At 34.3% G+C, this 72,089-nt stretch overlaps 1 protein-coding gene and 2 long non-coding RNA genes across 3 annotated transcripts in view; 1 reads left to right on the forward strand and 2 right to left on the reverse strand.

The window, feature by feature from the left end:
- Positions 1-26,202: 26,202 nt before the first annotated feature.
- On the reverse strand, positions 26,203-29,084 carry LOC149414439 (uncharacterized). Its single transcript, XR_016304095.1, has 3 exons — positions 28,880-29,084; positions 27,485-27,634; positions 26,203-27,386 (listed from the first exon to the last, which is right to left on the reverse strand). It is a non-coding gene; the product is annotated as an uncharacterized LOC149414439 (long non-coding RNA).
- Positions 29,085-49,977: 20,893 nt separating this feature from the next.
- On the forward strand, positions 49,978-55,816 carry LOC149414440 (uncharacterized). The gene is made up of 4 exons (XR_016304046.1): positions 49,978-50,160; positions 52,659-52,820; positions 53,136-53,324; positions 54,648-55,816. It is a non-coding gene; the product is annotated as an uncharacterized LOC149414440 (long non-coding RNA).
- A 14,375-nt stretch (positions 55,817-70,191) lies between these two features.
- Positions 70,192-72,089, reverse strand: part of LOC149414441 (uncharacterized) — a 6,453-nt gene continuing 4,555 nt past the window's right edge. The window contains exon 4 of the mRNA XM_089643844.1: positions 70,192-70,247. Within this exon, the coding sequence (XP_089499970.1) occupies positions 70,242-70,247 (6 nt within the window). The 3' untranslated portion in view covers positions 70,192-70,241. The remainder of the gene's footprint in view (positions 70,248-72,089) is intronic.

Genomic DNA, 72,089 nt, shown 5'->3' on the forward strand with positions numbered 1-72,089 from the left:
GTTTTTATCAAAATTAATAAACTATGGTAAGAGTAATTACAAGATAGATTAGCAATTTTTGCAATAGTTATGCTGTTACAAGAAAGTACGAATATGTTAATTTGAATGGTTAATAAATGGAAAATAGTTGTATGGATCATACAAAAACATGTTAGGAAAAAAATATTTACAGAATGATCTATTTTTTTCTTGAATAATGTTAAAAAATAATGTGTTAGGATGATAAGAAGTAAAATATGGTGAAAATGTTTAACAACAATATTAGCAGTGATTACAAAAATTATGTTCATACAAGAGAAATCTACTAAAGAAGGTAAGAATACATTATTTAGAGTATTTAAATTGTTAAGAGTGATACGAGACAAAGAGAAACTTGCAAGGAAAATAATATTTACGGAATGAACAAATTTTTCCTTAAAGGGTACTGAAAAAACTCGAGTTTCAAACAAAGGAGATAAAATATAGTAAGAATAGTAAGTAGCAAGATTAGCAATTATTACAATAATCGTTCGGTTACAAGATAAAAATACTAAAGACAGTAAAGATGCATTATTTTTTGTATATACTTTGTTACTAGAGATCCGGCACATATAAAAACTTGCGAAAAAAAAGATATCAGCCGAATGATTATTATTATTATGTAGCACAGTAAAGAATGAAATACCTTTTATCAACCGTCACAGTGATTGACGTTTTTGTCGATCGAGATCAAGGACATTTTTTATTGTGATGATTTTGGAGGTGTCCGTTTTTCTCAGCAGAATACGCCCCGAAGCCGTCCAGGAGTGTTTATAATCGTTTTCTTTTGAAAATTTTTTTGTTTGCGAAAGTAGATATTTTCCTTTTTGTGTCAGGTGTTCGGACACATAAATACGTTTGGCTTCTTGTGACAGTCCTAGGTCCGCTGTGTTTAGTTTATTTGTGGTGGTCGCAGTGGATTTTTTATATGCTTTAATTTTGTTAAGAAAATCATCACGTGATTTAATATTATTGAAAGACACTATTAATGATCTGGGATTCTTCTCGGACAGTTTCGGTCCTAGCCTATGTATCTTCGTAATTTCAGATTGTAAGGGTAGTGCGGTATCTCCATAGTTAATAATTTTGGATATTTTTTTTAGTGTTTCAATATGATTTTCAGTGTTTGATTCTGGAATACCTCTTATATCGATATTGCATATTTGGTTTAGGTACTCCAGTCGGTCAATTTTGTCTTCTTGTTGGGATATGGTATTTTGTAGGATAGAATTACGCTTATTTAATTCCATCATATCAGTATTGACTGTTTTTTGTGATTGTTCAATGTCAATTATGCGCTTTTTTAAATCATCCTGTTGTTCTGATATAAATTGTATTGATTTAATAATTTCTTGATTTTGTAAGATGATCGATTCATATTTTTGGGCATATGAGTCTAGTTTTTTTTCAACAAATTCCATTATATCAGTTTTAAAATTTGATAGTTCATTAATAAATAATCCTGAAGTAAGAAGCCCATTGCCATCTGTGGTTGTAATTGATAAACTATCTGTCCCTTTTGGCTGGACGGGTGCAGTTTTTGGTGATTCACTCATCTGTTTACCTTGTTTGACGATAGATGGCTCTTCATCATTTAATAATAAAAAATCATTTTTTGTCATCTGCTTCAGTTTATTTTTTGGATGTTGAATGCATTTTTTACACTTCCATTGTGTATTTCTTGCACTTCGACGGGAGGATTCCACAATTTCCGCACAGCCGAGATGATAATTGCTTTCACAGAGACAACAGCATACAAAGTCTGATGGGGTGTCAATATTTCGTTGACATATGATGCACTGAGTATTCATTTTGGATGTTGTTATAAGCGAGATCTACGTAAAAAATGATTTTTAGATGATAGCTTTCAATATAAGTTGGTAATCACTTTAGTTGACACTTGTTTACTTTATAACGGCAGAGTTTTTTTTTTTCCGAAAATATTGACACTTGGTGACAGTTTTGTACTTGGGGTAAAAACAGTTAAAAACGCAACTCCGTGAGATAAGAATACACAGGTGTGATGCGCGATCCTCAATTTATTATAAATTAAAACTTTAAACTTGGTACACTATCTTTTTGTTTGTTGATTTTGTATTTGTTTAATGTGGACATAGAGAGACGTCAACACTAGATTTCAGTGCGGAAATTTTAAAAACTACCATATGTATTCCTCATTGCCCAAACTCATGTAGATAAATAGTTGTACCGAATCAGTGGACATCTTGTTACGGCAAAAGTGGGTATGAACTAAATAGTTCATATTTAATAGTTTCACATCATATAACGAACAACTTTGATTTCAAAAAGGGCGCCAGACAACACTTGACGAGTCCTGTCGCTGTTCGCTGTAAGATTCAATTGATAGAGCAGATTAAAGATACCTCGTGGGCCGTGACATTATTAACCTGTATACAGTCTTTTAGGACATCACAGGGCGTCAAGGAAAATAATAGATGTTATAGAAACATGTAAGGTTATTATATTTCAAATTATAGTCTGACATTATAAATCGGTTTAATAGATATATAAGAAGACTCACCCAAAGGATTGACCCTGGTCGATAAAACTCATAACTAATCCTATCTATCTAATAACACTGCGTTCGGTGTTGAGCGTCGGAGAGATCCGAGGGTTGGCAGCAGCCCTCTACGTTGTGGTGGATCCAGTCCCAGGAGATGTGGAACGGAGGGGACCCTCGGCGTTGTCATGGATCCAATCCCAGGAGTAGTGGGACGGATGAAACCCTCGACGTGGTGATGCATCCAATCTCAGGAGCTGCGGGGTGGAGGTAACCCTCGACGTTGTGATGGTCCGTAATCCCGTTAATTGTCGCATGAACGGTGCGTCCCGCGGCGGCGATGTATGTGAGTAAATAGTGGTCAAAACGCATTCTCGCCAAATAGATGGTTTGTTTTATTACGCAAAAGCACAACAATCACTTGAGGATACCAGGACGGGTGCCGATAATCTTCCGATGCTTTTCTTTACGCCATTCAATCGAGATCGGCTTCTCGCCGTAAATATAACATTAGTGCTATTGATTTGACACTTCTAAATATGCACTACTCATAATGAGTACTCAACACTCACACTACTGTGCTTGAAATCGTCCGATTAAAATGACATTTTAATTAACAAGTTGACTGTATCCAGCGGATTCACTTAGCCTGGTCGTGAAACCGTTCTAGAGTGGCCGGAAACAGGAAGCTTCGTTCTTCTTGCCTCTCGGTGTTTCTATTATTGAAAATAAACAAAGATTGTCAAAGACAATGCTGACCATTATACTGCTATTAATGCAAAATCCCGTTATCATTGGATGTTGTGACGTAGCGTCATAACAATCTTCAATTTTTCCCTTAACAAATTGTTTCTGAGGCAGTTTAGTTATGTATAATATAGATGTAGCGTTTAAATATACAATTTTTACTTTTCTTTTTTAAATGCCCCAAAAATGGCGTTAATAAAATAAACAAATGTACTTAAAAATGTAGTTTTTTAACCCATTGGCCTCAAACGACGCCGTCCTGGCGTGTGTACAGCTATGTGTCTTAAAATCAAACGACGCCGGTCTGATGTGTGTAGGATTAAAAAGGGATACATGAGTGACAACTGTGTTTAAAATTTCGAATGCCAATCGCTCTGTAGATAATTAAGCATTCGTTTGGTAGTATTGGCAGGATTCCGTTTGTAAAGTTTTTTCCTGATATTTTCAAAATGGCGGGTGGTTCGGAAATAGACAAGTTTGTCCGTAAAACGCGTGGTGGGCGGCTAGCATCAACCCAAATTGAGAATTTATTATATGAATCTGAACGACGATAACTTAGTGACCATATAGATTCCTGAGATCCGTAGTCTGAGGACAAAAAATCCACTTAGGAGGCAGTGGAAGTTTTGAACGTTTCGACGAGTGAAGTTGGCCCGTCGGCTTCCATACCTCCAGCAAAACGTCCCAAAACTACCAATCCTAATGAACGGACGTGGAAATCGTCTCCAAACATCAGCCGGATTCCATTTACCGGCAATCCAGGAGTCAGAAGAAGTACGTTGCAGGATTTGGAAGAGGACAAGACGGAGTTGGCATTTTGGGCAGCCATAGTTGTCGAAACAAATCGGTGCGTAAATAATTTCCGTAAACTTAATAATTTAGCATCATGTAACCTTTAACTATGGACGTCGGGTCTCAGAGGCCCAACCCCTTCTTCAATTTCTCGGAATAAACACCTTCCCCGCGCGTGCCATCCCCGCGCGTCTCAGTAGCTTCAGTTTTAGTTGTGTTATGACCAAGGAGGGAGAAGGTCGCGTCATCCGGCACTTATTACGTGAGTAATAATCATTTAAAATTTGATCAGGGCCTGGGAGACCCGTTGACTATAATTTCCGAACAAATATACTGGGGCCTATGTGACCCGTCTACTATAATTTTCTTACATTTTAGTATTATAATCTTTTTTTAATTTATTCTAGATTTAAAAACAAAATGGCGGACAGTAGTGAGCCAACTACATCAGCTGTGAAACGTGGTGCCCAACCAACAAATGAACATTGCAGGCGTAAAGTAATGTTTGTAAATGACATGAAAGAAGCCAGTTTGTCTTCAGTGTTCCAAGCCTCTATGTTCTGAGTGCCAGTAATTTTACATAAGTTTGATCCTTGTGAGAATTTTTATTTTATTTCTTTCAGAAGTTTTTTTTATGAATTTTTGTTACTGTTTCTTTTATTAGCTAGGAAAAATTATTGGTTTTGATTTTTGTAATACCTACTATAATTAAGGAGCCTTAATATGATCTCAAGTCAATTAAGACTGAAAACTGACTAGGTTTGTTGAATTTGGAGATAATTATTAAAATATGAATAAAAGTTGATTATTTTTATTACTCGATCTTTTATTTATAAATACTTTATACATATAAACTCCTTGCTAAAGTCAGATTGGTCCAGGTTTGAAAATTAGAAGAATTTTATGAAGGGGTCTGTGTGACCCGACGTCCATGGGAGTGTGATTTTTTTTTCACGTCCATAGTTAAAGGTTAAATTTAATCCTTTTGCTAAAACTAGAAATGGATGACTACATTATTCAACATCTGGAAAAAAAAATTATGTAAAAAAATAATTTGTGACAAACTCAAATGACTGTAACACAATACTTCAAATGACTCCAGATTCCTTTACCATATTGCATCTAAACATACGATCTATAAAGAAAAATTTTGATCATTTTCTAGTAAACCTAAATGTATTAAATAAATATCCTGACATAATCATACTGACTGAAGCCCATTTAAAAACCAACTCAATCATCCCAACTCTCCCCAATTACAACTACTTTCAGAGCTCACATTATATTAACAAAAATAGTGGTATTGTTATATACACAAAGACGATTTTTAAAGACGTAGGTACTCTTTACTGAAACGAATATGACTAATGCAAACTGTATTATTATAAGATTGAGCATTAATACTAAATTACCTTTACAAATAATATCAATATACAGGACACACTCAGCTGTTACATCCACTTTTATTGCAGAATTAAATAATATTATTTTAAATAATACATGTACAAATTATTTTCTAATTGGTAATATTAATTTTAACATTGCTGAAAATAATCACACTATTGAAAAGGATTAAGTCCATAGTTAAGGGTTTTAAATAGTTGTACACTTTTTTCATAGTTTTAAGTACATTTTATATTATATGGTAATAAGTATGATTAATGTACAACTTTTCTTAATCAAATTATAAGAAAATGAAAAAAATTATTATAAATTTATTTTTATATCCTCGTTTGATCATATTGTTTTTTTTAAACACTTAATTTTTTTTACGTACCTTAATTCAATGCACAAGAACATTTACAAAAATTGTTACATTTGCAGATTTAAAACTTTTAGTTTAAAATTAATTTGGATGTGAAGGACACTTTTTTAGCTAAACAATTCGGAGGCCAATGGGTTAAATTAAAATCTGGCTAAAATGTAATGTCATTGAATTAATGTCATACACTTACGGGTATGAGCCCACATATTTATGACGTTAGATTAGTCTATTAGGTGACTCGTAGATGGCGTTCACTGTCGAGAATTGTAGAGACCGAAGAAATAATAAAATACGGGAAAACCTCGCGGTGGAGGTTCACATTATTCCGACCGCCTGCTAAATGATATCATTGTAAATATACCTTATGAAATTTCCGAGTGTTTTGTTGGTACCGGAGTTTTATTTTATTGGGTTTTGTGATAAAAACCGGAGACAACAATTACCATCCAATTCAATCTTCTAAGTGCGGGAGCAATAGCTACGGACAGGGGCAAAAAATTTTCCACCGGGGGGGGGGTAGGATTCGATAAATAGAAACTCGAATATCAAGACTATTCCTATCGTAAAAAAAAATGTTTGCATATTCCGGTTGTAATTTATTTTCATTAGTATGGCAATATTTTTGGTAAGCAGGTACTAGCGAAATTTTAACCACTAATTTTCATTCCTGGCAATGATTACCTTGTTGTCTGCTAGCAACATTAGTATTATTCCTGTTAGCCACGAGTTTCAAATATGTATGCATATGCAATTAACATTTTTATAAATTATTAATAAGATTCGAATATCTACATACGTACAATTAAAATAAATTATTATACAAGTTTTTTTAAGTACAAAGAAAAATATTTTTTCGTTTTTTATTTTTTTATTTTTTATTTTTATTTTTTTTATATTTTTTTATTGAAACATATAATCAAGGTTAGAATTTTTTAACAATATATTCACCAATATTTCAATCACTCTCCTAATAAAGCAGCTGCTTGTGTTTAGGAGAGGACAGCAAAAATATTTTAACATTTGTTTAAATTAAGCAAAAAATAATGGAATAATACAAAAAAAAACAATAAAAGTAATAAAAATATAGGTTAGTTAATAAGTGATTCAAAGAATTTAAAAGGCAAAAACATATTTCTAAACAATAAGTAAAGTTATGAGGTGGTACAAGAGTAATTTAATTTTTTTTTTTTTAATATTTTTCGTAGTTTTCTTCCGATCGTATATCAAGGGGTAATTTATAAAATAATTTTACACCCTTGAATATATAGTGATGTTGTGCTGTTGTGGTTCGTGCTAGTGGCACGGTTAGTCCTCCAACAGATATTTTTCTTTTGCTAATATTCAATTGTGGTAAATTATTTTTACTAAAGAAATCTTTATGTATTTGTAGAAGTGCAATTTTGTCATAAATTTTTGTAAGTGGGGGAACCGGGAAATCTTGAAAAACATTTATAGTTGGGTAGTAATATGGCTTTTTTAAGATGATTTTTATTAGTATTTTTTGAATAGTTTCCAGTGGGAGTAGGGATGATTTATATGCACCCCCCCAAGTCACGATTCAATATTGTAGGACAGAGTGCGCCAATGCATAATAAATATATTTTAGTATTTTTAATGATACAATATTTCTTAGTCTAAAAAATATATAGATTAGTTTTCTCATTCTGTCTACTGTGGAATTTATTTGACTTTTCCATTTAATGTTATTATCAATAATTATTCCAAGATATTTTATTTCTTTTTTACTACTAATGCGTATACAGTTTGAATTACAGGGTGCGAATCTAAGGAGGCAATTTCTTTCGTGAATTGTTATGTTTAGATTTACATTTGAGTTATTCCCTGTTAGGCTATAAGGTATAAAATGGGTTTTTTCGACATTCAGTGTCAATAAGTTTTCATCAAACCATAGTTTAACGATATTTATTGCATTATTAGCTGATTCTACGACCTCATTCCAAGAATTTCCTTCAATAGTTACCACTGTATCATCTGCGTAAGATATGATGTTTCCAATGATTGGGAGTTGAAAAAGTTCATTTACATATAATATAAATAGTAAAGGTCCCAAAACAGTTCCTTGTGGAATTCCAAAATCTATATTTTCTATTTAACTTAATTCGTTGTTTACTTTAACCTGTTGAGTTCTTTGATAGAGATAACTTTTTAACCATGTTTTAGCTTTGCCAGTAATTCCTATATTATTTAGTTTATTAATTAATTTTGAATGTGAGACACTATCAAAAGCTTTACGGAGGTCAATGAATATACTTAAGCATTTTTTGCCTCTATCTAATGTTTTGTAAATAAGCTTAGTTAATTCTGCAATTGCGTCTTGTGTGCTAAGTTTATCTCTGAAACCGTATTGACTAGGGTTAATACTTTTTTGGTTATCTGTATAATCAGTAATTTGTTTTTTTATTACTTTTTCGTGTATTTTTGCAATGTTGGTTAATAAGGATATTGGGCGGTAATTGTTTACTTCTTTTGAATCTCCGGATTTATATACTGGGATTATAATGGCTTTTTTGTAGTTAGACGGAAATATTCCGTATTTAGTACTTACATTAATTATATGCGTAATCGGTTTGGTTAGAAAATTGCAGTATTTTTTCAAGATTTCTGTAGTTATACCGTCGTATCCTGGAGCACTACCATTTTTAAGTGATTGTATTATGTTTTCAATATTTTTTTCTGAAGTCGGTTTAAAAATTGAAAGATTGCTATTTGTTATTTTATCTTCATGTATGTCATCAGGTTGATAATTTTGGTCAATTTTATATGCAAGTTTTTGACCGACGGTAGCGAAAAATTTGTTGAAAATATTTGCGCACATTTTTGGTTCACGGATAGCATTTATTTTAGTTCCATTATTGTTTATGACATTTATTGTAGACTTATTTTTATAATTTTTATTCATTATTTCATTTATAGTGTTCCATGTTTTTTTAGGGTTTTCCTTTGTGAGGATTATTTTCTCCCTGTAATATTTTTCTTTTGTGTCTTTGATAATTTTAATGAGTTTGTTCCGGAATATTTTGTATTCGTTTTTTACTTGGCTATTGGTAGGGTTTTTTTTTGTATCTATGAAAAGTTTTTGTTTTTTCCGGATAGATATGAGTAATCCTTGCGTAATCCATGGCTTGATTTTCCTTAATTTAGAACTAGGTTGATTATTTATAAAGGTTGTACAGTCTGCGATATGGGCATTTAAAGTTTCTTCAGAGAAGTTTTCGCACATGTCTGGGTTTTGGCAATTTAGTATTGAGGACCAAGATTCGTTCCTTAATTTATTATTTAATTTTACATTGTTCAATTTGGAAATTATGTTAATATTTTTTCTAGAGTCATTTAATCCTAAGTTTTTATTGAAATCATAAATAGGAGTCCGATTCGACCCGCGGTCAACAGTGGTTGTGTGTACCTTACTATTGCCTAGTGCCGTTCGCCCGTTCCTGCGCTGCGTACAGATAAGAGATTATTGTTACATTTTATTTAATATTGTTTACCTATTTGTTTGCATTCCTGCTTACGGCTAATCCGTTTTTGTTTGTACAGTCAATGAAATAGACTGCGTAATATTTTTTCAGTTTAATTTTTAAAAGTTAAGTTTTTTTTATATAATGGAGGAAGATGAAGATAGACCTCCCGACCCAGGGTCGATATTGGATTTTTTTGATTCGGAATCTAATACGAGCCAGGTTTCTATTACGCTCCCATCTCGTAAAAGACGACCATCGCATAGCCTTCACATTCCATCGAAAGTTAAATCTATACCGCCGATTCAACAAACCTTGACCCCTAACGACCTTAAAACACCAATAGTAACATCCAACCAAGTACTTTAACTATCGATAATGCAAAAAGTACTGAATTACTTTATCCTGCTTCAGCTTCCGGTCCATTTACCGTTAATGTTCAGAGAACTGAACAGGGAAAACTTATTCATCCTTTAGATTTTGGTAAATTCGTATTTGACTCAAAAAATAATAACCTTGGTATTGTTAACGGTTCAATTAAACCGGAAGGGCGATATAAATTATCTATCGAGTTTAACACTGCCGCTTCCGCAAATGGATTTGTAAAAAAAATGACTAGCTCTCAAATCATAAATATAAATCGTTCATCCCTAAATTTAACCTTTCGAGAATGGGTCTTGTGCGAGGAATTCCCGCGGAGATCCCAGAGGCTGAAATTGTTGATGCTTTGAATAATTCTCACGGAACACCGAAAGTATTAAAAGTACGTCGACTGAACTACAAGGATTCTACTGACGGAAACACGATCTGGAAACCTTCCCAGTCTGTTGTTGTTACATTTGAGGGACAATCCCTACCGTCTCGTGTGTTAATTTATTATACCTCGCTTCCCGTCGAAGTTTATAAATTTCCAACAATTCAATATTTCAACTGCTGCCGGTTCGGACATTCGAAATCCGTATGCCGCTCCCCGCCACGTTGTTACTATTGCGGAGAAGGTCACCCATTTGATCAATGTCCGAAATCTTCCAACGATCCCATTTGCATTAACTGTTCGGGTGCACATACAGCGGTCAGTCTAGCCTGTCCGGAATTAACAAGACAGAAGAACATAAAACATAAAATGGCTACCGACAACATTTCGTACATCCAGGCCTCAAAGTTAATCTCTCCTGCGAAAAAATCATTCGCAGAGATGACATCGTCCTCAGCTCCTTTCCAAACAACCACCTTTTTAAATTCAACGTCATCTTCTCACAGAGAAACCATTCTCAAGCCAGTCAAATCCAACCCAAAATATACACCTTACCTTGATAAAAAACAATTGAATAATATTTTGGCCAGCCCGAATGGGAATGCCAAATCCCAGACGCCCAATGGGTGTGCCATTAATGGTAATTCTTCCCCTCCTGCTCTCCCCGAAATAATGAATAATAATTCTTTTTGTTACATTGTCTATTGTTGTCTATTGTAGTGTTGTATTGTCTATGCCTATGTCTATGCAATGTCTATGGTATTGTCCTATCCAGGGGCGTATAACTCCCGCATGACCTTGTAACCCTGATGGGAGGAGTTATTCAATACCCAAATTCTTATAGACAAAGCTGTTGTGGCTGAAAGCTCAGATCTCATTGGCTTAGAGCAAAAATTGTAGTTTGATCTCTCGCTCTCTACCATAGCGACTTGTGTAACAGAAAGAGAAGCTAAGCATGCTTTATGCTCCGATAAAAATTAACGGTAATTTCTAAGACGCCATTTCGTAAGTTGAAAAGTCAGTTGATGTTTTTACGTAAATATTTTGAATTTTCTTTCACCCATCTAAAAATAATGTTACGTGCTAGAATTCTTCAAGGTGATAAATTAATGCCGTGTTGTGTTAAAGTGTGTTATCCGGTTTATCTCCACCAATTGAAAGAAGGACCCGAACCCGTTGTAAAATACAGGTACTAACCTTTCGTTCTTTGATACAATGTTCCCGATTTCTGAATGTACTTCATTGGCTAATAATTTAATTAATTTCCCTTTTCAGACCTATCCGTATTCCGACGCGATACAATACCTCGTATTAGGATGCTAAAACTGCTAAAAAAAGCCACGATTACATCATACAAGGTCATTTAAACCTCTCCAGAATTGCATCATGTAAGTATTCAGATTTAACCAGCATTTTCCATGATGTTTGCTGACGACAAAGCTGTGGAAATTATATAAAACCCTTGCAGGAGAATTTGAATAACTTCTAGTGCTGTGGCAATAATAATGAACACTTAAATTTGTTGAATATGTATTTTGTGTATATATTCTTGTATTTTTGTGCAAGGTCAAATTAAATTCTATTAAGTTGTTGCAGTAAGACTGGGTTCGATTCCTAGTTGAGACCGTTACTTTTTATTTTTCTGTGTCTTGTTCTGTTTCATGTTTTGTTTAGATGTATTAGTTTTATCTTCTACTTCAATGATAAATCAATGCTCAATACATCGGTTGTACTGACTCTGTTTTGTATTACTGTCCATTGTCTTTTTGAAAATAAAAAGTATTTTTATGTGTGCATAGCTGTGGGTTTTTTTTTATTTTCCTTTTCCTGCATTCCAATATTTTTATTTTTAAAATATAATTTTTGTAGGCTATTGAATGAACGATGTTCGCTGGGTGTAGTTATATTGTTTATGGTTACACTTTTTTTAAATGGCCTTGAGATTTATTTATGGTTCACGATATATTTACCTGTCTGGACCAAACGACCGTTTTATTTGTGGTCGTCTGTGGTTAAGGGGGTGACAAAATGGCGCCATACAAAAAGCCCGAAGATATCGATCTAGAGAGTGGTTTATTTATGGTCCTATCTATGTATGAGTTTCCGGTCTGAAGAACTAGCTCTCTCTTACCGACAGCCGGCAACGCAACATCTAAAATGTCAATCTGGTATCACATTGAATAAAGCCTTATCTATTCAATCTAAATGACTTTTATTAAAGAATACCTATAAGAAAATTAATAATAACGACCCCGAATGTCCGCTTCAGAAGGAATAAGCATTTGCTCTTGAGTACCTTCAGTATGGAGTTGTTGTTTTTATTCAATGGAATGATGTTTTCTTCCATCAATGTGTATTTTTAACGAATGAGGATGAGGTGGAAACTTGAGGAATCGAGCACTTATTGTAAGCATTGGCGGGTTCTGTGATCGTAGGGTATGATCACATCAAACAAATCACAAATAAACTCCTCAAAACAATACATATTTTTGTTAACATAAGAAATATATATTTATATAAACAATTGAAAACAATATACTTGTTACTTTGCCAATCATTTATAAAATATGGAATAAATGCTTGGAGAAGAGCAACAAACTGGGCTATCGATTTATTAGAAATCGCACAGAAACTGATCTGAAAGATAATATTAAAAAAACATAGACTGATTTACACAGAGCAAATATTCAACAGTTGTGACGTACTAGATATACGCCAATTATACGTTAAGACACTACTAAACTACATTTTTGACCAAAAAAATAAATTTGAACATTCACAAAATATTACTAACGTGTTGTGATGGAAGACTAAGCCAGCCGAGGAATTGAACACACTACGCCTGGGTGGGACCCAAGCGCGATGTCAACTCAGCCACCGACCGGTCTATTACAATTTATTTAACATAATCAATGCAACTCACTGGCTGTCTGAGTACTTTCCGCATATCGCAAACATTCCTCCTTTACATCTGGGAGGTCGAAATTCATCTACGTGTACGGCATTTCACCTCCGCCTTCTTTCTGGGGCCCTGGTTCCGTTTTGATGGAAACAGTTTCTGGATTTACTAGATCCATGGCACCGCTGTCGCAGGGTTTGGTAATTGGTAAACGCCCAAACAAAAATATATACCTGAAACAAACATAGTTGTAACGTAATCCTATGAGCACACGAAAGCATTTAATATCGATTAGATCAACAGATATGAAGTGTCAACTTCAAGGTCAAGATAGTCAGAATATAAATCCCTTATTTTACATATCAGTTTCATAAAAGATATCATTGTTTTGACAGAATATTCGAAGCAAATACAATTTAATAATATTAAATACAATACAATAAGTTGAAGTAAAACAGAGATCCCGGGTCCTTGCACAAAAGCATTAATTCATAAAGATTGACAACTCGACCTTCTAGAGAATTGGTTCATAAATATACCTACACCTAGATCGTCATCTTCGTGCTTTTAGTACTGAACATATTTCGTCCGACGGATTTTTTTGGAACTAAGAGAAAAAGAAAGAGAAGGGAATATGTTATCACGACGTTACAAACCATCGACCAAAGATAAAGGAAAGTAAAAAAAAAAAACGGTACTACCATAGACAATATAAATACGGCCCCAATGTATTAGCCTAAAATATTATAAATGAAAAACTCGTAATTGCATGAATTATTTTATTACTCAAACAAAGATAACACAAACAAGCTTGTGTAAACACAAAACACATTTTAAATGACAATAAAATGTTAACACACCAAAACAGAATATTATTTCCTTTAGAGAAAAATAAAACAGTTGTATATAGAAGCGTATGAAGGTATACGCTTCTACGTCCATTTTGGCAGCAATGGGCCCGCTGCTGGGTCCAGGGAAGATATTAGCATCTGAAATAAATAAACATCACATCATCACATTACTCAAACAAAACATAGAATATTATATCTGTAATTCAGTTGCTGGGTTTGAAGAAATAATAATTCTATTGAATGAATATCTTTATCATAATAACGACTCAAATCAACGTCTATTCGTTAATTCTATCTCTCTATAGTATTTTTGGTTTTTGTTATTGTTACAGCTGTTAAAAATTTAAATGGAGTTCTACGAATTAAACAAAAACAATTAAAAAAATAAAAATATATATAATGAAAACGTTTACATTACGCTGGTCAGAAGCATTCTTGGATATTATTATTCCTCACAATGATCACCTTTATACCAAATACATTCACAAAATTTAAAGAATACAGCATACATTCTTAAGGCACGTAAATAAGTTAATTATTCTAATTGATATTTTTAGTTACATTGATTTAGTGTAGTATATGTTAGATTTAAACTACCCGAATTGTCACATTACATTGTCAATTTACAATTAATAACGGATTTTGAGAAAATTGCTTCCTCTAAAAATCAAATTTACTTCTTTTCTGTTAGAATCTTTGTGTCAGTTTGTTATTATTATTATAAGATTATTAAAACCCCAAATGTTCTATAGTTCTTTATTAAAAAAAATTGTATCCATGTATGTAAAAGCCCCACGGGCATTAAAATAAATTTGTTAATTTACTCCCTTTCTTAAAAAATTTAAATTTGTTTATTTACATGTATTATTGTTTTAATCATATTTAATTAATCATCATTGATTACAAACACTGTATATTCTTTATATTGTTGCTCACCACTATTTCAAACTCGTCTTCTGTAGAAGAGAAACATTTAAAAAATGAAAAGCGGTGTAAACTAATTTAACGAAATATTTTAAGAAACATTAATGGTTAAACTATGTAAATTGATTAATCAATTAATAAAAATTGTTGACTCAAAAAACTAGAATTCCCTCACCAAACACAAGAGCATTGTTTCTTTATGGTGAGGAAAGGCTACTTTAATTTCTATTGTTTTATATTTTGTTTATATCCTGTATACTTATCTATGTAAAAATTTTTTTTTTTCAAATATTAAATAAATAAAATAAATAAATAAAAAAATCATCTTATAATAGTTTGTTGTATGCACCAATAATCTTTTTTTTTGTGTACAAATTAAAAAAAAAAAATGGCGAATGCTTCAGTATTAGTCACAGTTTTTAGTTATTCATTTTTGATTAATAAATTCACATCCTTTTAAAAAATAAATTAATTTATCAAAATCTTCAAGAACAAATCGTCACACTTACTCAAGAAGTAAAAAAACTGAAAACAACGCAGAATTATCAAGATCACCGTAATCAGAGCCCCCGCCGCGAATGGCATCATCTTTCGTCATCGATGCGTAATTATAATAACAGACCGAGGTCAAGGTCACGCGGCAGGAACAATAACAATTAAAACAACAGTGGACATTGTTTTTTTCATGGAAAATAATGAGATAAGGCTTACAAATGCAACCAGTCGTGCTCTTTTACGCGCACTAAGTCGGGAAACGACAAAGGAAGTTCGCCGTAGGGACGTGCGAATCGTCTCTTCATATACGAACGGGAGACTCGACTAAAATTGACGATGAATAAAACTGAATGATGATCCGAATTTATTAATTTGACAAAACCAAGCCCTAAGCTCCAAGTACAATAGCTTCTGGGTATAGCATTAACATCGAACAGTATGTGCATGACACTAAGGAGTTATATCTTAACCTATATGATTGGTATACCACGCCACCAACTGTTCATTAACTATTATACCATTCATTTGATGTGATTAGTTCGTGGATTGTACCTATTGGGCAGCTGGCAGAAGAGGCGCAAGAGGTGCGAAATAAAGACTGTAGAAGATTTAGGCAATTGCATACCAGAAAAATCGACCGAACATCAACAAACCGAGATGTTAACCATGCTATTAATTACATCAGATCCAATAATAAATAGTTTTAGAGAGGATCCAAGAGAGAAATCGAGTTCACTTCCCTCTGAAGTGTTAAATTTACTTGTTCCACCCAACTCCGAGTCAAGAACACAATGTTTGCCATCTGATGACTCCTCTGAACATAACTCAGATAGCATCTAGTTTCAATAAGCATTATGTTTAAGCACTTTCTCACAAATCTATTTTACAAATGCCTATTTTATATTATATTATTTTGCAAATGCCTCTTTTACTTGTACATCTCCTAGGCGGTAGTTAAATAAATACTATTTGCTATGTGCTACCACTGAGGACATATTAAAAATGCTGTTTTTAACATATTTGTATAACCATTTTTGTACAATTATTTTTACCTTTTTTGCCTACACAAAAATCCAGGAACCTCGTAGCATAGTGAATATTTTTTTTCTTTCTGAGCGCTATGTCACGGGGGACCTGATAAAAATACTAACATAACCATTTTTACAAATTTGATCGCTTCAAGATCATTTTTACACTTTTATTTACAAACTTTTCCTATTTTCTGTCGTATCTTGGCAAACTAAAAATCTAGTTGTCAAGGTACACATTTTTATAACTGCTACGTAATTAAACTATGTAATTGTTATTAAGGCGAGCTTGCAAAATCTTTGCAAACTCCCAAAATTAAGCGTCTGCCTTCGGCTATACCACCGGCAAAATGAATATGCGACATTTTGCGGGGGCATATAAACGCATTACTGGCGCGGATAGAATCCCCACCACTTTTTGGCTGACAGCACAATGTCGGCTGCGAGTCAAGCTTATTGCATATAAGCAGCAACACAAAAAATATTAAATCAGTTCATCTTTACCACCAAAACAAGCGTTTTATTATCAACAAGTGACTCCTGCCCATCAACTGCCTCACCTCGCCGAGTCTTCTGCTCCATAACCTTCTGGTATTACCTCATCAAGACCAGCCGGCTCTGCTCAGGAAAACCGCCGACACGAGAAGCGAGCAGAGACGAATGCACACCCAGTGCCCAACAATCACCGAGCACCGGGTGCGGGAGGCAGATTGTTCATAAATTTGTACTATTATCATCATCATCGGCCGTAAAGGAGCATTTTCATCGGTTGAAGACACGTTTTGGAACCGGCGCCCAAACTTACAGTCTTGTGCGGACTCCCGTCCAGTACAGTTATGATTAATTACTTTTGTGATATATAAAATATTGTCAAAATTTATTCACAACAGTTTTATCCCGGCAACATAATGGATCTATTTCAAAAGGTTACATAGTTTAATTTCAACCCGTTAATTATTAGGAGACCAAATTTGGTCCCAAACATCTATGAATTTGGTTTCCTAATATTCAAAGGGTCAACACCGAACACATCTTTCGTGCTTTCGTAGCTTTGTATATTTTATACCAAAGTTCTACGGAACATATTTTGATGAGCACTATGGTCTTATGGACGAATGAAATAAAGATATTTTCGGATAACAATTAACGAGGAGAGAGGATTAAAAACCAATACTTAACGAGAAGTTATTACAAAAAGAACAGCCAAAAGAGAGTCCCTATTAAACGTGGCCTTAAAGCATAATCCATATTTCGATATGGGAACATTTATTTTAATTGATAAAAAATACGCTTTCATTTTAAAAGAGTCTTTGTTAGCAATTTAAAACTTTTTGGATTGTTATTGATTTCTTTTGATGTTGATCTTTCGGGGCTAAATTTGAGATAAATTGTGATTTTTTTTACATCTGATATAAATAAAATTTTGAAAATTATATTACTTTTTTGGTTATAAAAAAATATATAACTGTGGTGTTTATCCGTGCTGATCATCCAGATTCCTTTGTAATAAAATTATGTGGGTACTCCGTTACTATTTGGTTTTATTCAGGTAGCTACAAGTATTGATACAATGGACAATATAAGAGTTTGCTAATGAAGAGAGGACGAATTACAACAGACATGCCTTTTTATAGGTCTCGGTCATGCTGTCCCACTCAGATATGCCTGTCTCTTTCATACCTACAGACATACGTTCACTTATACTGATGAATTAGCTGTAATTTTAAAAATTTGTACATAAAATACTAAAGGACTATAGGTGCATGCAACAAAATATTATAAGATGAATATTTGTCTCAAACAATTTTTATTCTTTAATAAATAATTAATCAATTTACAGAGAATAATCATTTGAATTTGAATTTCAACAATTTTTTTTTGTAATTTTACATCTAGAGATAATTCGTTAAACCATTTCACTACATTATATTTATAAAATGTTTGGGCTGTGGTGGTTTTGCAGCACGGGGAGGTTATAGAACATTTGGTATGTTGCTGTTTGAAAAAAGTATTTGTTTTTCGTTGTTGAAAGAATCTTTATGAAATTGTAAAAGTAATGTTTTTTTAAAATGATTAGCAGAGAAGGGACTTTAAATTCTATAAATAATCTGGTGGTGGGGTAGTCACATGTCTTATTTAAAATTATTTTTATTAATATTCTCTGGATGATTTCTACAGGCAAGAGAGAGGTTTTCAATACACCACCTAAGCCAAAAATTCCATATTGCAATACAGATTGAATCAGTGAAAAAAAAAAAAAAAAAAAAATTTTTTTAGCATAAGACACATTTATTATAAGACAGAGTTTCAAATAAAAATAATCAAAGTTAACATGCTTTTCTTTACAAGAGTCAAAAACACGTGTGTGAAGGGAAAAAATTTAAATTATAAAAACACATCAAGTGAAGTGATTTTTGTTCTTTTAAATAATAATATATAAAGTAATATAGTGAGATGTCATCGTCACTCTAATTCGCTAAATTATTTAAGGTAGTGAAGTTTATTTTATTTTTGTGGTTATTATAGTCCGGTTCTAACCTTATTTTACAAGCAATAATTATTAGCCTGAAACACTCATCCACATTGAAAAATCTCCTGATAAAAGATACATGACGCCAACGGGACTAACGTTATCAACGGTTCTAACCTTATTTCTGTCGTTAGTTGATTAAACCACACCACTCCAGTATACGTGTAATAGTGTTGTGCAAAACTAGTGTTCATTAATGGAGTGCATAAGTGACCTATAGAATTTTGCCTATTGCTCTCAACACGAACCATGGCATGGTGTGACTTCTTATACAGATCTTTGCGGGTTTGAAGCAGCGTATTTTTTGTATACCTATGTATTTTTTAGTGGTGGGACATGGAAGTCTTTGAAAAGTTGTGAGGTTGGGTAGTCTGATGGTTTTTTTTAAATTTTTTTTTATTAACAGCCTTTCAGTGATTTCCAGCGGTAAAAGTGATGATTTGTAAGCTCCCCCCCATGCAACAATACCATACTGTTATTATTGAATTGAATTGGTATTATTTAATGGGCTAGAGCGTAGTAAAAATTTTAAAGAATTTTTAAGTTAAGTATATTTCTTAGACTAATAAATATGTAAATGAGTTTTCTTAATCTATTTATGATATTATTTATGTGAGTTTTCCACTTAAGGTTACTATCTATTTTTACACCTAAATATTTAATTTCATTTTTATTTGTTATGCATAAATAGTCATTATTTTGGCAAGTAAATTTTTTGAATGTGCATTTTTTTTAATGTATTTTAATATTTAAGGTAACAAAAGAGTTTTTGCTTAAACTAAAAATTATATAATATGTTTGTTCAATATTTAATGTTAATAAGTTTTTATCAAACCATTCTTTTAACGTATTGATATCTTTGTTAGCAATTATTTCAAGTTCATTCAATGAATTCGCTTGAAATATAATTGCAGTATCATCTGCATATGAAATGAGTTTTCCTGTTAATGGTAATTTAAAGATAACATATAATATGAATAGAAGAGGGTCAAAAATGGTGCCTTGTGGTATTCCAAAGTCACTTGTGTTCGGTTCACTGAGAGTGTTATTTATTTTTACATATTCTATCATATGATTTCTAGAGTTTAGGAAACTTTCTATTCACATTTTAGCATTATCTATAATTCCTATTTTGTTAAGCTTGTTCAGTAATTTTTATGACTTATGCTGTCGAAGGCTTTCTTTAGGTCTATGAATATTGCAAGAGATTGTTTGCCTTTGTCTAGTGCTTGATGTATTTTTGTTGTTAAATCTATAATTGCGTCCTGTGTGCTTATTTTTGTGCGAAATCCAAATTGTTGGTCACTCAATATATTATTAGTTTCAATAAATTTTAGTAGTTTTGCTACCTTTTCAAAAATTTTAGAGATATTTGACAATATTGAAATAGGTCGGTAGTTATTAACTTCTTTAGCATCACCTAATTTAAAAATCGGTGAAATAATAGTTTTTTTTTTGTATATAGATGGAAAGATTCCCTTTTTAAGACGATTATTTATGATATGTGTAATAGGTTTTTTCAAAAAATTAAGATTTTTTTCAGAATTTCAACGGTGATCCCATCAAAACCTGGTGCTGACTCAGTTTTTAGGTTTTGTATTATAACAACAGTTTCTTGTTCAGTTATCGTTTCGAATGTTCTGACCGTTTTATTTAACGAAGCTACTGGAATTTCTAATGTGGTGGTATTATCTATGTTGTTAGTTATTTCGTTTGCGAGTTTTTTTCCGACTTTTGAAAAAAATATATTTAAAGCATTCGCACATAGTTTTGGGTTATCAGAAACTTGGATCATATTATTGTTAATGTATAGCTTGAAAATGTCGCTTGTCTTTCTTTTTTTATCAATTATTTCATTTATTGTTTTCCAAATTTTTTTACCATTGTTACCTGAATTTAACACCTTTTGTTTATAGAATTCTTCTTTGGTCATTTTAATTAGTGCCGTTAGTTTATTTCTGTATTTTTTAAAGTGTAAAATAATTGAATTTTTTAGTGGGAATTTTTTTGTTAGTTTAAATAATTTTTCTTTTTCTCTAATGGAAACCACTAGACCATTGGTAATCCATGGTTTTATTTTTTCAATTTTTTTTATATATATTTTTTGTGGATTTCATAGCTTGAATCCTTTATACCTATTATGCTTTTGTAAGGTGTCATGAAATTTTAAAGCACTTCTATTTACATCTTCTGTGCAGAGTATAGATTCCCATGTTTAGTGAGACAGTTTTTTATGAAGGGTTTGTTGGTTTATCGATATTTTAGGAATGTTAGATTTATTACTATTATTAATGTTTTTTTTTCTATGTTATAGTTAAGAATACATGTATGATGGTCCGTTATGTTGTTTCTCGATATTATTGTTTGAAGATTATCAGTGTAGTTGGAGTTACACCATATATGATCAATACACGATGGTATTTGATTATTAAATTCTCTAGTATATTTATTTATATAGGGTTTAAAATTTAAAGCGGTCATTATGTTGATATAATTGTCCTTTTCAATAGTGTGATTATTTTCAGCAATGTTAAAATTAATATTACCAATTAGAAAATAATTTGTACATGTATTATTTAAAATAATATTATTTAATTCTGCAATAAAAGTGGATGTAACAGCTGAGTGTGTCCTGTATATTGATATTATTTGTAAAGGTAATTTAGTATTAATGCTCAATCTTATAATAATAGATACAGTTTGCATTAGTCATATTCGTTTCAGTAAAGAGTACCTACGTCTTTAAAAATCGTCTTTGTGTATATAACAATACCACTATTTTTGTTAATATAATGTGAGCTCTGAAAGTAGTTGTAATTGGGGAGAGTTGGGATGATTGAGTTGGTTTTTAAATGGGCTTCAGTCAGTATGATTATGTCAGGATATTTATTTAATACATTTAGGTTTACTAGAAAATGATCAAAATTTTTCTTTATAGATCGTATGTTTAGATGCAATATGGTAAAGGAATCTGGAGTCATTTGAAGTATTGTGTTACAGTCATTTGAGTTTGTCACAAATTATTTTTTTACATAATTTTTTTTTCCAGATGTTGAATAATGTAGTCATCCATTTCTAGTTTTAGCAAAAGGATTAAATTTAACCTTTAACTATGGACGTGAAAAAAAAATCACACTCCCATGGACGTCGGGTCACACAGACCCCTTCATAAAATTCTTCTAATTTTCAAACCTGGACCAATCTGACTTTAGCAAGGAGTTTATATGTATAAAGTATTTATAAATAAAAGATCGAGTAATAAAAATAATCAACTTTTATTCATATTTTAATAATTATCTCCAAATTCAACAAACCTAGTCAGTTTTCAGTCTTAATTGACTTGAGATCATATTAAGGCTCCTTAATTATAGTAGGTATTACAAAAATCAAAACCAATAATTTTTCCTAGCTAGTAAAAGAAACAGTAACAAAAAGTCATAAAAAAAACTTCTGAAAGAAATAAAATAAAAATTCTCACAAGGATCAAACTTGTGTAAAATTACTGGCACTCAGAACATAGAGGCTTGGAACACTGAAGACAACCTGGCTTCTTGCAGTTAATACAGGCATGGGTTGTCTTTCTAGAGAGCTTGATGGGCAAAATCTACATCTTTTACGATTTTAAGGACCAACTTCTTCAGCCTGTATTGCCGCTGGGGGCACATCTGCACCTAATATTCGAGTAATTGTCAACCTCAATTCTCTAGGCAACTTTGTGCATAAAACTCGTCTTTGAGCATGTGGCAGGACTAGAGACCGCGCTAAAGTTTTCAAAAAATCACCTCTTTCTATTTTCTTTTCCTGTTCCTGATTGAACAAGACGTAAACATTTACTCCACTTAAATCTAGAACAAATTAAAAAAGTTTGTAATACTAAAATGTAAGAAAATTATAGTAGACGGGTCACATAGGGCCGAGTATATTTGTATGGAAATTATAGTCAACGGGCTCCCAGGCCCTGATCAGACTTTAAATGATTATTACTCACGTAATAAGTGCCGGATGACGCGACCTTCTGCCTCCTTGGTCATAACACAACTAAAACTGAAGCTACTGAGACGCGCGGGGATGGCACGCGCGGGGATGGCACGCGCGGGGAAGGTGTTTATTCCGAAAAATTGAAGAAGGGGTTGGGCCTCTGAGACCCGACGTCCATAATTAAAGGTTAATAATATATGAGCGTTTGATGCAATTTTGTTCAGTGAAGCGAAGGAATATATTTTTAAAATATTCTGATATTTGTAATCGTACTGTATATAGTTTTAAACGGTTGTGAAACGTTTTATTTAATCACATTTAAGGTTTTGAAGAATTTCAACGATATTATAATTTCTAGTAAAGTATAAGAGTTTTTCGTAAATGGAAATAAATTGATATGTAAATTACTGGGAATTAATATACAGAAAATTATACAAAGTACTGAAGATATATTATAGTTTTTATAATATAATCTAACTAGTAAATTAAAAATTAAATTAAAAAAGTAAATTTTGGCAAAACTAAAATCAATAGATTTTAAAAGGAACAAAAAATAATGTTTTTCACTGTTGACAGCAATTGCAATAATATTGTTTTTATGAGTGATCATGTAGTTGAGTTGAATACTATTAAAATAATTTGTGCCATAAATTTCTGCTGTAGGTACAAATAGAGAAGGATTTTGACAGTTGTTCAAAGCAATAACAACAATATACAGTTCAGTGGCCTTTATAAAAACAGTAGAAAATTTCTGACACTTAGAGTTAATATCAAGAATATAAGATTTATATTTTTTAGTACGGAAATTACAGGCACTGTTTAGTTGAATTCCAAAACAAGGATTTTGTGATAGTAATATTGTTAGTAGATAAAGTACTTAATGAATTTTTTTACCAAAAAGTTAAAGTTGGCAATACTGAAAACAATAAACTTTAAACAGTTAATATAATTGAAATTAATAAAATACTTCGTTTTTACCACTTTTATTGTTTATTGCCAACATGTTTCATGGGCAACACTTCTTTATAAAGAAGTGAGCGTTGCTCATTAAACATGTTGGTAATAAAAAATAAAAGTGGTAAAAACGAAGTATTTTATTAATTTCAATTAAAATGGTGCCACAAAATAAGTTTGCTGTGTTAGAAGAAGTTAATAAAATGTTAACTAAAATAATTCGTCAACTTACTTTTCACAGCTTTTCATTTTTTAAATGTTTTTCTTCTATAGAAGCAAGTGCTTGTGTTTAAAAGAGTGGTGAGCCCCAAGATGAAGAATATGTAGTGTTTGTAATCGATAATGATTTGAGGAAATATGATTATTAAAAAAAAAATGTAAAAAAACAAATTAAATTTATATTTATTAAGAAAAAGATAATTAATAATGAAGTAAGTAAAATGACATGGTTCACAATGCTACAACTGGGCCACTCGACCTACTTCTATTTTAAGTGTTTTTTATAATGTTTATATAATCGAGTTGAAATATGTGCACTTATTTATTTATTTATATATATAATTTGTACATTTATTTATAACAATTACAGGTAATAAAGCCTAAGACGTTATAATTGTACCATTTATGCAGTGTATATGCAATGCCAAAAATCTCGTAAATGCGCTATAGGACACAAAAAATAAATCTAATTTCTTATCTACCGCATTCAAAAAGCACGTAGCTCTCCCCACAGGTGAGTTCATTAATAAATTAGTGCGGCTTGCTCTACTATATAGAAGATTGTGATGACGTCCTCGAGAGTGAGACTCTGGTACAAAAAAATTTAATTGGGCCAGTGTCTCATTATTAGATAAGTGACCGTTTATTAGTTGGAAAAAATATTTAAGCAAAGCAATACCTCTACGTGTCTCTAGGGAGTGGTAATTGGTCATGCCTAATATATAAATCGATGGGTAAAGCCAAGGGTAACGTCCATAGAGCCGCGAGAATAAAAACCTTAAAATTTTTTTATGGACTCTTTCAATACGTAAAGTGTATGTTAATTCATGTGGAGCCCAGATGATCGAGTTTGATTCAAGTACACTTAAGACTAGTGTGTTATATAATAACGTCAGTGTTTTTGATATATGATATAAGATTTTCACGGCCAAAAGTATTTTTGTTATTTGTTATGTGTTATTTAAAAATAACACAACTGCCCTGATGATGGACACTGCAATGTTGTCCGAAACGTAGGCTAAAGAAAGAGTTAGCGCAACACGGCATAACACCCCAAAAACAAATAACAAAAATGTGCACTTATAAGTTATAACATATTTAGTTATATCGCTGTTATGTTAATAACAATTCACCCATTTTGCTTTACTTTCAGAAGATGTCTTAAAAAACGAATATAAATACAATATTTAGTGAGAATAATGGGTATGTTTCAGTTTTATGTACCTTCGGTTACAGCGCATCCGCTCTCGTTAAGCGAAACTTTGATGATGAATAAATATATTTGTTTGAGAGATCAGTTTCATCGTGCAATTAATTAATTAAAATAATATATAGTATATTTTCGGCACGTTCCAGAGTGGAAGATACTACCAGTATCGCCCTGGTGTAAGACCACCATTCAGAATTGAAACGTTGCTCCAAATGGCTTTAGCCGTGTTAAGTGACTAGACCTGAATAGCCAGGTACTTCCCCACCTTCCTCTTTCCCTTCCCCACTTACCTTCAGCCTCACAACATCCCCCAATTGGGGATGCCATAGTCTCACTGGCTCCAGACGGGAGCAGTTGGGACTCTTGTGAGGTATTCACTATAAAAAAAATAAAAAAAACATCCCCGGCTCGAGTTCACTGCGAGAGTCAGCTAATTGATTGCGATGTAGTAGAGTTTTATCATTTCTGGCTATTAAACCAGGATAGCTGGCCTGGATATTGAGTATCTTTTTTGCGAAATGTCAGTCATTTAGTTTAATTTGACTAAGACACGGCCAATAGGCCGGCATTATCGTTACTCACCACATAAATAGTTTCGTTCTTGTTGGCCGTATTCTCACCTTTTCTTCAAAATTGAGATGCACTTTTAACGTTCTCAGATGCACGAGCTGTGTGAGTTGCGGAGCTGCTTCCAAAAAATATTGAATAAAATTAAGCTTCTTAACCTTAGCTTTACTAACGATTGTAAATTATTTCGTGTGTAGTTCGTTTTACTCCATGGTGTTTAAGATTGTGTCTCGTCAGAGAGACCATTCGACAAAATGAATAGTTGCACTTACAACATGAAAAAGGTTTTTCTCCACTGTGAGTTAGCATGTGGCTCTTCAGATGGCCATTTTGAGAACATGAATAATTGCACTCGGAACATGAAAAAGGTTTTTCTCAACTGTGAGCCAGCAAGTGGCTCTTCAGATTGCCCTTTAGAGAAAATGAATAGTTGCACTCAGAACATGAAAAAGCTTTTTCTCCACTGTGAGTCAGCAGGTGCTTCATAAGATCGCCCCTTCGAGAACATGAATAATTGCACTCAGAACATGAAAAAGGTTTTTCTCCACTGTGAATCAGCATGTGCCTCTTTAGATCGCCCTTTCGAGAAAAAAAATAGTTGCACTCGGAACATGAAAAAGCTTTTTCTCCACTGTGAGTCAGCATGTGCCTCATAAGATCGCTCCTTCGATAACATGAATAATTGCACTCAGAACATGAAAAAGGTTTTTCTCCACTGTGAATCAGCATGTGCTTCATAAGATCGCCCCTTCGAGAACATGAATAATTGCACTCAGAACATGAAAAAGGTTTTTCTCCACTGTGAGTCAGCATGTGGCTCTTCAGTTGGCCACTTAGAGAACATGAATAATTGCACACATAACATGAAAAAGGTTTTTCTCCGCTGTGAGTCAGCATGTGGCTCTTCAGTTGGCCACTTTGAGAACATGAATAATTGCACTCATAACATGAAAAAGGTTTTTCTCCACTGTGAGTCAGCAAGTGCATCTTTAGATAGCCCTTCCGAGAAAATGAATAGTGGCACTCGGAACACGAAAAAGGTTTTTCTCCACTGTGAGTCAGCATGTGGCTCTTCAGTTGGCCACTTTGATAACATGAATAATTGCACTCAGAACATGAAAAGGGTTTTTCTCCACTGTGAGTCAGCATGTGGCTCTTCAGTTGGCCACTTTGAGAACATGAATAATTGCACTTGAAACATGAAAAAGGTTTTTCTCCACTGTGAGTCAGCATGTGCCTCTTTAGATCGCACTTTCGAGAAATAAAATAGTTGCACTCGGAACATGAAAAAGGTTTTTCTCCACTGTGAGTCAGCATGTGCCTCATAAGATCGCCCCTTCGAGAACATGAATAACTGCACTAAGAACATGAAAAAGGTTTTTCTCCACTGTGAGTCAACATGTAGCTCTTCAGTTGGCCACTTTGAGAACATGAATAATTGCACTCATAACATGAAAAAGGTTTTTCTCCGCTGTGATTCAGCATGTGTCTCATCAGATTGCCCTTTCGAGAATATAAATTGTTGCACACCGAACATGACAAATGTTTTTTTCCAATATGGATGCGTAAGTGCCTTTTGAAATTCGACTTATGAGAATTGGAATAGTTACAATGAGAACAAAATAATTGTTTCTCCACAGGATGCGTCTTCTGATCTGTAGAAAAAAAGAAAGTAATTCGATTATAAAGGCATAATACGACTTGATAACAACGATGGCAGAATTGTTAAATTTCAGAAAAAAAGTGATTTTACCGGATTGGACAATTCTTTGAAAGCGTTCTGAGCATTCCTTTTTAACATCCGGCAGGTCTATGTCAATTTCCATACAAGAGAATCCCCCATCATTATCTTCTCGGCGTCCGAGTTCCTCCTTGACGGTAATAGTCTCCACATTAATGCAAGCTATAACATGAACGTACATTGATCATCGATATTAAACTCATTTAAAAAAAAGCTTAAAATAGAAACAATAAAATAAATCACTGCAGAAGTGAGAAATAAGTGGAGAGAGTTCAAGGTTATTTTAAGAATATCAATAAGAACGACCCCGAATGTCCGCTTCAGAAGGAATAAGCATTTGCTCTTGAGTACCTTCAGTATGAAGTTGTTGTTTTTAAATCAATGAAATGATAATATGTATTTTTAACGAATGAGGATGAGGTGGAAACTTGAGGAATCGAGCACTTATTGTAAGCCTTGGCGGCTTATGTGATCGTAGCGTATGGTCACATCAAACAAATCACAAATAAACTCCTCAAAACAATACATATTTTCCTAGACATAAGAAATTTATATAAAATAAAATAATTGAAAATAATATTCTTGGCAATTTGCCAATCATTTATAAAATATGGAATAAATGCTTGGGGAAGAGCAACAAACTCGGCTATCGATTCATTAGAAATCGCACAGAAACCGATCTGAAAGGTAATATTAAAAAAACATAGACTGACTGGTACAGACCAAATATTCAACAGTTGTGACGTACTAGATATACGCCAATTATACGTTAAAACACTACTTAACTACATTTTTGACCAAAAAAACAAATTTCAACATGCAAAAAATATCACTAACAGACCAGTTAGACAAGCGTACAAAGAAAACATAAAAACTCTGACGGTAAATACAAGTTTTGGACAAATACACTATCAATACCATGCTATAAAAGCTTTCAACAGTCTACCACTTGAAAATAAAATTGAGGAAAACAAAAATAAATTCAGACACAAAATTACAAAATGGATTAAAGAACCAAAAAGACAATATTACCAAAATTTTAAAACATAAAATAATAAAAACTATACGTAACACACAAAACTTTGGCTGTTTCCTGCAAAGATAAAAAAAAATCTGGTAAAAACTAAAATAACTGCCACTAAAGAGGAAAACGTTAACAAACATATAATGTTCTGTCGCCATGGCAATCCAAAATGGACTTGTATTTTAATTTTTTTATTTAAGAAACAAACATTCCCGGGTTACGAATAACCTGAAAACATTTGAAAATCTCCAACTACCACCACAGTAAGCGGATAAAATTGCTTGTGTTGTGAGGGAAGACGCCTGGGTGGGACCCAAGCGCGATGTCAACTCAGCCACCGACCGGTCTAATACAATTTATTTAACATAAGCAATGCAACTCACTGGCTGTCTGAGAACTCTCCGCATATCGCAAACATTCCTTCTTTACATCTGGGAGGTCGAAATCCATATACGTGTACGGCATTTCACCTCCGCCTTCTTCCTGGGGCCCTGGTTCCGTTTTGATGAAAACAGTTTCTGGATTTACTAGATCCATGGCACCGCTGTCGCAGGGTTTGGTAATTGGTTAACGCCGAAACAAATATATATACCTGAAACAAACAAAGTTGTAACGTATTCCTACGAGCACACGAAAGCATTTAAATTATCGATTAGATCAACAGATATGAAGTGTCAACTTCAAGGTCAAGATAGTCACAAAATGTATCCCTTATTTCAAATATCATTGTTTTGACAGAATATTCCAAGCAAACAAAATTTAATAATATTAAATACAATACAATAAGCTGAAGTAAAACAGAGATCACGGGTCGTTGCACAAATGCATTAATTCATAAAGATTGACAACTCGACCTTCTATAGAATTGGTTTGGTCAAGATTTTAACCTTAGATCTGACAAATTTTCTGACATCGGTGACGGCCCACCACACCATCGACAAAGAGTAGAAGAAATTTATAAAAAGGCTCAACTATAGACAATATAATTCTGCTTCGGAACCTACCGAAAATTCAATTTATTAGCCTAAAACATAAGTGAAATGTCACCCAAGACAACAAAGTCCCATCTGACAAAGCGCTGTCCTAACCATAACTGATTAGCAAACGCAAAACACAATCGGAAATGAAATTGTAGGATTACGCGTGACTATATATCGCCCTTGAGGTGATTTTGCACAAAAACGGCGCTATACAAGTCATCCAATATCAATTATTTTATTATTATTAGGCTAGCTTTAGACTTGTAAGTTTTTTCGTAAATTTACGACTTCTAGCCAATGGGCATATTGCATTTTGAAAATCCAATACGCCCATTGGCTAGAAGTCGTAAATTTACGAAAAAACTTACAAGTCTAAAGCTACCCTTATATCTACATTGTCAACATCGCACGTAGTGCACATTGCACATCACTCTTAACCTTTCCCTTACTGTGCTAAATAAAATCCACGCGTTCCGGTGCTGCATAGTCAATACACATCTCAAAATTAGCGATTTAGTTTCGGAAAAATATTAATATTTATAGTTAATCGCTTATGTTTATTCATCCACTGGATCGGCCACGCGAAATAAATAATTTTGCCTCGATTGCTCAAGATATCCAGACGATCATTTATTTAATTTTTCGCAAACATTACTTAGAATTTTTACATGGAGTCATACAAAATTGTTATGGTGCTATATAGCCAATGAGTTATCCTGTATTTTGCCGTTTGTTTCATTTTTGTAGAATTTTTAGAAAAATATAAAAAAAATCGTAAAGTTTAATATCGCGTGAATCCTGCGTGTTTGTTACTTTGAAACTGCCGTGACAGCTACTTTTTGAGGTCATCATTAAAATATTTTATATTTATGTATGTTGTCTGTGGCTTACTTGATAATGAAAGATACATGTGTATGGAAAAAAGATTTCATTTTAATCGTAAACAGCATTTCAGAAATCGTAGGTGAAAAAAATATTTTAAAGAATTTGATCACGGACTGTCCAAATGTAATGAATTAAATTACTATATTTAGTACATTTAACACACTGAAATTGTATTAAATTAGGAAGATAATTTTATTCAGCCTTACTCATAATGAAATCCCTAATACGACGATAATACTCCGTATTAGCTATACAGGGGTGGGGGCCTATACTGGTCAGATTAAAAATATTTACTCATAATCATAAATTTTCCCAATATAGCTCGACCGCTGGATTATGGAATATGATTTTTTTACAGTAGCAACACTTGAAAAATTTGGCATTTTGCGGCGTGTTGCCAACTTCACGTTTATTCAAATGTCAAAAAAGTAATCCAAGAATTGGTTTGTTTATCTTCGAATAACCTAAAAATGGATAATGTTGAGATTAATTTTGTTGAAGAGGTAGAATTAAAAAGGCGCAAGCGTAACAAAAATTGGGGTGACGTTGAAAAGGTTTGTTAACTTTTATCTTGGCTCTAATGTTTTGTTTACTTGTTTGAAATTAGTGTAAGTATAATGATTGTTTTCCTTGTAGGCCTTGTTGAAGGACTGTGTGACTGAACACGTGAGGGCTGTAGAGAACAAAAACTCGGACGGTAACACCCTAATTGCCAAGAGGGAAGCTTGGAAGCTTGTTTTATTAAAGTAAGTATACCTCCATAATATATCCGCATTGTTAACTTTTCTACAGATTAAACTTTAAGTTTGTCGCTTCGTAGCTTTGACATCCATTTCAAATAAAAAAATATCATAGTATAAAATTAATCAGGTAAAGGTATTCATACCACATAATTAATAGCACACTATTTTTCAGATTTAACACACTAAGTGACCAAAAAAGAGACATGGGTCAGATACAAGCTCAATGGAAGATGCTCAAATTGGCTTGTAAGAGCCAATTGAGCCGGTATAGGAGGGAAGTGATGGCAACAGGTGGAGGTCCCCATCCACCAAGTCCTTCGCAGGATATTCTCTCGATGGTGGATTTGTTACCACATGAATTCGTAACGGACAAAAATGTTGACGATAGCGATTCAACATTTAAAGCAAAGGTAAATATCTTTTTATCGAAGGAAGCAAATACTTTGTGGTGTGACATTATATATTAAATGGAAAACACACACTTTGTAAAACACAACTTTTTATATGAATTAATATTTAACAGCCAACCAGCATTTTTTTTTCAAAAGATAAGTTGATAGTAATATTATTGAAATATTGATGGTTCTGTCTATATTTAAACTCATGTAAATCTTGCTTTAATTGTGGGAGTTATATTGGTAATTGTGTTTTATTATTACAGATGAATTTTCCTACATCAACCCCTCACTCCACACTGCCACACTCTGTTCCCAATAGGAAGTTGTCTTTTGAGGTAATATACCTAAACCTACTTAAATGATCAGCGCAACAATGAGTGCTAACTATTTGCAATATTTAAAGCAGTAACTTTTCAGTTGGACATAATCTTTTGTTTATATCAACAGGAAACAAGTGAAGCTGATTCGCCACCACCGCCACTATCACCACAAGCATACACCATCCAGCATGTCCCGCTGCATGCTTGCCCTCCACCTCCACCTCGGAGGCGCCCACGCCATAAAGTAAGTATTTCTTCACACCACATTTTTGTTTGCTCAACTGACTTTATTGTCGTACCAAAACTGAAAGTTTACTAAGAAAAACAATAACTCATATATGAATATTATTTTTTTATGTATAAAATGCACGATAATTAAGAGATTTTCAGAGAATAGATTAAAACACCGTACTAGGTGACTGCCTGTTTCATGGTGACTAAAGTTGAATATAGTTATTTTGTATGTAGTGTTGACATATGGATTAATAAAAATAATAATTGTAAAGCGCCGTTTTTGTGAGAAATCACCTCTGCTGTACACTTTGTTATATATAGGCACTATCTAAGTTTATTATTTACAAAGATACATAAACATACTTACCTGGATTGGAAATTGGAAAAATTATAATAGAAAGTTGGAATTTTTTTATTATGTAATAATTACAGTTTACAATGTATAATAATATTTGCTAACAATAATGATATATAAAAATTAGTTTTCACAATTTTTTTTTTGAATTTTTTTTATGTTTCTCCTTTATGGAAGCAGACGCTTGTGTTTAAAAGAGATGCTGAGTATCGAGATGAACATTATTTATATAAGTATCCTTATTAATAATTTAAGGAGTTAAGAATATTAAAAATATAAGTGTATATCAACAATGTACAATTTAACGATTTATGACGTTACATTATTTAATTGACGAATTTCGTTATTTTGATTTTTTACATTGAAATGATCTCTGATAGAATAATTAATAATAATTATGTTAAACCAGTTATGAAAACTTTGTCATTTAATGTTTTTATTTTCAGGAAGACGACTTAGCCCAAATGAAGGCGAACGTCTTTGAAGAAACAAAAAAAATAATGCACCTTGAGCACCAAAAAAAATGGAGTACTTGTTCAGGCTCATGAAAGACGAATCCAGGGCTAAAATTCGTCTACAGGAAGTAGAGTCACAGACCAGGGTTAGCTTGATGAAGAAGGAAAGTGACCTTAAAAATTGTCTACAGGATGAAGAGTCGCAGACCAGGATTAGGTTCATGGAGGAGGAACACAAAATTAAAATGTCGATGCTGAAAGATGGATGGATAGCCAAATAATTATTTTATTTTAAGAGTATGTATGATATATGGTGTGATTGTGGGCGAGGCAAGTGGTTTGACAGACTGTCCTCTCTGCGTAACCTTTCTAGGAAGGGTGCAATGTTTGGTTAATTAGAATTTGTATACATCCCAATTGATTTCTCGTAACCCTCACTTTTAGTACTACCATTACGTAGTGGAATCCAAAAGCTTGTCAATGCATTGTCATTGTAGTTCAACAATAGCTGGAAAGCGCACATTACTTATGACTTGTTCATGTTTTCAGTTGGTTGTTGGTCATTCACTGACCCATAAGGGTTGGGAAATGGAAGGTTAGGTACATTTATAAATTAAACAATCTCTTCTTGCTATACAAATGTCTCATATATTGCAATAAATGAATCCACGCTACTAGAAAAAGCTTTATTCTCTTTGTGGATGGATTTGGCAGTTAATTTACTGATTTTAAATCTATTTTTGCTGTCATGTCTCTCTAAACTGTCGGCCAATGAAAATACATGCAGTTTTGTTAGGTTTTGATGAGCAAATATTAAATATTCAGTACTCGACGTAAAATGTGTTACGAGGTTGAACTTTCAGGAAATTAAAAAAAAAAAAACAAAGAAAAAACTGTTTTGTTAATGAAGGTTTTTTGAATCTAAACTCTTAACTGTAACCTTTGATAAAACTACAGAAAAAAACATCATCCACATAAAGATTCAGCATTAAAAAACTAGGCAGAAAGTTACAAGTTTTACATAAATAATAGAATAGTTTACAGTTTATAGGAACATAGTATGGAATGTGTTAGTATGGAATGTTATAGGAACATAGTATGGAAGCAACACCAATAAACCGGAGTGACCAATCACAGGCATCCGGAACGTTGGTGTTGGCAGCTCTCTATGCCGTGAAGGAGCGCATCTAGTGGAGTATCCTTGTTCATCAGAGCGTTTGGAGTGGGAGTCGTAACCCTCGGCAACAGAGACTCGAAGATGTGGGCAACATGAAAGCAAACCAAAGAAAGATTAAAAAGTACACATATTTGTATTACTTTGTGTTATTCCACAAACTGTTCATTAAATATACTATGGTTTTAGCCATGCTTGACATTTGTATAGCAAGAAGAGATTGTTTAATTTATAAATGTACCTAACCTTCCATTTCCCAACCCTTATGGGTCAGTGAATGACCAACAACCAACTGAAAACATGACAAATGACTCTCCGAATAAGCTAATGGGAGAAGAGTTTGGAACGTTAAGAGAGTTAGAGCGAAGCATGTCAGTCCACCATTAATCGAGTTATCTGCATTTATCCCTTCTTTCAATATCTCTACAACCTTGTCAATTCTCATAAACATGCTTCCCAAATACACTCTCATTTACCTATTAAATATAAAGTACCCATTAATCATACACATTCATTTTAAAGTTAAGTTGAATTGAATTCCTTGTAATATAAATAGACCAGCTCAACGCCCATGTAAACATAATGAGGAAATCTATAAATGGTTTCTCAGTTAGGTGAATTACACATGACTATAAATTAAGCACGTTGTAAACTGATTTCCCTAAAATAAAAATAAATAAACAATATTGATCATACCTTAGTCTTATTATTATATCTTCATTATTGTGTAATATGCATTTGTGTCGCAGGTACATTATACTACTGAGTATGTACATTTTTTCAGTGTAATATAATTATATATGTAGATACAATCATATCGAGTACATACTAATACATTTAAAAATGTTGATCAATGAACACCTGTCTAGTGGCATTTCCAATATGATTGATTGGGGCTACTTGTTCATTTGGGGCTACTTCCATGAAACCACCACCACCTGCTTCTGCTCCTGCATCCTCATCATGTTCTTCATCATCATCTATTCCAAATTACAAATCATACAATTAGTACATACAAAACTCTAATGTAAGGAATATCTAAAAACTGACATATTATATTATGTTTCATTTTAACACATCTTTTATTTTGAGTTGTTTTCTTACCTAACTGAGGATCATTCATATCGATGGCAAGACAATGGAGAACAGCAAGAGCTACGATAGTTGTCTTGATGGTATCGAGAGATCCTGACATACCCCGCAGCAGGCAACGAAATCTCTGTTTCCATACCCCAAAACATCTCTCCACCGTGTTGCGAGTAGATATTTGAGCCCTGTTATACGCCACTTCTCTGGGGTTTCTTGGGTTCCTAACTGGGGTGAACAGATATGGTGTACAGGCATAACCTCCGTCTCCCAACAGTCGTCCGTTGAAGTGACCTTCTTCAAACCTCTGCTTGATGGAACTTTCCCGGAAAATACGAGCATCGTGAGTACTGCCTCTCCAATGAGCAACAATATCCATAATTTTTAGTTCTGCATTGCACACCACCTGGAATGAATTTATTCATGCAATCAATGTTGGTTAATGTTTATATTTCAGACACGTATTGAGGTTTATCACTTTACAAACCTGGACATTTAAGGAATATATCCCCTTCCTATTGATGTAATATTGGCCGGCATCACCCCCAACTTTCCTTATTTTAATGTGCGTGCAGTCAATGGCACCCATTACTCCAGGAAAACGTTTTATTCCTTGGAACTTTGCAACTGTTGATTGTTGCTCTTCAATAGATTGTGGCATTTTAATGTACTGTGGAGAAAGGCGGGCAAATGCAGTTGCGACCCTTTTGGCAATACGGGACATTGTCTGTTGACTAAATCCATGTAAATCTGCACAATCATCTTGTATCTGCGAAAAAAATGTTATAATAATTTAAAAACGGTTTAGTTATCGATTTTGCTGATTTGTTTCACAGGAATGCAACTATAAACACTATCCTTACCTCGTTTCTGCCCCAGTATCGTATGGCACAAAGAACTTGGAGATCGGTAGATATTTTTCCACCCCGTTTGTTATTGACATGCAAATATGGCCGTACCAAGTCGATCAAACGTCTCATATTTGCTTTGGTGAATCTATATTTGGACCTAAAATCTCCTTCCGTTAGCGCCGTAAATGGGTCATACCGCTTTTTGTATGTTTTCCGTGCCCGTGGTGGATGAATACGGTCAAGATTTGCCAAAGCTCCAGTCAAAACGTCAAAATTGTCAAAGTCAGCCATTTCCGAATTTAATACGCTCATAATACTGCCTAATCCTACTCTTCGGGTGGGTTAAATTTTGACGTCTGCTAATACGGTCAGATTAGGCAATGCGCATGCGCGCGAGTTGGCGCTATTATGAGTAAAAATTTCACTTAACCTGTCCGTATTATCGTAGTGTTTCGATTATGAGTAAGGCTGATTGTCTACAATTACCAATCGCTGCCTTAGTTCTTGTATGGTCAATAGACCATTTAGCAAATTTTACAGGAGACGTTTTTTTTTGTTTTTACAGGCAAATTCTAAAAAATTCTCGATTTTGGTCATTTCGTTTAGTACATATGTGTAACAGGAAATTTTTAAAGATCATTTTTCGAAGATTGAAGCTATAAAATGCCCATATTATGACTTTAAAGGTGGACGTTGAACATGGCATGAAAATGATGAATGATTATTTTGGATGCTGAACATAATCGTCTGGAGATTGAACAATTCGGCTCCCATAAGTTTAAGGTATTTTTTGTTCAATTAGCCAATTAGTGGTAAATTGTATATATAGGGGGATTTTCAGATTTCAAATACTTTACTTTTATCTTAGTTAGTAGTTGAGTTAAAGAATTACTTTAAAATATACAAACACAGTCCTTGAGTTGATTTTTCACAAAAACTGCTGTATATAAATCATCCAATATTTTGGAAGTTTGAAAAAATGCACAAGTACAAAGGTACCTACCGCTAATATACTACTATCGGCTGTCGGTGCATGCATGATGTGAAAAATTCTTACACCGTACATATTACGGCCTCCGTGGTCTAGTCGTACTTTTGACTAGAAATCCGGAGGTCGCGGATTCAAACCCCGGCGTGCGCAAGTAAATTTTATTTGATTCATTTATGTTATTTCACAAATTATTCATTTAAAATAATATATAGTTTATTTGCGGCATGTTCCAGAGAGGAAGATATGGGGTAAAGACCACCATAAAAATTTAAATAGCTCTAGCCGTGTTTGGTGATCAGATCTGAATAGATACTCACATACCATCTCTCTTCTCCTTCATCCTCCTTCCTCTCTTTCTCCTCTCCATCTCCTTCCCCTCCACACTACCTTCAGCCTCACAATATACTAATATATCCCAATTGGGGATTCCATAGTCTCACTGGCTCCAGATGGTTGGGAGCAGTTGAGACTGTGTGCGGTATTTCATTTAAAAAAATCGTGGTGCGTAAAATTATTGAAGTTCAATTTTCAGCTGAAATTTTTTATTTTTTTATTGTTTCGTTACCTACATTTGATAAATGTAATTTTTAAAGTTTACTCACTTCAGAAAGATTTTTTCTTTTGGATGGTCTTATTTGCCGTGAGCTTATTATTTATGTTGATTGTCGTGGGTAAAATATTATTTTTTTAAATACTTTCAGCTCTTAAAATCCTAAAATTATAATATCCCGTGATTTGGGTTATGGGTGTGCGCTATTTAACATTACATTTATTGTTGTTAGTCGTTTGCCTATTTGTTTTTATTGTAGTTCCTACATAAGAATATGTTTATTGTTTGTTATGTGACTAAAAAAAAAAAAATCAGAAACTTTCAATTGAATGAATTCAAAATTGAAATATTTGGACTTCGTTTTCATCAGCGATCTCAGCAGTGATAACGGATAAAATATGTGTCGTAGATGTCTTTCAATCAGACTATGAGGACAGTCGACTTTTTGCACATTTCCATTTCCTGGCTCTTTTGTTGTATTTCTTGAATAAAAATAAGTTTTAATGCACTAATATAATTTATTAATACTCATTTTTGGTAAAAGTCTTAAGTTTGTAAATAAATAAATAATAAATGAAGCATCCTGTACTTTTTAAAAAATATTATATTCATAACTTTCAGTGTTTGAATGTTCAATATCCAGGAGAGTGAACAAATAAGAACTGAAACATTATTCCGTGAGTGGATATTGGCACTCGAAAAATGCTGAAAATGTCACTTAAAAACCAAAAAATATGTTTTTTTTAGCTTCATTAATGCGTAATATATCTGCATGTACTGTATCATATAATAATAACAACCATGGTTCAAACAATCAAAAATATTTCATTAAACTTTATAAACTTGCAATCAATTCTCCATTGTACACAAGCAGGCAAATCACGCTGGCTGACCTTTACAAGATGGCGGATCGGCTCTTCAAATCACTTCGCGCGCTACTATACGGGAGGTAGGGAGATTGGCCATCTAGCCCACTATGGGTGTTATATATCATTGCCTGCAAGGGTTTGCAATAATTTCCACAGATTTGTGGTCAGCAAAAATCATTAAAAATGCTGATTAAATCTGAATAAGGTACTTTGAACTTAAACAAAGAAGCTTAAATAACCTTGTTTGATGTAATCGTGGCTTTGTTTAGCAGTTTTAGCATCATAATACTCGGTATAGGATCCAGTCGAAATTCCTTATTGGTCTTAGGGCCCGTTCCCACTTCCGTTTTTAAATTGGAGGCGGGTCCCGTTTTAAAATCGGATGCCCTACGGCCCTGTTCACACCTCCGTTTTAAAAAAGGATCCTACTCTACGAAAAAAAAAAAATTGTCGATTCAATCAAAACATTTTATTTGCTCATTCTTCAGTAGACGATCGTGCGCAATGGACGACGATGAAGCTCTTGTTGTCATGTGGTACTTATTAAAAAGAAGGAAAAAAGTGAAAAAAAAAATTTTGGGTTCACCCAATCATAGCTGAAAGATTTTCCGTAGGAACTTTCCAAGTGTTAATTGGTGAGTTGAGAAGTGATTAACTAAAGTTCTTTAATTATTTTAGAATGTCCTTCCCTGTCCTCCTCTTTCTATCACTTCCTTTAACCATCTACTGGAACGAGTTTCAGAGAGCTTAATATATAAAAATACTAAAAATTAGAGAGTACATTTGTCTTGAAGAAAGGCTTTTGATATTTTTAAGGTAAGAAAACAATAACAACTCAAATATTTTTATAGTGTGTTTATTAAACTAATACGCTCTTCCGTGCATCGTGCATCTAAATATATTTTGATGCACGATTTACGAAAATACATTTTAAAACAAGTTGATAATTTACCAAAATCTTTACTTTTTTTTATTCTAATTTCTCAAAATCCGGCATGAATAAACAGAAAATTTCTCGCCAAGCCCATAATTTTAATGATTTTTTTTTAAACCCTTCTGTCGTTTTATCCTACAGCCCAACTCTTTCTTCGACTAGTGGGATAAAATTTTCGGGATTTATTTCCTTATCAATTATTATAGTTTTAATTTATTTACTCAACAAGATAACCAAATACAACCACGCAGCGTGCCTGCTTCCTTGCGACTGGGAGCGGCCAAGAAGGGGTCGGGGTGTGGCGGGTACTCTGCCGGAACGAATAGGCGACAAGTGTGAACAGATCCATACAAAACTATGAGCGAGCGAGTTCCGATACGATTTTAAAACGGACGCGCTGCACTGGCAATCCATCTGACAAAAAATGCCAGATTCGTTTTAAAATCGTGTCGGACAAGTGTGAACAGCTCCATACATCCACTACAGCCGCTAGGGCATCCGATTTTAAAACAGGACCCGCCTCCGTTTTTAAAACGGAAGTGGGGACGGGCCCTAAGGGCCAAGTAAGGGAACAGGTTCATCAAAAATTTCAAACAATATGTTGCACTTTACTACAATTTGTCAACTAGTTTTATTTGATAAATAATATGATATGTCCCTAGGTATATACATGACTTGAATTCACAGAAAGGCCAAAGCAAACACGTGCGCCCGCATCTGTCTCTGTGATTTTACACGCAGATGGAGGCGGCAGTCGGATATTATTAGACCTTAAATATTTAGTCAATAGCGTGGCCGGAAATCGCAATAAAAAATTTGAAAGCCAACTTAGAAATACACCCATTAGTCGGCAGATTTAGCTCTAGCCCCTCATAAAGTCGTAAATCTGAAATGGGTGTATCGTTAAGCCAGCGACCCGGCAGTAAAAACCTTCGCCCAAGGCTAGGCCATTGCAATTGTTTGAAGGTCTTTTGCACAAATGTAATTTTAACATCTTTTAAAATAATAATAACTCTAGCGGTGAGGATGGCGATGCCAGCGCCACGGATTCAGACAACGTACCGAAGTGGGGTAAAGCGGAACCACTTTAGTTCCAGCACCCCACGACAGGCGCTACGGTCGCCAGATCGCGCGGGTGAATACAACTGATTCAGCTCTAACAGTCACGCTCTCGCCCCCCCCTTGGGGCGGTCGCCCAGGCGCTTCCTACCAGGAAGCTGCCCTCTCGACAGTCACGCTCTCGCCTCTCAGGAGTCATCATCTTGCCTCCCCTTGGGGCGGCCGCCGAGGCGCCTCCGCCCAGGAGGCTGCCCTCTCGGCGGCCACGATCTCGCCTAGTTCTCAACAGTCACGCTCTCGCCTCTCAGGAGTCATCATCTCGCCTCCCCATGGGGCGGCCGCCGAGGCGCCTAGGAGGCTGCCCTCTCGGCGGTCACGATCTCGCCTAGTTCTCAACAGATTCCGCAACCAACAGTCACGCTCTCGCCTCTCAGGAGTCACCATCTCGCGTCCGCCGAGAAACCTCTTGCCATCCCCCTTGGAGCGGTCGTCGAGGCTCTTCCCGTAACCCCGCGAACTTCCGCCCAGGAAGCCAAAGTGGTCGCCAGACTTCCGCCCAGGAAGCTGCCCTCTCAGAAGTCGCTGCCTGCCGACTCCGCCCTTCGGAGCCTTGGCCCAGGCTGAACTGATTCCGCCCTTCGGAACCAGCCGAAGTTGCCGCTTTTGTGTATCAGTGATAAGTGCGAACGTAGAGATCCGCGGTTCCAGAAACATCGCTAAGAGAAGTGCCTGAGCAATTTTTTTCATATTTAACTCGTTACGTGACCCAACTTTTAAGACATTGAATGAACAATAATTAAGGATTAAGTAAAAGGACAATTAGTTTTAAGAATTACAATTTAAGACTAGTATTAAGCTAAGACTAAAACTAACCCTTAACTTTATACATATTTTTTTTAACCCTTTCGTCCCGGAAAGAAAAAAATCACATTGGATCCGAAGCGGGGTCACTCAGTCCCCCAATTTGTTTTGCTTATTAAAAGGTGTTAATGACATAATTCGATGAAATTTGTTTTGGTTATAATTAGAGGGAAGTATATATTACATATTTCAGTAGTCATTATCAAAATCGTTTCATAAATAAAGTCATAATTAATGTTCTAATGAATTTAGACCATAACGCATATGTTTTCAAAGAAAACGGAGAAGGCGGGTACGTAGCAAGCATCGCGCCTCGTTTCCGAATCTCGACTGCCGATTGGCGATTAAGCGTCGACGTGGGTGGCTAGTTTCTTGCATAGGGTGGTCTGTAAATGATGGATATGTATTTTTTACTTTTATAGTTTATGAAAACTACTACGTACTACTAAACTAGGTACGGATGTTAAATATTTTGAAACAAATGTTGTATGTTGATATTTAATGTAGGTATTAAATTATTTTATTTCTACAATTATTCTTATTATTATTATGTATCTTTTCTCGGGAGATTTTTCAATGTGGATGAGTGTTTCAAGCTAATAATTATTGCTTATAAATAAATGTTACCCTTTGTGCTATGAAAAAAAATTCTTGTCTTAAACATTAGTTTACAAAAAAAAAAATAATTAATATCTTATTTCTGATTGTTTTTATTATAATTTCATTTAGAGTATCATCTAGCATCGTGCCGCAGTTAACCTGTAATCATAAATGATGCGTTTGCTTGAATAGGTATATATTGAGTTTATAGTTTTTCACTGATCCATTTATGTAGGTATGTTTTACATTTTTAACGGTGAATGGTTTTGTTTTGTAATGTTTTATCAAATAAAATTGTAAAAAATAAGGTATTTTTAATAACTTCAAATTGTTAAAAATAAGGTATTTTTAAAGTATTGAAATCCAATCTTGAAATAAATATTTTTTTATTGTAGCCTGAGAATTCCCCGTTTTTGATAAACAATATTTATGAGAGATCTGGAAACGGTATTTATAAACTCGTAATAGGATACATATGAGAAACCGGAGAATTTCTCTCTTTTTCTTAGTAATGACGGCCCCCATGGTCAAATGGTTGAGATTCTGGGTCGCGGGTTCAAAATCCCAGCAAGCGCAAATTAATTCAATAATTATGTGATATTTCATAAATAATTCATAAAATATAATGCATTTAATATAATATATTTTCCGCACGGCCAAGGATGGGAAATGCGTTCAGTATTGCCCTGAACAAAAACCACCATTTAGAATAGAAACGTCATCATACTAGGAGGCTATCTCTTTTATGGTGACCATTTATAGGGATTGATTAAATAAACTGAAAATTGCAAAATTATAATAGAAAATAGAAAAAGACATTCGTAATATAAAACATAATTTTAATATAATTTTAAAATATCTTACACACATAATATCGTAGTAAAATGAAGAAATTTACAAAAAGACAAAAAACACACCTCAAAATATTATATTTTTACAAAAATACACCTCAACATTTTGGAAACACATAAGGTAGGTACCTACTTTATAATAAATGAGTTTTATGAAACAAACATTAGATATTAGCAAAAATTATTACACATATAGTATAATGAACATACCTATTACTGGTAAACAAGACATGTCGATCATCCAGTTGATTAGTCAGACATCTCTAAATACAAAGTTTTGAGATAATGAGGAAAGCAATGTTCGAATGCTCGCCATAAACCAAATATTATTTACATGTGTCTGTATTTTATAAATTAAATATGCTATAAAAAAATAACACCGGGAAGTATAACGGTTCGGTACATTAGTACGACATTTTTAAATTTTCTACAAATAACCCAGAAAACATATATTTTGTTTGTTTTTTCATTTTACATATAACTGTATACTCAACTCAAATTCCGATTCTTCGGAGATGTCTGACTAATCAACTGGACGATCGTTATATTTACATATTATACACAAATCGCGTGATGAAAATCACAACTTGAAATGTAAGATATTTACTCTTTATCGTATTATTACAAAGAATTTTTTTTCTTGAGCAAGTGGAATGTAACATATACACACGGCACGAGTTCCCAAAATTGAAGATGAAATAAACGAAAATTATAACCTAGCTAGAAGACAATAACTTTTTAAATAAAAATTCACAATTTAGAAAAACACACACAACACGATGAAAGTTAAACCCAAACAACATGGAATAAAATCAGCATTATTAAATAGCGAATAATTCTGTCAGCTATTAATTTTGGTACATACATATCCCAAACTTTAATTTATTGGTAAATCGAATAAATATACTCCAGAATAAATTGTATGAAAAAATGAAATGCAAAGTGATTACCAAGAAATAATCTAATCTAAAATTGGGATCATATTTATAAAAGAAGACAAAACAAAAACAAGCTGACGTTAACAACACAATTTTTGCGTAATTTGATGGAAAAACATAAAATATAATGTTATAAGAAGGTACAGTAACTATTGGATATTATGTCCGGTTTTTGACAACATTTCACTTGTAAGATATTATAGCGTAATGACTCCTGGATATATACTTATTGCACAAGACTGCAAAAGTGAACTAGATGTTCTGGAAAACATTGTAAAATTGATATCAAGTTATCAATAAACAATCGCATAAATTAACAATTTCCAAATGACCACTATGCTTTGAGCAATTGAAACCTTTATACATAAATTTAAATGGAAAATGAGAAAAGTGCACCACGTCTAAAACAGTAGAGGGACTTCTTATAAAAAAGTGATAAACAGAGAAATGATTAAAAGCACAAAAGATATGGTCGAAAAATGTTTGTTTTCTTATAGAAAAATATGTTGTTCATTTACCAAATGTTAGTAAGTGACTACATGCACTATCATGAATGCTTTAATTATTTAAAATACACGTAATTTATTATTAAAAACTATAATATTAATATGAAATAAACAAAACGGATTTTTATGCAAAATATTTTCCAACGTGATCATTTTAAAAATGAAACAATTCGACTGAGAATACACCAAGATAACACAAACAACCAGTACACTAATTGAGTTTGTGTAATCAAATGAACGTGAACAAATTCTAAAATACTAGACAAACCTAAAATTGCAGATCATGGCACCATTAGTATAGTGATGACTTGAAAAGAAACAGCAAAAATACTAGAAAAAGTGAATAATAGAAGAAATTTCTAAAGGTCGGATATGCTTATTACAAAAATGACAGATTGTTTGTTAATTTTAAAGTTCTATGAAATTTCTATTCAAGTTCTGTTATGATATCAGTATAGGCCAGGTACTTCACAGAACTGAAATAATATCGGAACTTGAATAGAACTTTCGCAGAACCTGAAAATTAACATCAAAATTTGATGAATTGTTTAAAATCTGTCAAAAGATCCGTCCTAAGCAACTTTTATTATTTTAACAACATTCATTATTGGCATTGTCCTTGATAGTTTTACAGTTAGTACAAAAATTTTCTTGGACCCTGTGCAGAACACAAATAGATTTCCTGCAAGTATAACAACACAGCTTAGTTTTTCTATCAATGTTGCGCGGGCAAAGATAACACCGTCTTCGTATTGCCTTGGTAGGTAAAACTTGTACTTCATTTAATACAATATCGTCGCTTGTGCTCGGCATAACTTTTTCAAATAATTCGAAGCCGTATTGCTGCGCTTTGTGAAATTTTACACCGCTTTCTTTTCTACTTTTAATGTTGTTTTTCACTAAGTCCATGGCCAACTCCCTGATAAAGATTTTTCGTCTGCTTCGGTCATTTGAATGCCATTCTGGATATTTAGTGATCCAAATAACATAAGCATTCAAGGCAGCCATATCTAAAATCTCCATGAAAATACGAAATGGCCACCTTCTTGTCGACCTAACGCAGGAATATTCCCTTGTCATTTTGTCCCCGGTGTCTACAGCCCCCTTTGTTGAGTTGTAATGTAATATTATATCTGGCTTTTTTGACTCTGACGCTGATGAAATTTTGTCGTCGTGGAATTCGGTTGAAAGAAGAGCCACTGCACTCTTCTTTTTCGGCACATAAGAAACAATTGTAAGTGCATCGGTAAAACCAAAAAGGCTTGTATGTAATTCCCTTTGCGGAGAAGGTAAAAATTCTTTTGGAATTTCTCTTTTATTCGACCTCAATGTACCAGTCAGCGTCAAATTATTATCCAATAATTTATTGGCAAGAGGTATTGACGTGAAAAAGTTGTCTGTCGTAACACCTCTTCCAGAACCGTAATATGGTGCTACTAAGTCAGTTACGACTCGTAACCCCTGATTTACTTCTCGGGCATTGCCAATTTTGCCCGTGTATACTTGAGTATTTAAAATATAGGCTGTTTTGGCATCAGCTGCCACCCATATTTTAATTCCGTATCGTCCAGGTTTGCTTTTCATGTATACACGGAAAGGACATGATCCCCGGTACGTCGCCAAACGTTCGTCTACGGTGATGTGGGAATCCGGGGAGTAATTTCTAGTGCAAGCTGCGTTAAAATTTTCATAAATTGATTTTATCGCCTCCAGTTTTGTCCCACTTTGTGCGATTCTTTCGTGCCTAGTCACTCTATCATCAAATCGTAGAGTACTAAATAAGAATGCAAATCTATCTCTAGACATAGCTGCTGTATAAAAAAATTGCCTAAATAGATCATTCGTTGTCCACAACTCTTTCAACTGCATCTTTCTGCAACGGTTTCTCCCAGCAGCAAGCAATATGCCGATAAAGGATTTAATTTCATCCGTAGAAATTGATGCATCATCGGCTGTGCCCTTGTTTTCCCTCACACAAAAACGTTGGGTTTCAGTAACTATTTCTTTGAGAATATCGTCAGTAATAAACAATGAAAATGCGTCTCCAATAGATGAAATATTTTTGCTTTCATTTGTCAGGCCAGGACGAGAGTAAACAATATTGTGTTGCCTACTACGGGATTGTGTCGGAGGAACGGAACTCCACTTAAATCCAGATTTGGAAGTAAAAGATTTTTCTTCCGTTTCATCAGTAATCTTTTCGGCATCTTCGTCAGAGGTGTCGGATTCACTTTCAGAAGAACTTTCAAAAGAAACATGATCTTCAATGTCCGATGTGTTTTGAATGTTTTCAAATTCAAAATCACTGTTTGACTCATCACTACCAGAGTCTTTCTCTAATAACGCTCGCACCTGCTCAGCGTTTAAAAATTTTTTGGGCATTTTTTTAGAATTGTGTAAATTTAAAAAGTAAGTAGGTAAACTTGATATCGTAACTGAATCTGCAATCAGAGCCTGCAATCTGTAATCAGAAAAAAGTAATTATGTAGCATCAACCCACTTACTTTTCAATAATAACTAACTAAATATCTAATCATCACGTCGTTTCCCGCAGGGGTACCTAGGCAGAGAGGACAGACCGCCAAAAACTCGGTCTTGGTACACACTCTTTGCCTCATTCACATTCATATATCGTCTCATATATATATATATATATGAGACGATATATGAATATATATATACAGTCAAACTTGGTTATAGCGAGCACAAAAAACTAAATTTTCTCCTTAGAGCGATTACTCGTTTTATCCAAAATAGGTTTTCTAAAAGTCGTAAGTACCTACCTACCTGCCCCTACTATTAATATATGTGTAGTGTATTAGAAAACAACACTTTTATTCATAAAATTTATAATCAATGATTGTTTTTAATTTTTCGTTTTCCCGCTCCACAATTCCTTTCTCAAAACAATCAACACATTATAACTACCTTCACCTGGTTCGAGGCTTCCAAGAAAAATAACATTAAATTGCCAGTCGTAATATAATCAATAGCATGGGCATATTGTAATTTTACTCATTGCACTTACATCAGCCTTGCATTCTTTGCAGATTTCCACATTTCTCATACGATCAAATATGGTTTTACCACACATACTCCTCAGGGATCTCATATCAACAGCATTCAGTCTACTTTCATCATCATCATCTGCCAGTTCCATGCCTCACTGCCATACATCAGGGTAGGTACAAGCATTCCACTGTGGACTACTAGCTTCGCTTCTTTAGACAGCTTTTTGTTGGCGCCAACGGAATTCAGTCCTCCATTAATGGAGTTACCTGCATTTACCCATCTTTCAATATCTCTATCAGCCTTCCCATCTGAGATTGATATTCTCAAAATATCTCAAATCGAAAATTTATGCATCCAAAAAATAACCATGGGTGCCTTCCGTTGATTATGTGTTTACATTTTTATGTTTTTAATGATCTATCAAATAACGAAGATAAAATAAAATAAATAACAAAAACATCTTGAAATTATTATTTCACATAAAGAAAAGAATTAAATGATACCTTTTTGTTAATTATAATTAATGTAAGACTAAATTTAACGCTTCTTGAGGTGAATTTTCACAAAAACGGCGCTATTTAAATCATATGGTCATATTCTAATGCGTGAAAAACTAGTAGGTACTATTAGTACTACTAGTAGTACGATTATTCTATAAATTGTATGGTTTGAGCAATGGAATACATAATGTTTACATGAAAATAAATTTAGAATTAATATAATAATTTTTATCATAAAATAAAAGAATATGGGAACCAAATGAACATTTTGAGTAAAAGCGCAAAAACAAGCTGCAATAATATGCAGTTATAATAATAATACACCGAGAAATTTTGACACTGATACCATCAATAAAAGCAAACTATTAAAATGCAATATTTTAATATTGTGGAGAATAAATAATGTTTATGAATGTAAGTAAGTCCAAAGTCATGGTATTTGAAAGAGAGAGTATGAAAACAGTGTGCAATATAGTTGTGAATGATGAATACTTGGAGCAAGTGGATGAGTTTGTGTATTTGGGAAGTATGTTTACGAGAGATGGGAAGGCTGATAGGGATATTGAAAGAAGGGTGAATGCAGGTAACTCCATAAATGGTGGGTTAAATGCCGTAGGCGCCAACAAAAAGCTGTCCAAAGAAGCAAAGCTGGCAGTCCACAATGGAGTGCTGGTACCTACCCTGATGTATGGCAGTGAAGCATGGAACTGGCAGAGGAAGGATGAAAGTAGGCTGAATGCTGTAGAGATGAGATCCCTGAGGCGTACGTGTGGTAAAACCATGTATGATCGTGTGAGTAATGTGGATATCCGCAAAGAATGCAAGGCTGATGTGAGCGTAATGAGTAAAATTAAGAAAGGGACCCTCAGATGGTTTGGGCATGTAGAGCGAATGAATGAAGAAAGGAGCGTAAGGAGAATATATGACGCAAGTGTGAATGGTGTAAGAAGTAGGGGACGCCCGAGGAAGACATGGCACGATCAAGTGAATCAGATACTTGAGTCGGGTCATGTCAAGAGTCAGAAAAATAGAAGAGTATGTATGAGACGATGTATGAATGTGAATGAGGCAAAGAGTGTGTGCCAAGACCGAGTTGTTTGGCGGTCCGTCCTCTCTGCCTACCCCTGCGGGGAAACGGCGTGATGGTTAGTTAGTTAGTTAACACCCCTGAAACATATACTTTTATACGCCATTGCATAAGATAAATGTACTTACCAATCTGAAGACGCCCGTAGCACTGTGAAACTGGTCCGTTCCCAAAGAGAATTATTTAACACCAAAACACAAGTTAGCAATAACCGAAAACACTATTTATTCGCTGCAGTCTTCAATCATACTGTACTTTAAACTTTTGAGCAAGTTCTATCTTCCAAATTCCAACAAATTTAAAAAAATAATTGTCTCTTTCTGGTCTATTTGTATTTCATACGACAAACAGAGACGGATGCAATTTTAATTGTGTTCCTAAAATGTGTTGCTCATAGAATGTATAAGGACACCTGCGCCGGATGTTACCCAGACGAAATGGTCTGGGACCGCCAAGTGAATATCTTAGTATTTCAAAAGGACATATGAGAAGCGCTGTGTCACCGATTCGGATTAAGTCCTTTTCATTAATAACTAAGAAATTACTTACTATCCCTTAAAAATTGTCCAGTTACCGCCTCTCCCATTTCAATTCCGGTCAATCATTAGGTAAAGCAAAATGGTAAAGTGATAATAAGAATACTAGCGTGACTCAATTATAACGGTGTAGCCCTTTTTATTACAATGCAAAATTTATCTTTCGGCTACCGGCTTCGGCAGGATCTTCGTCCAGTTCGTGGAAACGTTTATAAAGTCCCGCCCCGTAAAAAATATTCTATCAGATTTAGATGTAATTTATTTAATATCTTAAAAAGTAGTAATGCGATATAAATTTTTTAAATGCAGATCGATAGCTGAATAGTTTTTCTAAGATTACCTAAATTATTTGTTATATGGTGTAAAAAACCATCTAGATACAGCTTAAAACTCTAGTTAGTGTAGAATTATAACCCCGGTCCGGGGTGGAAGTGTTAAATAAATTTATAATAGTGTATGCAACTAAGTAACTTCTTTTTTTTGTAATCGTTCCTCCTTATCTTTTATATGAATAATATTAATTATTAACTTCCCTTAAGTAGAGTTATAACAAATATTCTAAAAGGAAGCAAGTCCAGCAATAACCGGTGCCTCAGAAACATCATTTAGACGGTTCCAGTGACAGCAACGAAACCGGTTCCTTGTAACTGGGATTGGAAAATCGACCACCTCTAGTGACATTTCCATTGCGTCTTGCATTGTCGCACAAGTCTTATTGCTCCCCTTTCCTGAAATAACATCGTATTAAATGCACACTATTTGTTTTATATTTATACAGTTTAGTGTCACTTCAGTGTACATAACATTTCTATCCCGAAGTTAATCACATTCTTGAACTTCTACTTTTCTAGTGACGTTTCTTCAAACGCTTGGAGCTGTTGCCTTGCACGTAAGTTAGTTGGTTCGTGTTATATTGTTCAAGACCTAAGCCCTTTAATTGGTGCATGTTTTTTATAAGTATATATCACATAAATCACATTCGCGATATAATATGTTTAGCTAACCAACACCAACCAGGTTAACACGCAACATACGGTTCAAGCGGTTGTTCATTGTAGGTTAAGAGCCGTTGTTACAAATGCCGACCGAGTGATTAGTTAGTATATATCTCCACTGAGCGGAAAACTTAAACTTATACCAATTATCAGTCAATTTCGTTAGGAATTACATAGTATATTTTGTCTTGCGTTTACTCATCTGGTCACGAAACACGGCTAATGCCATTTAAAGCAACTTCTCTATTCTGAATGATGATCTTTTACCAGGGTGATACTGAGAGTACCTCTCAGTTGATACAGGAGCAACTGGTTCGACTCACTCAAATCTACACCATTACGAGATAGGTTTGCGAGTAAGAGTTATATTTTCCGACATCAAGTGTATTATTCGGATTCCGTAGTACTGGATCCCTCAATACAGATGTAAACACTTCCGTTGTTGCTATTCCATCTGTTTGTAAGATCAGCTCGAGAGGCCGGTGATCTGTCCAATCAATATCGTAATATATTTTTATATCAACAATTTGCTTCAAAATATTTTTCGTAACTAGACAATGGTCTTATCACCTGTTAGAGCTGTGTGCGTCACTAATATTAGTGTAGGAATCCGCAGGTAATAATTCGACGTCGTCACATACATATTCAAATTCTGACAGAAAGATTAGCTCCATTCCAAAGAGTGAGTCGGAATTAGTGTTGAAGTCTACGATAATAATTGTGTTAATGTAATCTTTATCGTCATTTATTGCTTGTAGGGAGGCAAGGCAGTTAGAATATTCCTCAAAGTTGTCAGTTGAACAAGTTGGCATGTAGATTGTAAAAATACTTAATGTTTCATTAATCAACCTAACCTCGATTCCGGCCATCCGACAGTTATGCATTGGGATTGCGGTAACCCTTAAATTTTGTCTATAGATTATCCCCACTCCACCGTGCGGTCTTTCCAGGAGTGGCCCATCGGCGATATTAACGGCAGAGGTTCCCAAGCTGTAGAAATTCGCGTGTATATTTGATAGGAAGTCGATATCTGTAGGGAGTAACCAAGTTTCTTGAACTACTATAATATTGTGTAATTTGCAGAGATCATGTTTAAATTTTACTGAACTGCGAACCGATCTGCAGTTCACGGATATAATTCTTAAATTATTACTTGTCATTTTGATGTTTAGTTGATATGCGCGATTCTATAAATCTTCGAAATACAATTCCCTCCGGCCAGAGTTCTTCTGCCAGGAATTTCTTTACTTCGATCGCTTTAACAGAAAGATTAAAGGTGTAAAAAGGCGTAGGGCAGAAAGGCTTGATTCTTTCAATCTTGGTACCTTCCAAACCCTTTCCTGTTAGGTAGGCATTGATGTCTTCCTCGGTGGTTTCCACGGCAAACCGCTTAATGTAAACCGTCGTGATTAAGTCAGCCGACTTTAATATTATTGACGTTGCTTTACCTCTCATGTTTCGGTTAGCTTTCCGCGTTACTAATGTAAATCCGTTTTCGTAAGTGCAAACTCGGACGATCACAGCGACCAATGTTTCTACGCTCGGTGCGTTCTTTTGTATTTTTCATGTGTGTGGTAGTTGCATTATTGTGTGCGTTCTTAGTCACAGCCGTTGAGTAGGACTCTTCTGTCGGTATTTGTTTACTTTTAAGATGAGGATTACCTACATTTTTGCCACAATTTGGTTGCGAGTTCTCGGCTAAAGCGCTTTGTCTGTTTGGACCAAGTAGTGTTGTATTCTCTTCTCTTAGTAAAGCCAGTTCTTGTTTTAACTGGTCATTTCTTGTGACTGAAGGGTTTTTTAATTCGGGTTTAATGAGTGTTATTTCCATTTTCATAGCGTTAAGTCTCTTTAGGAGTAAAATTTACGGGAGTAAATTGTGCAGCTGTCTGGCGACGAATACAGGTAGCCTATCAGGTCATGTCTACTTCAAAGCCCTCAGGATATCCTGGAGATCTAATCTTGCCGTCTCCTTTCCACAGATTTCGTTTGTCCGGAAGTTTGTCGAACAAGATAGTCTTCGCGTTCTTTATTTCCTTTTCCGAGAAGGCGTAGGTACATAATTACGTGATGGCGATCTCATCGAGAGTGCCCGCCTTGTTTTGAATAAACGCGAGGCACTCATTTATTATGATATTACATACATTGCACGACATAGCTTAACAATACGTCCTTCCAACACGACGGTTGCCGGAAGCTTGAATTTCAATTACACTTACTCGTATAACATTTTTAAACATTTGCTCTCCATCTTAATATTTGACATCTTTGATGCACGACGTCAAAAAAACATCTCTGATATTTATCTCTCCAATAATTTGAATATTTCGTTCCAACTGAACGTGATGAGTTTAACCTAATTATAGTAACTTTTTGTGTAACTTATTTTTAGCGGGGACCAATTTTCAGAAGGCTATGGATCTTCCCAACCTAGAGAATGTTTCCATCAAGGAGGAACCAGGGTCCCAGGAAGAGGGTGGAGGTGAAATGCCGTTTACGGATATAGATATCTACCTCCCGGATGTGAAGAAGGAATGTTCGCAGTATGCGGCGAGTAGGAAGTTGCATAATAATTTAATTCCATGTAATTGAATGACTAATACGATAGGAAACACAATTAACAAACTGTCAACTGAACCATTACTATTAACCTTTTTGTAAAAAGCGTTTTAAGCTTTATGTGATAACATTATAACTTGTTTAACTGTCTGTATAATTTGATTAACCTTTCTCCATCTTGATATTTGACGTCTTTGATGCACGAGGTCATGTTTCGTCCTAGATATTTATTGTAGGTGTTCCAGTTTACCTCCGAGATATTACATATTCCGTTCCAACTGTAAGTGATTATTATGTTATTTATTTTTAGCTGCGACCATTTACCAGGAGGCAATGGGTCTTCCCAACAGTGTGTCCATCAAGGTGGAACCAGGGTCCCAGGAAGAGGGTGGATGTGAAATGTCGTATACAGATATAGATATCTACCTCCCGGACGTGAAGACTGAGTGTTTGCAGTATGCGGAGAGTACTCCGACAACCTCCAAGTTGGGTTACAAAGGTATGTTGGTTTCAGATGTTCGGAATTCTTTATTGTTTCCAAGACAGGACGTTTATCTTGTTAATGACGTCCCAACCGTTCATTATTTATTGTGTTATTTTCCTTTAAATTTATCTTCACTGTCAAATAAAGCAAACTTTTTATTTATTATACACAATCTCTCATTTTCTCAAAAGACCTCTTCTAGTAAGTAACATACATGTTTTTTATATACTATCTACACGCATTGCTGTGCTCAGTATATCTGTGTAGATAGTGAAATATTAGCGCGTGTTTCTTTTGCGTCCAACAAAAGGCACTGTTAATTAAACAAGTTTGTATAACAGATGGCGCTGGTTTACAAAAAACATGTTTTTTCCTATCACAGGTGACATCTTTATAATATATAAATACACGCGTTTTATAATTGAGTCGTGTAATTTCTATACCCGCTATATCAACTTTCATTGATTTGGAGAAAACCGCAAAAAACTGTCACATCTCTAGCGTACATAAGTAAATGCATTACAATTTTTTATATAATGAATTGGAGTAATAAAATTTCGAAAAGCATTTATTTTTCTATATATGTCTAGCAATAATTAAGTAATTTCGATAAATAAAATGGATATAGCGGATTTTGATACTCACTTCGTGATTTTGAAAGTCAACTGAGCCGACATGGCGGGTTTAGAAACTCACGCGTAGATCATTTTGACACACGAGCGTGGCGTCAGAGCGGCGGCCATATTGTATTTTGGCAAAATAACTGCTTGCGATTCGTTGAATCCGATATAGCGGGTTTTGATAGTAACTTTCTGTATGATATAGCGGATTTGGTTTCTCACTCGCAGTTTTAACATGGTTTTTGGTCATGATAAGGAGGGTTTTGAAACTCAATTTTAGGCTCCTCTTGTTGCTCGCAAAAATGTGAACAAGATGTCATACTCAGATCATTTTGTCAAAAAATCGGATATAGCGGGGATAGAAATTATAGGATTCAATTCAACTTTGTGTCAAAATATTAAAGCATTCGGTGTAGAACTTTCGGAGACTTAAGATATTAAACAAACGATTATTGACATTTTAATTAATATAGATCGTTACATTAATATTTACGCTTTGAAAAAATTAAACAGGCGGCCGACACAGCTGATTTTTAATTTTTAAAATTAACAATTTTTATTTATTAAAAATATTATTATATTTATACTAATATTATTATTAAATTAATAATATTATTAAAATAATATTAACCATCAGTTAACCATGCTCGTCCGATTTTTTTTATTTATATTTTTTATTTGTACATCACTAACTAAGCTTTATGCCCATTCTTTTCAGACTTATTGGTGAACCTGAAGAAGCATCCTGGGGAAAAACGACACTCTTGTCCGCATTGTAACTATTCTTGCATTCAAAATTCATCGTTAAAACAGCACTTGCTTACCCATAATGAAGAAAAACCCTTTTCATGTTCCAAATGCCGTTTTTCATGTTTTCGAAAGACTGATTTAAAAATTCACTTGTTTACACACGGTGGAGAAAAACCCTTTTCATGTTCTGACTGCAACTATTCAAGTTCTACTAAGGGACAACTAAATATTCATATGTTTACTCACATTAGAGAAAAACCTTTTACATGTCCCGACTGCAACTATTCATGTTCAACAAAAACAAATCTCAAAGTTCATATGTTTACCCACAGTGGAGAAAAACCTTTTTCATGTCCCGACTGCAACTATTCATGTTCAACAAAGGGTCAGCTAAAAGTTCACATGTTTATCCACAGTGGAGAAAAATCTTTTTCATGTAGCGACTGCAACTTTTCATATTCAACAAAGGGACAACTAAAATTTCACATGCTTACACACAGTGGAGAAAAACCTTTTTCATGTCCGGACTGCAACTATTCATGTTCAAGGAGGGGAAATCTAAGACGTCACTTGCTGACCCACAGTGGAGAAAAACCGTTTTCATGTTCCGACTGCAACTATTCAAGTTCATCAAAGGAACAACTAAAAATTCACATGCTTACCCACATTGGAGAAAAACCGTTTTCATGTCCCGACTGCAACTATTCATGTTCAAGAAAGGTATATCTAAGACGTCACTTGCTGAAACACACTGGAGAAAACCTGTTTTAGTGTCTCGACTGCAACTATTCATTTTCCAGAAAGGGACACATAAAAATCTATATATTTATCCACGGTGGAGATAAACTGTATTCTTGCCCCAAGTGTAACTATTCATGTTCAATAAAGGGAAATCTAAGAAGTCATTTGCTGACCCACAGTGGTTAAAAACCGTTTTCGGCTGTAACTATTCATGTTCAAAAAAGGGACAGCTTAAAGTTCACATATTTACCCACAGTGGAGAAAAAACCTTTTCCATGTCCGACTGCAGTTATTCATGTTCAAGAAAGGTATATCTAAGACTTCACTTGTCGACACACATTTGAGAAAAACTGATTTAGTGTCCCGACTGCAACTATTCATATTCAATAAAGGGAAATCTAAGCGTTTAAATAAATACATTAAATCGAAATCTCTCATCCGTTTCTTTAAGATTTTCCCTTACATCCGTCGATAGAATTTGTGAAATAAATATTTAGATATTCCCAGTTTTATTTAAATCTTTTATGAATTGTTGTAAAACTGACGTCAATATTATTATGAGATATTTTGTTTCTGGGAAAGCAACGAAACCGGTTCCTCTTAAACGATTCCGTTCATAAATAAACCACTATCTAGATCGATATCTTTGGGCTTTTTGTGGGGGAAAAGTTTGTCATCAACTCAACCACAAACGACCACAGATAAAACGGACGTACAGTCCAGATAGTTTGTAACGATAGAGAAATATCAAAGCCATTTATTAAAAAGTTTGACGATATACAATATAACTCCACTTAGCGAACATTGTTCATTCATTGGCACAAAAAAAAAAAATTTTAAAAATAAAAATATCGGAATGCAGTAAAAGAACAATGAAATCTCACAGATATGCACATATTAAAATATTTATAACATACACACAAATCATCCAAATATAATTGATAACAGTGATCACCTATCTACTACCTAGGGCCTAGGCATCTTGTAGTTCTGACAAGAAGCGCTAAAATATTAATTGCGCCACGCGCCGCTTGGCTTAGGGATAGCCCTGATTAGAGGAACAACAGTTAACTATAGCGAGTTTCCATAGAGATACATTTGTTTAAAGAATTATAATTGTTTCCTTTGACATATCGCAGCTGCCACCTGATCCCCAAAATCTCCAAGCGCGTCTTCTGTTTCCTGGGAGAAAAGGCTACGGTCAGCCCAAGTAGCTCAAAAGCCCTTCCCCATAGCCAGAAAAAGACAATATTTGAGGCCAATGATAACATTATTCAAACTATGATAAACAAACAAAAAAACTTTCCTAGTATTGTACACAGAGTCGACCGGTCGGTGGCCGAGTTGAGATCGCGTTTGGGTCCCACCCAGGCGTAGTGTGTTCAATTCCTCGGCTGGCTAAGTCCTCCATCACAACACAAGCAACATTTTCAGCTTACTGTGGTGGTAGTAAGAGATTTTCAAATATCGTCAGGTTATTCGTAACCCGGGAATGTTTGTTTTTCTTTAAAAAAAAAAAAAAATTTCATAGATAAAATTAATTTAAAATATGTAAAAAAAGGGGACATTTATATTCTGCCACTCGTTTTATTTATGATGGATTCAAGGCCAAACTTTTGAATCTTTTTAAATGGGAAATAATCGTGTTTTTGCAGAATTTGTAGGGACCGAAAACAAAACTTCGTAAGCGAGTGTCAATGTAAAATAAATTAGATGTATTCCTTCAGAATATTCCTTCAAATGAGGATTCCACACTGTTGAAGCGTACTGTAGGTGACTTATATTATCTTATTCATATTATATAAATATAACATATTTAAATTTTACCGCCAAATCACTAGAAGATATTCAAATTACCCTGCGGATTTGCAATCATGGAAAATGCTGGTTAAATCTGAATAAGGTACTTAGAACTTAAACGGATAGGTTTAACCCATTACCTCCATGACGATGTCTATAGGCATCAAAAAAATAGATGAAAAGTATGATTTTTTTCACTGTGAATAAAGCTAAATCCCACCAAGTTGTTATGCAGCATTTACAGATTGGTATGTTAGCTTTCAATAATTAACATAATTTGATAAATTTTATTAATTATTCTATTTTTAATATTTTTTTACTACAGCCCTGAAAATAGACCCATTTTGAAAAAAAAAAATTAAAACGGAAAAAAATAAAACATGTGTGAATCACATATTGTTATCAAAAGATGAAATAGTCGACAACACTTCTGTTTCAACATAGTATTATATGCATAAGATGACCGCTGGATGTCACTGAAATCAGGTGATGCCTGCGCGCAACGTTTGGAGGTTAGCTGTGACAGTGTTTTCATGTGTTTTTGGTTAGCTTGCCTTCAAATAATACGGTTTTGTTGTGTTTTTATGGGTGATTTTTATTAAAAATAATAGTTAGTCTGCAGTTTTTGGATATTTTTAAACAGAGAATGTTGAACAGACGGACGAAGAGCTGATTGACGATGATTTGATGGCATATCACGACTTGACTGGAATCAGCCTTCGACATCCTCTGGTGCGAGTCGTATTACCTTGCGAAAATCTATTTCAAATGCACCACCAGCCAAAAAATTAAAACTACAGTAAACTGTTGCGTTCCTGAACCGCTGAATGTGATGCATAAAGATATGTACGAAAAGCTGAAGTCTTATAATGCTTTTCAAGTGTTTTCATTATTCTTTAGTGACGAAGTGATTCAGTTTATTCTTGAGAGGATGATCAAATACGCTCGATTTAAAACCAATACCGAATTCCAGTAAGATATATCCGAATTGAAGCGTTTTCTTGGTTTCTGTGTTGACCGGCTACAATACTTTGCCATCTACCACAGATTTCGTTGATTTATTGCCATCTACCACAGATTTCGTCTGACCCGACCTTGGGTGTAAGCGTCATCAAAAAAGGAACCAACGTCCACATTTCGAGCTTATAATGCGCTATATACATTTTTGCGATAACAACAATCTAGATATAACCGACAGAATGGCTAAGGTATGATAATGACTAACGTTCCATCTTTATTTGCATTTGATGTTTTTGCACACAAACTTTCCATCGACATTATTGCAAGATGTACATTAAGAATAAGCCAATCAAAGTTGGCTACGAGATTTGGTGTCTTGCTTCCTCCGAAGGCTACCTGTTTCCAAGCAATGCCATATTCCTGAGCATCTGATACATATGACCCCGTATTAGGTCAAAGATTATCCTTCGTACTGTCTATGATGGAATATATAGAGTTCCCCGCACGCTATGAGTTATTTATGGACAATTTCTTCACATCTCACCATTTGATGTGTATCCTGAAGGATAAGAGAATGTACGCTACTGGCATATATAAGCCAGTTCGCTTCCCTAACCTTGAAGCTTCAGGCAAGTTGAAGACAAAAAAGTAATTGCCTAAAGGTAACATTTTCTTCTATATTTCCCTTGCGCATAGCGAACATTTACCTAGCAGGTGAATTTGATGTAGTGGTAGATGTAGAAAGCCAAATCCTCGTATGCCGTTGGTTAGGACAACCGTGAAGTAACAGTGGCCACGAACTATGATCGAATGGAGCCAGTAAGTCAAGTGCAGAGTTAGCAGAAAAAGAAAGACAAAAAAGGCAAAGTTTTGAAGGAAGCATGCAAAAAATTCGTTTGCCCAGCGTGCCAACACGAAATTATAAATTGGGAATGGGTGGGGTAGACCTCCATGATAATGGTATACAAAATTATCGGGTCAAAATTCGGTCAAAGAAGTGGTACTGGCCTTTATTTGCATCTTGCCTGAGCAGCACTCTTTTAAATGAATGGAAGTTGCTATGCTTCTTTAGGAAGTACGAGCATGATATGGGAAACCAGATGACTAGGCGACAGAGAAAACCTTCCCAGAAGGCATTCCGTGTGGAGGTTACCCGTACTCTTTTATTGTCTTTTCCAAATCAGGTCAATGCCGAATTCGGAGATTCTCGTGTGAAGGAAGAAGGCCATGACACAGAAGATGGGAATTGTGTGCGTCGAATGCAAGAATTTCATTTGACATATCGTGGCGAATCTCGAATTCGTTGTACTCTATGTAAAAAAAAATCCAGCATTCTATCGATGCCGGGCCTGCAACCGCGCCCTTCATTTTGACTGCTTCGAACGGTATCACTTAGAAAATAATTTTAACAAATACTATGCGTTTTCACATGCAATTGGTGTGGCTTCTCTCTGAGCTCAAGACAAGTCGCATCAATTTCATTTGGATTTAGCTGTATTTTTGTCAATTTTGTATCATCAATATATGGTTCTGTTTGAGCCGGTCACTTTGATCTTATTTTGAATTTGGGTTTGTTTCTGGGATAATTTTAATAATTTTTCATCTCTGCTCGCAGAGGGCAGTAACTTCAAATTGGGTTTAGACTTTATTATTTTCATTTTATTGTGTTTTTTTAGCTTCAAATTTAATTTTTGTTGGGCGCTCAGCTTTCACTTTTGTCTTATTCTTTGAGCTAGACTCGTTTTATAAATTTTTAATAAAAATTTTGGTTAGTCTTTAATACAGTTTATCATTTCAATTGTTATTTTTATTCAAGTTTTTGTTTACAGTTCAGTAGTTGATAAATTCCTTGCTCAGTAATCCATTTTTTCAAGCATAGCATACCTTTCTTTTCACTTGCCTCAAGGAAGTCAGTCGCCTTCATCACTTTTCGGTTCTTCACGTCAAGATAACTCAAGCTAATACAAATTTCAAGATTTACAAACTTTTATCAATTCTTCGAGGAAGCAATTTGTTCAAGATCGTTTCTTTGGGAAGCAACATTCTTCTACGGGAACAGTTTAGTAGGATACTACCTGGCCGTTCACTGCTATCAGAAAGGGGGTGCAGCTTCTCAAGATTGCCTTTGTTGTCAACATTGGAAAATGGTGTTACAATTATCGGGGCTCATTATCTTCGCCACGCAAGTTCATTCTTCTTCACTGCTGACAGAAGAAGGTCATTAAGACATTACATCAGAGAGAATTCTTCCTTCTACTTCCTTGGTGTTGGCGCTTCAATCCTTGCTCAGCGAGCACATCACGGACTTCTACAGAACGTGCTGGATTCATCTTCTGAGGCATTATCTGCATTTTGGGACTCTTTACCACTTATTGGACTTGGATTTGGAGGCATAAGAAGAAAATAAAAACATAAAAAAATTTGTCGTTCGGAAATTTTTTTTTTCTTTGGAAGGGGGGTAATGTAGCAGTGCTTACTCTGGGCGGCGAGTTCTTACCCGATTAGAATAATCATTGGTTAATTTTCTCCGCTTGGCACTACTGTTTCGAGTTCATGTTGCGGAGCGGACTTCGTTGGAGGCAGTTGCTGGCCGGACTCCGGAGACTGTGGTGTGTTTCGTGCGACACTGGAACATGGGGGTCTATTGTGCAAGTTACGAAAGGTCTAGTTCTATTTTAACTTTTATTTTAAATATGTTACTTTTCATTCAATTATGGATTACTGATTTTACTTCATGCATAGTTAATTTATACTATGCTGGCGCCCACTCAGACATTCTTTACAAGATTCTTAAAGTTTTAAATTAATAAATTTACCTGCTCTTTGGTCATATTTTATCAAGATGTCGTTTTATTACGTGCATTCTTGACACGCCCGGAGATAAGATGTTTTTAGAGTCTCATGTTTATTTTTATTGATCAAATATTTTAATAATTGTTATTTTAATAAATTAGCGTCTGTTGATGATTAAAACCTTCTATTATTTAACTTCCTTCTCAGATCTCATTTCTACCTACATACATTGTGTTCAGTGCGCGTTGTGGAGATGACTAGATTATTGTATTTGGTAATAATTAACTGGTAATAATTACCAGTTAATGTCACAATCGTTAGATCCATCATTAATTTATTACAATAATCTTTTCATCACCCATCCATTGGCACTAATGTTACAAATATAACAATGTCGCTGTCACAGAAATTAAAATGCAATTAGCAAACTGTTTACAACTGAGTGTAAAAGTGAACGACATTATGTCTAATTTTATTGTCATCTACCGGACGCACGGATCGAATTCCACAAATTTCATTATAGAAATCGAAAAATTATTACTGAGTCAAAAAAGTACCTTTAATATTATTGTTGGTGACATTAACATTAATATCGGACACTGGGTACAAAGCAAAACGAAAGATGATTATATAAATGTAATGACTTCGCTAAACTATAAATAATGCAACACGAAATATCAGCGGACAAATCCCTTCCTCTATCGATCACATATGGTGCAACTCAAATAACACTGAAAAAAACATGTCGATATTATGGAAAACCAGCATAACTGACCACTACACCTGTATATTTGTTAACAACATAGACAAAAAAGTACCAACCCCAACAAAACTGGCAAAAAAAAACAAGAAAAAAATTATTTAAATATGAAAACTTTAGAAACAAATCTTAAGATGGAAACCTGGGCATCAATAATTGAATGGGAAAATCCAAATACTTGTGCGGAGAATTTCGAAACTGTTTTCTTAAATCACATAAACCTTTCTACACAAATACTTATTTCTAAAACAAAATCTAAACACAGATTTATAAAGCCATGGATAACCCATGGATTAGTGATTTCAATCAGAAATAAGGAAAAATACTATCACCAGTCTAAAAAAATCCTTAACGACGAAAAAATCACTACTTTCTTCAAGAAATATCGAAACAAACTTACGCTTCTAATGAGACTGACTAAAGAAAGATATTTTCGTGATAAATTAAAAAATGCTGGTCAAGACAGCAAAGAGTTCTGGAAAATTATCAAAACAATAACAGACAAAAGCACAAGACAAAAATTTCCAAAAGAAGTTACTCATCAAGGAATCAATACTGACCATAGACATATGAATATTAGTAGACCTGCCCTAAGTGATTAAAAGCGTATTATCCCCACTACCCATACCGGTTCCATTGAGCCGGCTGGGCTCGCATATGGCCTCAAGTGAAATTTGAAAACGTGACGTCATCATTCTTGTGCGCACTATGGTCGAGGCATTATCGGTTCATTTTACGAAATAACACGGCAAAATGTTGACTTGTGATATGAAAACTTGTAAAAATAGATGTGAAAAAGAGAATAAACCCAATTGTCGTATTACATTCCATAAGTAAGCATTATTTTACTTTATTTTAAGCTTATTCACACCGTATTATATGGATCAGTTTTAGAAACATATACTATCACATCACAATGTAGCGATTCTCAAGTGTGCTCATCGTTGTTTACTGGGGTAAGTAAATTATGAGACATTTGTAAAAGTGTCTTAACTAAATACTCTGAAACTAACTACGACTCTGAAAATAGAAGCTGTCTTACTTTGCCGAATTTGGACATCGCAAATTAGTTCATAATGTGGCGAGTAATTTGCGCTCCCATGTAGAAATGTCTATTCATTCAAAAGCAGATTTTACTTTTAAGAACTAAATGGTGATATTATAATGCGAGATGCCTATTTACTGTCAGATTGATTTATTAACGAATCACAGTCAGCCTTACTCCCTTCGTTCTTCAAGAGTTGATTTTACCCCTCGCCATTATCTTCTCGTCTATTAATTCCTATGTCTGTGATACTGACACAGAAAAAAACACAAAACTTTGTGGTGATATCTTTAACGATTATTTTGTTGATGTCGGCGCTAATCTTGCTAATAATATTATCCTAGACAAAAAAAAACTCAACAACCAGAGCTAAACCCAACTTTTGAAGAAGGTTTCCACACATTTGCTTCAGTAACTGATAAAGAAGTTGAAAACGCTATAATAAGTTTACAAGGATCAGCAAGCCCTGGCTACGACAACATAACTGTAAAAACATTAAAAACTGTACGTGAGATAATCAGCAAACCAATTGCTCATATAATAAATGTTAGTCTGAAGAAGGGCATATTCCCGAACAACTATAAGCTGACTATTGTGACCCCTGTTTTTAAATCTGGTGACGAAAAAAACACTTCTAACTATCGTCCCATAGCACTCACATCAAATATAGCAAAAATCTATGAAAAAATTGTTAAAAACAACTCAACAACTACATAAAAGATAAGAAGATAATGAACCCAAACCAGTTTGGATTTAGGGACAATCTCAGCACACAGAAACTACAACACTACTACTAACACTAAATTGACATCAACAATAATGCAAAAATTAGAACATGGAGAAAAGTGTCTTGGAATCTTAATTGATCTCCGCAAAGCATTTGATAGCATATCGCACTCAAAACTCACTGAGAAACTAAAACAAATTGGATTGGACGGAATGGTTCTATCATGGTTCCAAAGTTACCTAAAAGAGAGATTTAAACATGTCAAAATCAATAATACCCTTAGTGAACCCAAAACCTCATCTTTTGGCATACTGCAAGGAACTGTCATCGGTCCAATCCTTTTTATTATATATGTAAATCAAATGTTCACTCTTCCCATTGTTGGAGATATCATATCTTACGCAGACGACACTGCAGTTATCACAAAAGGAAAACCATGGGAGGAAACAATGAGGATAGCCAATATAAATATAATCATACTCAAAACATGGTTCGACATAAATTGTCTCTCACTAAATACCGAGAAAACATATTTTATCCCATTCTCTTTCCAGGAAAAAAATTTCGAAAACAATATAACCATTAAAATCCATTCATCACAATGTGAAAATAAAAAAGAATGCGGTAATGTAAATTGTTTACCAATAACATGCAAAAATAGTATAAAGTATCTGGGTATCATAGTAGATAGACACTTAAAATGGAACGAACAAGTCCAAAATACGGCAACCAGAGTAAGAAAACTTATATACTTATTCATTAGATTGAGAAACATCCTTTCATATAATATGATTAAAATTATATATTTTTCTCTTGCCCAATCCATATTACAATATGGTATGATCGGTTGGGGAGGGACTTTCAAAACTAACCTTTCACCTGTAGAAAAGGTTCAGAGGTTAATTTTGAAAGTCATCCTAAGAAAACCATCGATGTTTCCAACCACGGAGCTGTTTGACTCGTTTAGGGTTCTTAGCTTAAAAATTTTTTTTTAAAAGAATGCACTGTTACAAATTCATAAAGACCATTTCAATTCAACAATTTCTACAAAAATAAGTAACCGATCTAGATCACGTGGTAACTTAGAAATTCCTAAATGTAATACTAGTGCTGGTCAACACCATTGTACTTATCAAGGTATAAAATTGTTTAATGTCCTTCCGGATAAAATTAAAACTGAAAGAAATTAAAAAACTTTCAAATCACAAATCAAACAACTTTTAGATAAACCCAACGGTAATCACAAGTTTTAATTTCATTGGATACATTTTTCAAATAATTGTTTATATGAACTCATTTGTAATTTTTATTGATTAAATTTTCCTAAATTCACGTTATGAATTTAGGAAAATTGATTAATGATTAATTAAAAAATATGTATATAAACAAAATTTAATATTAAAAAAAAATACATATCCTCTAAAGTTATATTATCCGCTTCCTAATATGTGCTAATATGCGTTTATTGTAGTTGCATTTTATTAAGTACCCATTTCATACAAGATTGCCAGCTCGGTCTTTGAACAATTTACTACCAGTACTGTACCTACCTACTATTATTTCGTACCTAATAAGTACATTTTTATTTCTTATTTTTTCTAAGTTTAGTAACTATTATATTATTTAAGTTATATTTTTTATTTTTTAGTTTGTAATTAAATTTCTTATTTTCTTAATTATATAGTGTTATCAAATTTATCATCTAATTTTATAGCTATTTTGTTAATTTTTAGCTACATCAACTAGTGAAATTTTACAACCTATAAACCATAATGACTCACAACACTCCCCAACTCAAACACGAGAAATAATTTATCAATTGAGTTGGGCAATTTTAAAAAATTCTAATTTTTTCGCAATCAGCCTCAAAATATTTACATTTGTAAATTATTGTAATGTGTTTGTATATTCAAATAAAAAAAAATAAAAAAATATTAGTTTTATACTGACTTGAAATCAACAAAGAATGCACAGAGGAAAACAAGATGTTAACCTTTTTTATTTACTACTTTAGATTGTCGCGGGAGATCTTCATAACCTAAGCCAACCAACCTCCAGCAGAGTGGTGCAAAAGATTTCCTCGGGATTGGCGCGACGATTAATGGAGTTCATTCATTTTCCTCGACGGCCTGAGGACTACGCTGAAAATCGAAAACTCTTTTACTCGAGAGCTCAATTTCCAGGAGTAGTCGGGTGCATTGATTGTACTCACATTGCCATCAAGAGCCCAAGCCGAGTAATAGGGGAATCTTTTCGCAATAGGAAAGGATGGTTCTCCATCAACGTGCAAGCAGTTTCTGCCCCAGTTTAGAATTTTTGGACATTGTCGCCAGGTGGCCTGGTTCCACCCACGATTCCAGGATATTTCTAAACAGCGCATGCTGCCTAAAGTTTGAACAGAAAAGAATTTCAGGAATTCTCCTCGGGGACAGTGGATATGGCCAGACAAATTACCTTTTCACGCCAGTTTTAAATCCGGTTAATGAGGCTAAGGAGAAATATAACAAAGCGCAAATTTCCACCCGCAATGTAGTCGAGAGACTATTTGGCGTATGGAAAAGGAGATTTCCGTGCTTGAGAAGAAAATTAGAAAATAAATTGTCCAATACGACTGACATTATAGTTGCTTGTGCCATTTTGCACAACATGTGTATAACTTCAAACGACCAGCATTTTGGGCGGCATGAGGGCAGAAATATACCTGTGAATTCGGTGGTGCAGTCAGCATCAGGCAGATTGATTAGAGATTCATTTATACAAAGACATTTTTCATAGTGGAAATGATTTCCAAAATCAATGAACTGTGAAAGGACACCATAGCTAATGTAAAGACTAGTGAAAAGTTATATTTTTGTGATGTGTAATGGAACTGGTAAATAACACCATATCTAATGTAACACGTCAAATCTTCTAACGCATCCCAAGGTGAGAGCTGAAAGCCAATAATGGAACGGAAATTGCAAATTTATTTTCAAAATATTTCAGTTCAGTTTTCAGTAAACCCTCCGATCCACTTACCCTTGATCCAACTGACGTCGGGAACCATACATCCAATATAAGCAATATTGAGGTGACACGAGAAATTGTCTTAAAATACCTTAAGGAAATTGATACTCGCAAAGGTGCCGGTCCTGACGAAATACCTTCAATCTTTATCAAACAATGTGCACACAATCTAGCCTTACCCCTTTCTTTAATTTTCAATCGTTCCCTAACCGATTGCACTGTCCTTGTTATATGGAAATCTGCTTATGTGTCTCCTATTTTCAAAAATGGCAAAAAACAGACGTTAAAAACTACAGGCCAATCTCCAAACTTTGTATATTTAACAAAATTTTTGAAAAAATAGTCTATGACCAACTATATTCTGCTCTTAAGCCCAGCCTGAATACGACCCAACACGGTTTCATTAGTGGTAAATCTACAACCACAAATCTTTTAACCTTCACAGAGTACCTGCAGGATAATTTGGATAACAGAACACAAGTGGACACTGTCTACACCGACTATAGTAAGGCGTTTGACAAGGTCGATCACTCAACCTTGTTGAACAAGCTTTTAAAGATTGGTATTCACGGCAATCTTTATCGTTGGCTCTCTTCTTATATCTCCAACCGTAGTCAAATAGTAGTGGTTGCTGGATTTAAATCCGACTCTGTTGCTGTTACATCGGGAGTTCCTCAGGGCAGCCTGTTAGGACCGTTACTATTTAATATCTATATCAATGATATTGGTCACTGCTTTTTACACTCGCAGACCATCCTATATGCAGATGACATGAAAATCTTCTCACCTATAAAATCAATCGAAGACTGTCACAAGCTGCAAAAGGATTTACAACGTTTAAACGCGTATGTTAATGCCCATTGTCTGGAAATAAATATATCCAAATGCTTCATCGTACGCTTTACTAGAAACAAAAACATATTTATACACGAATACTCAATTAATCATCAACCTTTATGTACCAAATCAGAAATTAAGGACCTTGATAGTAATATAATAATACTTGATAGTAAACTGAATTTCAATAAACATATTGACCACGTAGTCACTAACGCATCTTCTATGCTGGGTTTCATAATCCGTTCCTGTAAACAATTCAAAGATATTGCTACTTTCAAAACACTGTATTTCTCATACGTTCGTAGTATCTTTGAATACGCATCACAAGTGTGAAACCCAGGCTATGCAATACATAAAAATAGAATTGAAAGTGTTCAAAATAGATTTTTAAGGTACCTTAATTTCCGCTCTTTTCGATCTCATATCAGTAATGCAGACTCTGCAAAGTTCTTCAATATACAGACGTTAACTCTCCGAAGAAATATAGCAGATTCGGTAATGTTATTCAATATTACACACAATTTAATCGATAGTCCTGATCTTCTTCAACGCCTATTATTCCATGTTCCCAATCGCAACAGCAGACAGTCGCTTACTTTTAATCTCCCTCATTGTAAGACGAATTCCAAACAAAACTCATTTATCTACAGATCCACACACTCTTTTAACTTAAATTATTACCATATTGACATATTTTACTCGACTTTACGCGACATAAAACAAAAACTCAATAATCAACAAAACTCAAACTAGAAGTTCATTTCCATATATATTTCCGTCCTTTGCCTCTTAATCCTTATCCTATATTTCCCCCTCCTCCCCCCCACCCTCCTTTATTTTAATATTTTTAATATTTTCTAACTAAACAAGAAATTAATTTAAGAGAACATCTCTATGCCATTGTACACCATTGTAACACCATTAACTATTCATCAGTGGAAAGTTCATAATTGGCATAATTAATAATATTATTATTGTATCATTTTTTAATTAAAGATTTGCTGTCAACTTTTCCAAATAAATAAATAAATAAGTAACGACTGGTGAAAAGTTTTATTTTTGTAATATGTACTTTGAAATGACACCATGTCGGATGTTATTACTAGTTAAATTAAAATAGAAAATAAATAAAATATCTAATGGAGATTAACATTTTTTTATTTATTTTATTATTTGTTCAGCTTCAGCTTTTTGAACACTTATTTCCAATAATCTGGTTTACAGACGGGCTGCTTTTAATTGCTCCCAGGCAATATCCGTCTGTTCTCGGGCAGCCTGCCGAGCAATCTCCGTCTGTTCCCGGGCAGCCTGTCTCTGTTCCTTGGCAATCTTCATTCTAATTTGGTGATATTCTTCATCGTTTTTCATCAAATTTGTGGATCGCTGGCAGCGAATCTCTGCCTCGTCCCGAACCACCTGCCCACTGTCTGAAACAAGACAACATTACAAACCCGATTAGTCAACAATATAAATAATAGGTTTAGGCTTCCTGAGAAGTATAACTTTTCCAGGAAGAGGTTGTATATAGCCTCTCTGTTATGCCCCGTTCAGAAAAGGGCGTTTTTAGTTGAACAATATATCGTTCAGACGTTTCAATTTAATTCGAACCAATATTGTTAATCGAGATGGCGTCAAGTGAATGAGCGAAGAAAGGAGTGTAAGGAGAATATACGATGCAAATGTGAATGGTAGCAGAAGTCGGGGACGCCCGAGGAAGACATGGCACGACCAAGTGAATCAGATACTTGAGTCGGGCCATGTCAAGAGTCAGAACAATAGAAGAGTATGTATGAGACGATGTATGAATGTGAATGAGGCAAGGAGTGTGTGCCAAGACCGAGTTGTTTGGCGGTCCGTCCTCTCTGCCTACCCCTGCGGGGAAACGGCGTGATGGTTGGTTAGTTAGTTAGTTAAGATGGCGTCAAGTGAAGTTATCGCTGCGTGCGTCCCTATGATTTTGGACCTTTTCCGGAACGAACTTCAGAATATGAAAAAGCGTGAAAAATGTCCTATGAGGGCTAGAAAATGGATTATAAGGAGAAACGAATTGAATGCTTCTAAAACTATATTGAGAGAGATGGCGTTAGAAGATACCGAAGGCTATTGCAATCATTTGCGAATTTCGGAAGAACAATGTGATGTACTGTTGTCTAAGATTAAAAAAAAATCCGAAAACAGGACACAGTTATGCGAGCGGCTACTCCGGCAAAAACTAAGTAAATAATTACGCTAAGATACCTGGCGTAATTTGTCTAAGCCTATTTTATTGTAAAATTACTAATGAATCGTGGCAAATAAAAATATGAACATAGTCACCTCTCTTGGGAATCATGCGACGTGTTGGCAGCTGGGGTGTATTTATTTTTATTTATTTATTTATTTATATATATAATTTGTACATTTATTTATAACAATTACAGGTAATAAAGCCTAAGACGTTATAATTGTACCATTTATGCAGTGTATATGCAATGCCAAAAATCTCGCAAATGCGCTATAGGACACAAAAAAAAAATCTAATTTTTTATCTACCGCATTCAAAAAGTACGTAGCTCTCCCTACAGGTGAGTTCATTAATAAATTAGTGCGGCTTGCTCTACTATATAGAAGATTGTGATGACGTCCTCGAGAGTGAGACTCTGGTACAAAAAAATTTAATTGGGCCAGTGTCTCATTATTAGATAAGTGACCGTTTATTAGTTGGAAAAAATATTTAAGCAAAGCAATACCTCTACGTGTCTCTAGGGAGTGGTAATTGGTCATGCCTAATATATAAATCGATGGGTAAAGCCAAGGGTAACGTCCATAGAGCCGCGAGAATAAAAACCTTAAAAAATTTTTATGGACTCTTTAAATGCGTAAAGTGGTATTCTCTCCCTCGGTATTCTTGTCATATCTGAAAATTGAAAATACTTTTTATAATATTTGTATCTCAAATATTACCTTTGATTTAATTTGACAACTAATAATGTATAGACATATTTTATTTTATTTTTATTTTTTTATTTTATTTTATTTATTTGCAAAAACAGTACAAAAACCAATACATTGCAAAAGCGGTAAACAAATTATTGAAGAAAATTTTATACATAAGTATACAGTTAAAACATATGCAAAAGCGGTAAACAAAATATGGAAAAAAAATTATACATAAGTATACAGTTAAAACAAATACAATATTTCGCGCTTAAAGTCGTTGTAGGACATATGGAAAATATCCAAGTTAGCTGGAAGGGAGTTAATTAACCTAGTGAGTCTTCCCAGGGGCATCACCATTGGTAAGTTAGTTCTGGACCTGGGAAGAATTAAAAGCCTGTGTTGGCGGCCTCTCGTGAAATTATCCGGGACATAAAGTCCTATTTTTGACAGAATGTCTGGAATTGATACTAAACCATTCAGAAGCTTGTAAGCCATCATCAATAATGCGACGTCCCGTCTGGAACTAAGGCTGCAGATATTCAGCATTCCCGAGATAAATGCTGTTGGAAACAGCCATGGGTAAAAACCAAACTCTCTCATATAGAGGTATCGTAAAAATTTCTTTTGAATTTTCTCGACCATTAGTACATAGACAGTGTCCTCTGGCCCCCATACCTGAGATCCACTCTCGAGAATGCTACGCACTAAGCTAAAGTAAAGCAGCCTAATGACTGCAAGGTTTGTCAGTTCCTTTGAATTGTGTATGACAAAACCTAACATTCTTGTAGCTGATTTACAGATCTTTTCAATGTGAGCGTGAAATGTTAAGCGAGCGTCATACACAATTCCTAAGTCCTTATAAGTCACCGTATGCTTTAGTGATGTATCTTTCATTTTGTAATTAAAATATACGATCTTTTGTGACCTCGTAAAACACATAACTGAGCATTTTTGGAAGTTGAAACCGAGTTTGCTGTCAATACTCCAGTCAATAATTGCATTTATATCTTCCTGGAGCTTTTTACAGTCTTCTAATGATCTTATTCTTAAGAACAGTTTAATATCATCTGCAAAAAGTAAAAAACGGACGAATTTGATTTTTCCCCGAATATTATTTATAAAAATTAGAAACAATAAGGGTCCTAAATTGGAACCCTGCGGCACACCAGAGTTTGTAGGATACGCGTTAGAGTTAAAACCACCATAGGAAACGAATTGTTCCCTTTTTTTTAAATAGTTAGCAAAGAGTTTAATTAAGTTTTCGGAAAAACCAATTTCTTCAAGCCTACTTAAGAGCACTAAGTGATCAACCTTATCGAAAGCTTTCGCAAAGTCATGGTATGACGTGTCAACTTGCTCATTATTATCGAGCGCTCTCGCCACGTAATCAGTATATGCCATCAAGTTTGTAGTGGTTGATCGGCCACGTCGAAATCCGTGTTGTTGTTCGATCAAGAATGGTTCAACCTTGGCATATACATATTTATGAATAATTATTTCGAATAACTTGGCAGGTGCGGAAAGAATTGCTATAGGACGGTAATTGGTTGCCTGACACTTGTCACCATCTTTATGTAGAGGGGTAACTTTTGACAGCTTCCACAGTTTAGGAAAAATTCCGTTTTTAATCGTAAGATTAAATATATGTAGAAGTGGATTAGACAGTGGTTCAGAACAACCCTTAATGACGAAGGGTGGAATGAAATCAGGGCCAAATGATGTTTTTGGTTTCAATTTTCTTATTGCTAAACTGAAATCCATGTTATTAACGTTTTCTATAGATATGTTTTGAGCTTTTGTCAATCCAATCTGTCCTGGT

This window comes from Hesperophylax consimilis, chromosome 20, assembly GCF_061612785.1.
Source record: "Hesperophylax consimilis isolate HC1 chromosome 20, BYU_Hcon_1.0, whole genome shotgun sequence".
NCBI classification, from domain to species: domain Eukaryota; kingdom Metazoa; phylum Arthropoda; class Insecta; order Trichoptera; family Limnephilidae; genus Hesperophylax; species Hesperophylax consimilis.